This window comes from Primulina tabacum, chromosome 12 (assembly GCF_025594145.1).
Source record: "Primulina tabacum isolate GXHZ01 chromosome 12, ASM2559414v2, whole genome shotgun sequence".
Taxonomy (NCBI): Eukaryota; Viridiplantae; Streptophyta; class Magnoliopsida; order Lamiales; family Gesneriaceae; genus Primulina; species Primulina tabacum.
The window spans coordinates 128,398-200,486 of NC_134561.1; the positions used below are offsets into that span (position 1 = coordinate 128,398).

General features: G+C 44.9%; 1 protein-coding gene across 1 annotated transcript; it reads left to right on the forward strand.

The window, feature by feature from the left end:
* The first annotated feature begins 22,879 nt into the window (after positions 1 to 22,879).
* LOC142521250 (uncharacterized) lies at positions 22,880 to 49,544 on the forward strand. The gene is made up of 8 exons (XM_075624478.1): positions 22,880 to 22,902; positions 22,956 to 23,066; positions 23,412 to 23,631; positions 23,815 to 23,928; positions 24,760 to 24,869; positions 25,245 to 25,467; positions 46,559 to 49,009; positions 49,332 to 49,544. The coding sequence occupies exons 1-8, from the start codon at positions 22,880 to 22,882 to the stop codon at positions 49,542 to 49,544; spliced, it is 3,465 nt and encodes a 1,154-aa protein (XP_075480593.1).
* Positions 49,545 to 72,089: the final 22,545 nt, after the last annotated feature.

Consider the following 72,089-nt stretch of genomic DNA (forward strand, 5'->3'; position numbering starts at 1 on the left):
CTGAGTGTTTGGGCACCCGTGGTGGTAGGCTTCTACCCATGGAGGAGTTCAATACTTTCATTTTGGATTCTGGTCTGGTTGATGCCGGTTTTGAGGGCTCTTCGTTCACCTGGACGAATAAGACCATTTGGAAGCGGTTGGACAGGGTTATGGTCTCCGTTGATTGGGGTGATCATTTCAGCTCCATTCGTGTTGAACATCTTCCCCGTACTTTCTCTGACCACTGTCCGCTTTTGGTCACCGCTCCGGTTTTTGCCCGTGGGCCGAGCTCGTTTCGCTTCCAGCGTATGTGGCTTCGGCATCATGGTTTTTTGCAGACTGTTCGGCTTAATTGGTTTCTGCCTTGTAGTTTGACTGGTATGCCTCGCCTTTTTGCTAAGATTAAGCGCCTCAAACATCACCTCAAGTGGTGGAATCAGGATGCTTTTGGGAACCTTTTCGATAAAATCATTGAGGCTGAGAGGGCTGTTCGGTCCGCTGAGGTTGTCTGTGAGGCTGATCCTTCTGAGTTGAATTGGACTTCTCTGTCTGATCGCAATGAGGATCTGGCCCGTGTCACCGCCATGGAGGCGGATTTTTGGAGACAGAAAGCTGCTTGCCACTGGTTAGAGGATGGTGAGAGGAACACCAAACTCTTTCACAACATGGTGAAGAAGAAAAGGGTGGCGAATAAGATTTTCCGCATCTGGGATAATGGGGTATGCCTGACGTCTCCTGAGTTGATTCAGCAGTCGGGAGCCTCGTTTTTCCAGCATTTGCTTACTGGTGACCCCTCTGCGCTTGCGAGTCCTGATTTTTCGGGTTTCCCTTTCGTTATCTCTGCTGTGGAGAATGAGGTTATTGTTGTGACCCCTTCTTTGGAGGAGGTTCGTGCGACCGTCTTCTCCATACATCCTGATAGTGTGGCTGGGCCTGATGGCTTCTCCTCGGCGTTCTTTCAGCATTGTTGGGAGATTGTTCATCAGGATGTTTTTGATGCTGTCCTGGATTTTTTCAGGGGTTCTCCCCTCCCCCAGGGTTTTACCGCCACCACAATCACTCTGATCCCCAAAGTCGCGGGTGCTCATGCTTGGTCGGACTTCCGTCCGATTAGTCTGTGCAATGTCACTAATAAGATCATCTCTAAGCTGTTGTACTCTCGGCTGAGGGTTGTGGCGGAGAGACTTATTTCACCGAATCAGAGTGGCTTCGTTCCGGGTCGGATGATCTCCGATAATATTCTCCTAGCCCAGGAGCTCACTCACAGCCTCACTCTCCCCACTCGTGGCGGTAATGTTATCCTGAAGTTGGATATGGCCAAGGCCTATGACAGGGTCCAGTGGCCTTTCCTCTTCGAGGTTTTGAGACACTTTGGTTTCTCGGAGCGGGTTGTGGAGATGGTCTCGGCTTGCATATCTCATTGTCATTTCTCCGTGAACATCAATGGCTCTCTCTCGGGGTTCTTTGGTTCCACTAGAGGCCTCAGACAGGGCGATCCCTTGTCCCCCATGCTTTTCATTTTGGGGGCGGAGTACCTATCGCGCGGCCTTGACCGCCTCTACCTGCAGCATCCTGAGCTCAGGTACCGCTCTGGTTGTGATATCCTGATTTCCCATCTGGCTTATGCTGATGATGTCATTATTTTCGCCAATGGTGGGTCTCGTAGTTTGCGGCGCCTTATGGGTTTACTGCATCATTATGAGAATTGTTCGGGTCAGCTGGTGAACGCTGTCAAAAGTTCTGTTATCTTGCCTCCGAGGTGCTCTGAGCGACTTCGCTCTCGGATTTTGCGCATCACCAGGTTTGCGGAGGGTCATTTGCCCCTCAAGTACCTCGGAGTCCCCTTGTTTAGGGGTAACCGAGTATGTTCCCTTTTTGAGCACCTCCTACAATCTGTTCGTAGGAAGTTAGAGGGTTGGGAGATCCGGACGCTCTCTCCGGGTAGCCGCATAACCCTTATCCGCAGTGTGCTCCTCTCCATGCCGATTTATCTGTTTCAGGTGGTACAGCCACCGCTTGCTGTCATGGAGAAGCTTGAGCTGGTTTTCAACGCTTTTCTCTGGGGGTCGCGGACACTGGAGAAGAAATGGCACTGGGCCAAGTGGTCTCGAGCCTGTCTCCCAGTGATGGAGGGTGGTCTTGGCTTCCGCAGATTGAAAGATCTGGTGGATAGCTTTTCTATTAAGTTGTGGTTCCGGTTTCGGCAGGGCTCCTCTCTCTGGGCGAGATTCCTTTTACGGAAGTATTGCCAGATGGATGCTCCTGCCTCTGTTCTCCCTCGTGGTTTAATATCCCCCACCTGGCGTCGTCTCCTACGGATCAGACCTCGCGCCGAGCCCGGCATTCGCTGGCGCGTTGGCCTTGGAGACGTGTCCTTTTGGGATGACATATGGTTTGGGGATACTGCTCTGTCCAGCCAGTGTGAGGTCCGTGGGGGCCGTGATGTTCGGGTTTTTCACTTTTTGTCTGAGGGGGCTTGGGATTTCGATCTTCTTTGCGCTGTGGTGGCCCCTTCTGTTGCTGAGGCGATTACTTTGACCCCGATTGCCTTTGGCGAGCCTGATTTGGCGCTTTGGATTCACAGTTCTGACGGTGCTTTTTCGATTAGGTCTGCTTGGGAGCTTGTCCGATTGAGAGACCCTGTTTCTGATATCTTGACTCCTTGTTGGGGCCGTTGGTTGAGGCCCACGATGTCTTTTTTTCTTTGGAGATTTTGGCATCAGTGGCTCCCGTTGGATGATATGCTCCAACGTCGTGGCTTTGAGTTGGCTTCTCGATGCCAGTGTTGTGATATGTCGGAGACATTTACACATGTCTTCATTGATGGCCCGATAGCCCGTTATGTCTGGCATTTCTTTGGGGCCATATTTCGTGTCCGGATCCCCTGCACAGGGGATCTCAGGTTGTTCCTTAGCGCTTGGAAGAGAAATCTTCATTGGGCACCTGGGGGCCACGTCAAGGAGTTTCTGCCCTTCATTGTTTTGTGGTTTCTCTGGATGGCTCGTAATGATGCGAAGCACCGTCAGTTGCGTATTTCTGGGGAGACTGTGAAGTCTCAGATTTTGTCTTATCTGCGTCTTGCCCATGCTGCTTTCATTGTTAAGCCCAAGCACTGGCTTGGTGCCTTTGAGGCGGCGAGATCGCTGGGAATTTTTGTTGCCTTTCAGCGGACCCATAGGTTAGCGATTGTCCGGTGGCTCTGTCCACCACCTGGGTGCTTTAAGCTGAATGTTGATGGGATTTCGAGGGGCAATCCTGGGGAGTCGTCTGTCGGTGGTGTTGTGCGTGATTCTTCTGGCAGGGTGGTGCTCTCCTTCAGCGAGTTTATCGGAGTCGGGACCAATGTCCGGGCGGAGCTTTGGGCGGTTTGGAGGGGCCTTCTTATCTGTTCCGATCTCGGTCTTTTTCCCCTTTGGGTTGAGACCGATTCTCAGATTTCTCTTCAGATCCTGCGTTCTCGTCGGTGTCATTGGGACCTTCATCATACAGTCACTCGGATTCTGTTTCTTTTGAGGGGGCGGGCGGTTCATTTTTCACATATTTTTCGGGAGGGAAATTCGGTGGCGGATGCGTTGGCGGTGAGGGCTCATACCATTAGGGTTTATACCTTAGAGTTAGGTCCTTCACTACCCAGACACATATCCATACTGACCCGCTCGGATATCTCCGGGCTTCCCTACCTTAGATACAGATGTTCTTAGCTATTTGCAGCCCCTTCCTTTATTTGGATCTATTTCTATATATATATATATATATATATATATATATATATATATCTATATGTATTTTTTCCTTTGCAGGTACTGTCTCTTTGGAGTGCTTTGTTTCTTTGGATCTGGGTGGACTCTCGCACCTTCTCCATTGGTGCTTTTATTTGGACCACCCTGTTCTCTGGCGGTCGCTCTCTGCAGGCTTCTCCTTGGCCGCCGCTTTCTATATTTTGTGTTCTCTTGCCGGGTTTTATGGTGGCTTTGGATGATCTCTCTCAGTGGTTTCTCTGGCCCAGAGCTCCATTCATGTCGGGATTTATATGTTCTCTGCTTTTGCTACGTGCATTGGTGGCTCTCCATGTTATCTCTTGGCTACCTCTTATATCAACGTTCCAGTCACGCTTGGATTTATGACGTTATGAGCTCCATACGTTTTCACCTTCTTCTGGGGATTTGAAGTTTCTCTTACTTCAGCTGGATTGCGACCGATCTCGGACTAGGACGCCATTTTCATGTTGGACTTACAGCGACAGACGGCTCAGAGATGGGTACAATTGGTTGTCTTTTGCACCTACATCTGAGTCGGATCTTTACAGTTTAGACATGTTTCGATTTGTTTTGATGTATTTAGCGCTGCTCTTATATGTTAATTTTTATTATACGCTTTTCCTAGGGATTAGATTTTGGCACGTGTATTTGCCACCCTAGGTTTTATGTCTTTATGTTTTATGTGTTGTCAGACTCGCTTTTAGAGAGGTCTTGGTATACCTCCCCTCTCTTTAGGCCTTATCTTGTATTTCTTTTGTGTTTATATATACAGGTAGGGGTCCGCCTAACCCCCCCGCTTTCGACGGTGTTTTATTTAAAAAAAAAAAAAAAAAAAAAAACCCTAAACCCTAAACCCTAAACCCTAAACCCTAAACCGTTAAAAGCGACAGGGCGGTTCTGGTGCCCATTCTCCATGAATTTTCTCATATGGAATGTCAGGGGGCTCCGGAGCTCGGAGTCTCAACAAAGGCTACATGCCCACGTTAAAGATAAGAGAGTCAAGATCTTGGCTATTTTGGAACCCATGATTGATCTGGATGTTCGTTTTATGACTCGTCGTTTTGGTTTTTCTCGAGTTATATCGAACTCCTCGGGTCATATCTGGGTTTTCTTTGCTGAGGATGTCATGGTTGAGTGTCTTTTTGATCACACTCAATTCCTTCACTTCCGGGTTTCTGCTACTTTTTTGCCGACCACTGTCTTTTGTTCCTTTGTTTATGCTAAGTGTGACTACATTGAGCGCAGACAGCTTTGGAATTCTTTGCTTCAGGTTAAGCCTGCTCAGGGTCCTTGGCTTGTTGGTGGCGACTTTAATGTAGTCAGGAATTCGTCGGAGTGTTTGGGTTCTTCTGGTGGGCGGTTGCTTCCCATGGAAGAATTTAATCACTTTATTTTGGATTCTGGGTTAGTAGATGCTGGTTTTGAGGGGTCTTCGTTCACGTGGACGAACAAGACCATTTGGAAGCGTCTTGATCGGGTTTTTGTGTCTGTTGATTGGGGTGAACATTTTCATTCTATTCGTGTGGAGCACCTCATTCGTACGGTCTCTGACCATTGTCCTCTTTTTGTGTCAGTCCCGGTCTTTGCTAGTGGGCCGAGTTCTTTTCGCTTTCAGAGCATGTGGCTCAGGCACCATGGTTTTTTGCAGACGGTGAGGCTTAATTGGAATTTACCATGTCATTTGAACGGTATGCCCCGTCTTTTTGTGAAATTGAAGCGCCTCAAAAGCCATCTGAAGTGGTGGAATAAGAGTGTTTTTGGTGATCTTTTTGCCAAACTTGCTGAGGCGGAGCAGGCTGTCCGGATTGCTGAGGCAGATTGCGAGGCTGCTCCTTCGGATTTGCATTGGACTAGTTTGTCCAACTGCAATGCAGATCTTGCTAGGGTTACCGCCATGGAGGCGGATTTTTGGCGGCAAAAAGCCGCTTGTAGGTGGTTAGAGGATGGTGAGAGGAACACCAAACTCTTCCACAATATGGTCAAGAAAAAAAGGGTGGCTAATAAAATCTTTCGTATTTGGGATAATGGCTCTTGCATTACTTCCCCTGAGCTTATTCAGCAGTCTGGGGCCGGCTTTTTTCAAAACCTGCTTACTGGGGATCCTTTTGTGCTTTCTTGCCCAGATTTTTCTGATTTCCCCTTGGTGATCTCGGATTTGGAGAACGCAAATATTGCTGCCCCTCCTTCTTTGGAGGAGGTGCGGGCGACTGTTTTCTCCATTCATCGTGATAGTGTGGCGGGGCCTGATGGATTCACTTCGGCCTTCTTTCAGCATTGCTGGGAGATTGTCCATCAGGATGTTTTTGATGCGGTCCTGGATTTCTTTCGGGGTAGTCCCTTGCCACAGGGGTTTACTGCCACCACGATCACATTGATTCCCAAAGTCATGGGTGCTCAGGCTTGGTCGGACTTTCGTCCTATCAGCTTGTGTAATGTGACTAATAAGATAATTTCCAAACTTTTATATTCTCGGCTGAAGGAGGTGGCGGAGAGGCTGGTTTCGTGGAATCAGAGTGGCTTTGTTCCAGGGCGGGTGATTTCGGATAATATCCTCCTTGCTCAAGAGCTCACTCATAGTCTTTCTCTCCCCACCCGTGGTGGCAATGTTATTTTGAAACTGGATATGGCTAAAGCTTATGATAGGGTCCAATGGTCTTTTCTGTTGGATGTCTTGAGGCATTATGGCTTTTCAGAGCAGGTAGTGTCGATGATATCTGCCTGCATTTCTCATTGCCAATTTTCAGTTAATATCAATGGTTCATTCACTGGATTCTTTGGATCCACTAGGGGTCTCCGGCAGGGCGACCCTTTGTCCCCACTTCTTTTCATTTTGGGGGCAGAGTACCTTTCGCGTGGTCTTGATCGTCTTTATCGTCAGTATCCTGCGATTAGGTACCGATCTGGTTGTGATCTCCTTCTTTCCCACCTGGCCTATGCTGATGATATCATTATTTTTGCCAATGGTGGGACTCGTGAGATGAACAGTCTCATGGATTTTTTGCATCACTATGAAAACTGCTCGGGGCAGTTGGTGAATGCAGTTAAGAGTGTCATTATTTTGCCTCCGAGGTGTTCTGGTCGTACTCGTTCCCGTCTCCTTCGTATCACTGGGTTTGGGGAGGGTTGTTTTCCTATCAAATACCTCGGAGTTCCTTTGTTTCGTGGGAATAGAGTTTGCTCTCTTTTTGATCCCCTTGTGCAGATGGTGAGTAAGAAGTTGGAGGGTTGGGAGCTTAAAACTCTTTCCCCGGGGAGCCGTATGACTCTCCTTAGGAGTGTCCTCCTTTCGGTTCCCATTTACATGTTCCAGGTTGTCCAGCCACCTCTGGCAGTTATGGAGAGGCTTGAGAATGTTTTCAATGGTTTCCTGTGGGGATCCAGATCCTTGGATAAGAAATGGCATTGGGCGAGGTGGTCTCGTGCATGTCTTCCTGTCTCTGAAGGGGGTCTTGGATTTCGCAGACTCAAAGATATTGTGGATAGCTTCTCCATTAAATTATGGTTTCGTTTTCGTCAAGGTTCATCCCTATGGGCCAAATTCATGATGAGAAAATACTGCCAGTTGGTGCATCCAGCTTATGTTTCATCTGCTGGGTTCATTTCTCCCACTTGGCGTCGTTTGCTTAAGATTAGGGCTCGTGCTGAATCTGGCATTCGATGGAGAATTGGGGTGGGAGATGTTGCTTTTTGGGATGACATCTGGTGTGGGGATGTTCCCTTGTCTAGTCAGGTCCTGCTTAGGGGGGATCGGGGTGTCCGTGTTTCTCACTTTCTTTCAGATGGGGCTTGGGATTTTGACCTCCTCTGCTCAGTTGTCCCACCCTCTGTTGCTGAGACTATTACTCTGATCCCTATTGCATCGGGGGAGCCCGATTCGGCTATTTGGGTGCATAGTTCTGACGGTGTTTTTTCGCTGAAATCCGCATGGGAGCTTGTCCGCTTGAGAGACCAAGTTTCTGATATCTTCACTCCTTGCTGGGGCAGTTGGCTGAGGCCTACTATGTCTTTCTTCCTCTGGAGGTTTTGGCATCAATGGCTTCCAGTTGACGATGTGCTCCAGCGTCGTGGTTTCGAGCTGGCGTCTAAATGTCAGTGTTGTGAGATGCCTGAGACATTCACGCACATTTTCATTGATAGCCCTCTTGCCAGGTCTGTATGGCATTACTTTGGGGCTGTTTTTCATGTCCGTATTCCCCTTACCAGTGATTTCAGACTCTTCCTCAGTGCTTGGAAGAGGCATCCGGGGTGGACTCCTAGGGGCCACGTGAAGGAGTTTTTGCCTTTCATTGTTTTATGGTTTCTCTGGACGGCTCGTAACGATGCAAAACACCGTCGCTTGCACATTTCCGCGGAGACTGTTAAGTCTCAGATTTTGTCTTATTTGCGCCTCGCTCACGCTGCGTCTACTGTTAAGCCCATGCACTGGCGGGGTGTTTTGCAGGCTGCGAGGGCTATGGGGATTTTTGTTCAGTTGCGTAGGGCTCGTAAACTGACGATTGTTCGTTGGTTGCGGCCGCCGTTCGGGTGTTTTAAATTGAATGTAGATGGGAGTTCGAGAGGTAGTCCTGGGGCCTCTACTGTTGGTGGGGTTGTTCGTGACTCTTCTGGGCATGTGGTGGTTTCTTTCAGTGAGTTCATTGGAGTTGGGACCAATGTCCGGGCAGAATTATGGGCTATTTGGAGGGGTCTTCTCATTTCTTCTGATCTTCATCTCTTCCCTCTTTGGATTGAGACTGACTCTTGGATTTCCATTCTTTTACTTCGTTCTCGTCGGTGCTGCTGGGATCTTGAACATTTTGTTACTCGGATTCTTTTGTTGATGAGGGGGCGATCTGTTCATTTATCGCATATTTACCGGGAAGGGAATTCTGTGGCGGATGCCTTGGCGGCGAGGGCTCATACTTTTAGGCAGTACACCTTAGAGTTAGGTCCTTCCCTACCTCCAGACATCTCCACCCTTGCTAGATCTGATCATTCTGGGCTTCCATACCTCAGAAACAGATCCTCTTAGCCATTTGCAGCCCCTTCTTCTTTTTTGGATCTCTTTCTTTATGGTCTCTGGCTCTATATCTATTTATATCTATATACATATATATATATATATATATATATATATTTTATTGCAGGTTAGTGTACTTGGAGGTTGTTTTTCACTTCCGTATGGTCTGTGCAAGTGGGTCCAGACACTTGCACACGATGTGTGTATTCTTGTTTGTTCTGAGTGGGTTTCTGCCCTATTTCTGTTGGTGCTTTCCTTTGGCACATTCATGGTTCCTGGAGGGCGTTTACTGCTGGTTCTCCTTGGCTGCCGTATCAGTTATTGCAGAGGTGTTTGCTGGATGTCATGGTGGATTCATGGGGTGCTTTCTAAAGGATCCTCTGCTTCTTATGACATATTGGACTCTCCAGGATGATAGCTCCGGGATGAGAGCTTTTGCATGGACTCTGCGATCATCTCGCCATTATCATTTTGTCTTCCTCAGCATGCGGTTCATAGCGCTTCTCCTTTTTGATTAGTTGTTGCCGCTTATTTGGTAGTCTTCTAGGGTTCGTTTTGCTTTTGTAATTCCTTCCCTAGGTTGCTTTGTATTTATGTTTCTACTGCTTTAGCCTTTTTGAGGAGGTTATGGTTTTATCCACCTCCTCTTTTAGGTTTTTTTCCTGTATTCTGTATTTTGTTACTGTTTATTTTGTGGATATATACAGGTAGGGGTCTGCCTAACCCCCCCGCATCCGGCGGTGTTTTCCGGAAAAAAAAAAAAAAAAAAAAAAAAAACCCTAAACCCTAAACCCTAAACCCTAAACCCTAAACCCGAAACCCGAAACCCGAACCCGAAACCCGAACCCCGAAACCCCGAAACCCTAACCCCGAAACCCCGAAACCCCGAAACCCTAAACCCTAAACCCTAAACCTAGAAATGCTCTCAAAAAACACACACTAAAAGCGTGAGAAAAAACACACCACCTTTGTTACTATTCACGTCCAATTGCCACCATGCTACCGCCGCCGGATCCCGGCCGGCCACCTCCCTCACTTGAACCACCATCCTCCGGCGACCCTACCAGCAAAATCTTAGCTCAAACGGATTCCGGCAGCCCGCTCATTTTCGCGACTGAAAAAACACCTTTGATTGTTCTTGCTTCGTCGGCGCCGGCCGTCACTCCTCTCGGCGTCAGACATAGTCCAATAGACTCGCCTCTTCCTGGTGAAGCTTTTGCCACACCTCCGCGACTTCCTTCCTCCGCCGGTGAAGAGATTTCTCCGTTTTCATCTTCGCCGGCACTGTTCACTGCCCAGGCGCAGTGTTTTTCTCAAATTCCGGCCGACTCCGGCCACCTCTGTGATAAAGGACTCCCGATCTGGAATCCCCACTCTGAGACGAAGACAATGGCACCGGAATCCGCTCCAATGGTGTTCGCATCCGTCGGCAATTTCAGATCTAAGAATGTTCTGGCGGACGGCTTGCACGCGTCATCTTCGTTTTCTAATTCCGGCGCCGTCCCGGCGTCTTTTGTCAATCAAACTTCCAGTGTTCTTCGTCCAGCCATGGGTAAGACATCTGTAGTCTCAATTTGTGATAATTCCATCGTCGCCGGAAACGCCCAAATTTCGATTTCGTCTCAATTTCCGGCTACTGTTCCCTCTGATTTGACCCCTCCGCCGTCCGGTTCTGCTCCGGCTGGTACCGGTTCTGTGTTCATCACGCCGGCGCCGTTTCACGGTGGTACTTTGGTAGGAAAGTCAACCGGAAAGTCAACAGTCAACATTTCGAAGTCAAACCCGCGAGCTCGGCCAGTCAGATCTACTATTCCAGGTACTTCTTCGGGTTTTTCTGGTCCTTTTGCTACAGTTACCCCTCCACTGTCATTTCGTGAAGTTTTGGCCCCGTCGTCCTCTCGGACGACCAAGAACAGTTTCGAAGATGTTCTTGGGTCGATGGATGAGATGCCCGCACCGTCATTTAAGGACGGTAAGCCGGGCATTCACTTCTCTGGATGAGATCATCTCATCTTTATCTGCACCATTTAAGTTTGCTTTGGTCGGTAAAATTTCTGGCAACCGATCGATTGTGCCCAATCATGCGATATCTACGGCTTTTGCCAATTTCGGGTTTACGAGACCGTATACCTTGAAATTCTTGCCACGGGGATTCCTTGTGATTGTACTCTCTTGTGAGGAGGACTATGCCTGTCTCTGGATTAGAGGCAGTCTGTTTATTGGTCCATTGGGTATCAGACTCTCCAAGTGGACCCCGGAGTTCAATTTCCAGGCGGAGTCTCCACTTGCCCCGGTTTGGGTCCGACTTCCGGAGTTACCACTCCATCTTTATGACAAGAAGAGCCTTTGTGCTCTTGCGAAGCTTTTGGGCACTCCCATTAAGATTGATGATCATACAGCCGATGGGACTCGGGGGGCCTTTGCTCGCATTTGTGCGGAGATCAATGTATTGGAGCCCCCTGTCCAATCCATCTGGGTGTCCTGGGGTGATCATTTACAGGAGATAGAGGTCGTATATGAGAAGATCCCAGCTTATTGTACTGATTGCAAGATGTTGGGGCATGCGACCACTGTTTGTTATTCACATGGAAAGAATCCCCGTCCAGTCCGGACCAGGCCTGCTGGTACTGTTCCTCCGACTCAGGCAGATACTGTGGGCAAGACACACCAGGAGGGTGTGGCCACTGAGGTTGTTCAGGGTCCTCAGGCCCCGAATCCTGAGCAGTTTGTTGGCCCCAGGCGTAGGAGGAGGAGGCGGGCTGCTCCTCGTGTCCCTTCTGTGAGGGCTCCTCCTGCTGGGCATGTAGTCCCGGTGGGCACTTCGAACGCTTTTGATGTCTTGTCACCTTGGCAGGCGGAGGCGGAGCGAGGCAGTGATTACATGGTTGTTGGAGACAGTCCTGATGTTGTTATTCCCTTAGGGGATGTGGATGCTGCTTTACCTGGTGATGCTCCCTTGGAGCAGATTTCTCCAGTGGATGTTGGTCTTGTTTGTTCGGGCACATCCACCTTTGAGATTCTCCCTTCGGGCTCGGTTGGTGTGCCTGCTCAGTCTACTGATCAGGTCTTTGAAGATGAGGAGTCTATTCCTTTTCAGAATTGTACGGATGAGCTGGGCTCTCCGAAAGTTGGGGTGGCTACGTTGTTTGCTGATTCTGTTATCTGTTTCGAGAATCATAGTAGCCATTCGATTCCTTCCCTTCCTGCTTCTCCGGAGGTTTCCTCCATGGTGGAGGAACTGTTTGCTAGACAGGGGCCCCCTGTTTCTGAATTCGTTGCCAGACAGGTGTCTGAGGAGGACCCCGGCACAGGGTTTGATCGACACTCCGCGTCTGGTGTTCCAGACATTGGCATGTCTGAGGTGAAGAAGAGGAAGGTGGACGATCTTGAGGATTCGTCCAAGAGGCGACAGGGTGATCCTGATGCCCATTCTTTATGAATTTCATGATCTGGAATATCAGGGGACTTCGGAATTCGGAGTCCCAGCAGAGGCTGCATGCCTTTGTGAAAGAGAAACAGGTTAAGGTTCTGGCTATTTTGGAGCCGATGATTGAGTTGGACCAGAGATTCATGATTCGCCGTTTGGGCTTTTCTAGAGTCATTTCGAATCTTTCTGGTCATATTTGGGCGTTTTTTACTGCTGATGTGAGGGCTGAGTGTGTTTTTGATCATGCTCAGTTTCTGCACATCAAGGTCTCTGCTCATTTTTTGCCGACTGAGTTTTTCTGCTCTTTTGTTTATGCCAGCTGTGACTACATTGAGCGTAGAAATCTTTGGGCTTCCCTTCTTCAGGTTAAGCCTGCTCTGGGTCCATGGCTGGTTGGGGGCGATTTTAATGTCGTCAGAGATGCTTCTGAGTGTTTGGGCACCCGTGGTGGTAGGCTTCTACCCATGGAGGAGTTCAACACTTTCATTTTGGATTCTGGTCTGGTTGATGCTGGCTATGAGGGGTCTTCGTTCACTTGGACGAATAAGACCATTTGGAAGCGGTTGGACAGGGTTATGGTTTCTGTTGATTGGGGGGATCATTTCAGCTCCATTCGAGTTGAACATCTTGCCCGTACTGTTTCTGATCACTGTCCGCTTTTGGTTACCGCTCCAGTTTTTGCCCGTGGGCCGAGTTCGTTTCGCTTTCAGCGTATGTGGCTTCGGCATCATGGTTTTTTGCAGACTGTGAGGCTCAATTGGAATTTGCCTTGCAGTCTGGTTGGCATGCCGCGTCTTTTTGCCAAGTTGAAGCGTCTTAAGAATCACCTCATGTGGTGGAATCGGGATGTTTTTGGTAACATCTTTGATAAAATCACTGAGGCTGAGAGTGCGGTTCGTTCTGCTGAGACTGCCTGTGAGGCCGATCCTTCTGATTCGAATTGGACTACTCTGTCCGATCGTAATGAGGATCTGGCTCGTGTCACCGCCATGGAGGCGGATTTTTGGAAACAAAAAGCTGCATGCAACTGGCTTGAGGATGGTGAGCGGAACACCAAACTCTTTCATAACATGGTTAAGAAGAAGCGTGTGGCGAATAAGATATTCCGCATATGGGATGAAGGGATTTGCCTGACGTCTCCTGAGATGATTCAGCAGTCGGGTGCCTCATTTTTTCAGCACTTACTCACTGGGGATCCCTTTGTGCTTGATTGTCCTGATTTTTCGGGGTTTCCTTCGGTGATTTCTGATGAGGAAAATTATGGGATTACTGCTACCCCATCCTTAGAGAGGTGCGTGCGACTGTTTTCTCCATTTCTCCTGACAGTGTGGCTGGCCCTGATGGCTTCTCTTCGGCGTTTTTTCAGCATTGCTGGGAGATAGTTCATCAGGATGTGTTGGATGCGGTTTTGGATTTTTTCCGAGGCTCTCCCCTGCCTCAGAGCTTTACTGCCACCACGATTACTTTGATCCCAAAAGTCGAGGGTGCTCGAGCTTGGTCGGATTTCCGTCCGATCAGCCTGTGTAATGTCACGAACAAAATCATTTCTAAGTTGTTGTACTCTCGTTTGCGGGCTGTGGCGGAGAGACTTATTTCTTTGAATCAGAGTGGTTTTGTTCCGGGACGGATGATTTCTGATAACATCCTACTTGCTCAGGAGCTCACTCATAGTCTCAATCTTCCCACTCGTGGTGGTAATGTTATTTTGAAGTTGGATATGGCTAAGGCCTATGATAGGGTCCAATGGCCTTTCTTTTTTGCTATTTTGCGCCATTTTGGTTTCTCTGAGCAGGTTGTGGCGTTGGTCTCGGCCTGTATCTCTCATTGTCATTTCTCCGTTAATATCAATGGTTCTCTTTCGGGGTTCTTTGGTTCTACCAGGGGCCTCAGGCAGGGAGACCCATTGTCCCCCCTTCTCTTCATTTTAGGGGCGGAGTATCTTTCGCGTGGCCTTGACAGACTCTACTTGCGTCATCCTGCTATTAGGTATCATTCTAGTTGTGATCTTTTGATTTCCCACCTGGCCTATGCGGATGATATCATTATTTTTGCCAATGGTGGGTCTCGTGGGATGCAGCGTCTTTTAGACTTTCTGCATCACTATGAGAACTGTTCGGGACAGCTGGTGAACGCTTTCAAGAGTTCCCTGATTTTACCTTCGCGATGCTCAGAGCGCCTTCGCTCTAGACTTTTGCGTATCACTGGCTTTGCGGAGGGTCATCTGCCGATCATGTACCTCGGAGTTCCCTTATTTCGGGGTAATAGGACGTGTTCCCTTTTTGAGCCCCTCTTACAGTCTGTTAGGAGGCGGCTGGAGGGTTGGGAGATTCGTACTCTTTCTCCGGGGAGCCGCATGACCCTCATTCGTAGTGTGCTCCTCTCGATGCCCATATATTTGTTTCAGGTTGTTCAGCCTCCGTTGGCTGTCATGGAAAATCTTGAGCGAGTCTTTAATGCCTTTCTTTGGGGGTCTAGGCCCTTGGAGAAGAAATGGCATTGGGCTCGTTGGTCTCGGGCTTGCCTCCCCGTGGAAGAGGGGGGTCTTGGCTTCCGCAGATTGAAAGATCTCGTGGATAGCTTCTCCATAAAACTGTGGTTTCGGTTCAGGCAGGGATCTTCCCTCTGGGCCAAATTTTTGATGAGGAAATATTGTCTCTTGGCGCACAAAGCTTGTGTCTCTTCTCGTGGTTTTATCTCTCCCACTTGGCGGCGTTTGCTCCAGATCAGGCCTCGTGCGGAGAGTGGTATTCGCTGGCGTGTCGGCCATGGAGATGTTTCTTTTTGGGATGATTGTTGGTTCAGAGATGTTCCTCTGTCCAGTCAGACTGAAGTCTGTGGGGATCGTGGTGCTCGGGTTTCCCATTTTCTTTCGGAGGGAACCTGGGATTTTGACCTCCTCTGTTCAGTAGTTGCTCCTTCTATTGCGGAGCAGATTGTGTTGGTCCCGATTCTCTTGGGAGAGTTGGATTCGGCTCGTTGGATTCATAGCTCCGATGGTGCTTTTTCTATCAAGTCCGCTTGGGAGTTGATCCGTTTGCGCGCTCCGATCTCTGGTATTAATCGCGCCTGTTGGGGTAGCTGGTTGAGGCCTACGATGTCATTCTTTCTTTGGAGATTTTGGCATCAGTGGCTCCCAGTTGATGAGGTGCTTCAGCGCCGTGGCTTTGCGTTAGCGTCTCGTTGTCAGTGTTGTGATATGTCTGAGACATTCACGCATGTGTTTATTCGCAGCCCGGTGGCTAGGCCTGTTTGGCATTTTTTTGGTGCGGTCTTTGGGGTTCGTATCCCTGACACTGAGGATTTCAGGTTATTCCTTAGTGCGTGGAAGAGGAATCTGGTCTGGGCTCCAGGGGGCCATGTGAGGGAGTTTCTCCCTTTCATTATTTTGTGGTTTCTCTGGACTGCTCGGAATGATGCGAAGCATCGCCAGCTCTCCATATCTGGGGAGACGGTGAAGTTCCAGATTTTATCTTACCTGCGCCTCGCCCATTCTGCGCGTACTATCAAACCCAAGCATTGGATGGGTTTCTTCCACGTGGCGCACTTACTGGGGATTTCGGTTTGCTTACACAGATATCATCGGACGGCGATTGTTCGTTGGCTTAAGCCGCCGTCCGGTTGTTTTAAGCTTAATGTGGATGGGAGCTCGAGAGGGAATCCAGGGGATTCTACAGTTGGTGGCGTTGTTCGTGATCATTCTGGGCGGGTCTTGTTATCGTTCAGTGAGTTCATTGGAGCTGGATCCACTAGCCGAGCAGAACTTTGGGCAGTCTGGAGGGGTCTCCTTATTTGTTCTGATCTTTCTCTTTTCCCTCTTTGGATTGAGGTTGATTCCCAGATTTCTATTCAGATCCTCCGCTCTCGTCAGTGTCGTTGGGGATTGGATCACATTGTGTCTAGGATTTTGGTTCTCTTGAGGGGGCGGATGGTTCATATCTCGCATATATACCGGGAGGGTAACTCGGTGGCGGATGCTTTGGCGGTTAGGGCTCATGACCTTAGGCAGTTTTCCTTAGAGATAGGTCCTTCCTTACCCAGCCACATCTCCATCCTTGCCCGTTCTGATCGTTCAGGGCTTCCATACCTCAGATCCAGATATTCTTAGCCATTTGCAGCCCACTCTTCCTTTTGGCTCTCTTTCTTTTTATATATATATGTATTTATTTTTCTTGCAGGTCTTTTGTGCTTGGAGGTTGTTTTTTATATCTCATTTGAGATGTGCAAGTTGGCCCAGACACTTTCACTCTCCTTGTTTTGTTCTTTTGGATTTGGGTGGGTCCCAGCACTCTCCGCGTTGGTGCTTTTCTTTGGATCATTCTTGTTATCCGGCCGGCGCTCACTGCAGGCTTCTCCTTGCCCGCCGCTTTATTACTTTTATGCTCTCTGGCCGATTGTTATGGTGGCTCTGGATGATCTTTTTCTATGGTCTCTCTGGCCCGGAGTCTCATTCATGTCGGGATTTATATGGTTTCTACTTTCGTTCCGTGATTTGGTGGCTCTGGTTGTTCTCTATTGGTTGCATCTTCTTTCAGAGTTACAGTCATGCTTGGATTTCTGATTTTATGAGCTCCGTCAGTTTTCCCCCTCTCCTTGGGTCTTGGAGCTTTTCTGACTTTCGCTGGATTGCGGTCCTTCTTTTGTGTTTCGACCGTTTTAGCACAGTGACTTTCCAGCTGCATAATATTTTGATTGCCAGATCGTGTACAGTGGACCGATCTCGGATTAGGATGTATTTTTCAGTTTGGCATCACACTGGCAGATGGCTCAGAGATGGGTACCATCGGTGGCCTTTTGCACCTACTTCTGAGCCGGATTTCTACTGTTTAGATAGGTTTCGATTTATTTTCATGTATTTAGCGTCGCTTCTGGACGTTCATTTCTATTATGCTCCTTACCTAGGGATTAGTTTTTGGCTCACATATTTGCCACCCTAGATTTTGTTTTCTGTGTGTTGTGTGGTAGCTTTTCGAGAGGTCTTGGTATAGTCCCCCTCTCGTTAGGTTTTATGATGTATTTTTGTTTTGATGATATATACAGGTAGGGGTCTGCCTAACCCCCCCGCTTCCAGCGGTGTTTTATCTAAAAAAAAAAAAAAACCCTAAACCCTAAACCCTAAACCCTAAACCGAATAGTGACCCAAAATAAGCCAAAAATCGCCCAAAAATCGCCTCCATGTTAACGCCGGTTTCCGGCCGGCCAATGACACCAACAGATGCGCCTCGACGAGACGAGGCTACTGTAAAAATTTCAGGTCAATCGGAGCACCTTTGCTCGGCCAATTCCACGTCTGAATGCTCGAAATCTGCGCATTTTCCGGCGAGCTCGATCGCGCCGGCTAAAGTTCATCGTCCGGCTACGATTCTTGTACCACTAGAATCATCTTCTCAAATCGCACCTTGTGTTCAAATTTCAGGTCAATCGGAGTCCGTTTGGTGCCCCAATTCATCCGGCAAAGTCGCGAATTTAATGTTCACAGAATCGCCGCCTACGGTTTTCTCGATTCCGGCCGCTTCCGATGGTGTTTGTTCGATCGGGGTCCCGATCTGTAATACCCACTCCAAGGCGCTTCATATGGTACCAGCACCGATGTCTATAACGTCTCCGATGGACGGGATTTTCAGATCTACGATTACAAGCTCTATTCACTCGCCTTCGTCGGACGTTTGCTTCAATTCCGGCGCCGACACTTCTCTAAAATTCAATTCCTTTGGCCAGAGCTCTAATCAAGGGATGGGCAATTGTTCCATGTTGCCAATTTCGGAAAATTATTCAGAGATCGGAAACGCCCAATTTTGTGTTCTTGGCTCGAGTTCATCACCGATTTCGTCCCGAGTCACAACCGTTCCGGCCGGTTCGGGTAGTGGTATGGCCGGTTCCGGCTTCGCATTCTCCTCTCCGGCATTAGGTGGTGCTCAGTTTGGTGACTCGCCGGTGAACTCGGTCGGCTCTCTGAGTTCACTCGGCCGAGTTGGACCGGCAGTTCCTCCTTCGCGGATTGCTGCCTCGGTTGTTCCATCGGCTGTTTTTGATCGTTCTTCGAAGGTTTCTTGTCCTCCGTCAGTCTCTTTTAAGGATATTTTGAATCGTACGTCTCCGGTTTTGCCGAGTCAGAGTTTTGCTGACATAGTTGACTCGATGGAAGAAGTGCCAGCTCCGATTGTTCGAGATGGGATTCCCGGTATTTTGTTCCCGGATCAGGTTATTTCGTCCCTCTCTGCTTCTTTTAAGTTTGCTTTGGTAGGGCGAATCACTGGGAACCGGGGTTTGACTCCTAATTCTGATATTTTATCTGCTTTGTCTTGTGTTGGTTTGTTGGGTTCTCATACTGTTCGTTTTCTTCCTCGGGGATATATGGTTCTCACCCTTTCCTGTGAGGAGGATTATTTGAGGTTTTGGACTCAGCCTCTTGTTTCGATTCAGTCTGTAGTGATTCGTTTTTCGAAATGGACTCCCGAATTCAAGTTTGAGGCAGATTCTCCTATTGCTCCTGTTTGGGTCAGATTTATTGATTTGCCCTTGCATCTTTATGCTAAACAGAGCTTGTTTCCTATTGCTAAGATTTTAGGTAATCCAGTTAAGATTGATGAGATTACCGCCGATGGGACTAGAGGATCTTTTGCTCGAGTCTGTGTTGAGATTGATGTTCTTCACGCTCGTCCGGAGCGTATCTGGGTGGGTTGGGGTGACCATAGTCAAGTTGTGGAGGTGATTTATGAGCAAGTTCCCCATTATTGTTCTCATTGCCAGTTATTGGGGCATTCCCTTGAATTTTGCTCTCGTAATGGCAAGTCTTCTCGCCCGCGCCGGACCCGACCTCATGGTAAGGGTGTTGTTTCTGACTCACCACTGCAGGATCCTAGCGTGCCGTTACAGGATGTTACTTCCGATCAGGTTCTGTCTAGTGGTCATGTTTCTGAGTATGAAGAGAAGGTTGTTAAGCGTCCTCGACGTCGACCTGTTGTGAGGAGAGATCCGAATCGGCCTATTTCGACGAAAAATTATTACGAGATATTGCAAGGTTTACCTACTGATTCAGGTCCTGGGGAGTCTTCGGGTTCTGTGAAACCCCGTCCACCGAGAGTCACGTCACTTATTAGTAAGATAGCGATTGAGCGGAATCTTGCGGCAGGTTATCCGGCGCCGGCTCGCTCGTCTAAGGCAGCTTCAGCTCCGGCTCGCTCGTCTTCGACCACGGGTTTGGTTGATATGGTGTCTTCTTCTATCGCAGATGTTCCTGCACCTGTGATTGTTCCGGCTCCGATGGTTGAGCTTGCTCCTCTTGTTCAGGATCCCGTAGGTGACCCTCCTATTTCTATTCCTTTGCCTTCGTTTGAGGTGGGTTCAATGAGTGTGGGCGGTGAGGAGGGTGTGGTGCCTTCTTCTACTACTACATGTTTATCTCTACCTCTCCCGGGCCGTACACGGTCTCAGCAGCGACGGTATTACCGACAGAAGGCGGCTCAATCGAGTTTGCCTTACGGGCGACCTCCTGATCCAGGATGATTTATTTTTTCGCGTTTTTGGGAGATATGTGATGGGCGTTCACTGCAGGGTTCTCCTTGCCCATCGTTGTGATTATTTTGCTTTTGCTGACATATTCCAGGGCTGATTTCGTTTTCCGCATTTTTGGCGGTATGTGGTGGGCGTTCACTGCAGAGTTCTCCTTGCTCACCATTTTGTTCTATTTGTGTGATGTATTCCGGGGCACTCGCTGGTTTGTTTGTATTTTGTTGTGCTTTATTTCAGGTTGCCCTGTTGTAGTATGTCTTTATTTCTGTTTTTATGTTATGATTGTGATATAGCCTTTCCGGAGGTCTTGGTCTAGTCCCCCTCCGTTAGGTTTTATTTGTTAATAAATAAACTTTTTAGCTAAAAAAAAAAAAAAAAAAAAAAAAAAAACCCTAAACCCTAAACCCTAAACCCTAAAACCCTAAAACCCTAAACCCTAAACCCTAAACCAAAAAAAATGCTCTCAAAAAACACACACTAAAAGCGTGAGAAAAAACACACCAAATTGTCACTATTCACCCACCTTCTACCGCCATGCTTCCGCCGCCGGACCCCGGCCGGCCACCGCCCTCATCTGAACCGCCATCCTCCGGCGACCACCCCTGCAAAATTTCAGGCCAATCGGAGTCCGATTGCCCGCCCTTTTCTCCGATCGAAATTCCGGCCGTTTTTTCATCTTCGTCGTCGCCGGCAACCATCGCTCCTCTTGGTGCCGGCCATATGTCATTCTCTTCGTCTCAACCTCCTCTTTCTTTTCCGTCACCTGCGCGACCGGGTAGTTCTCCCGTTCCGGCGCCATTTCCGTCCAAACATGCGCAGTCACTGTTCACTGCGCAGACGTCCGTTATTTCACCGATTCCGGCCAACTCCGCCATCCAAGGTACCATCCAAACCCCGATCTGTGATCCTCTGGTCCAGACGATTCCAATGGCACCTGAATTAGTCCAATCGGAGCTCAGACCCGCCGGTAATTTCAGATCTAAGGAAATGGACGTTCATTCCTCCCTGCCGTCATTTGCTTCGCCGATTTCAGGCCCGATTCCGGCTTCTTTCTTCAATTCTTCTTTAGGAGTTGATCGTCCAGGTATGGGTAACATTTCGCCTCAATCGATTTCGGAAAATTCACCGGTGAACGGAAACCCCCAAATTCCGGTTTTTTCTATTTCTCCGATCACCGGTTCGCTTGATTTCACCCCTCCACCGTCCGGTTCTGTCACTTTGGGTTCCGGTTCCAAGCTCGTTGCACCGTCGTCGTTCCACGGTGGTACCTCGACCGGAAAGTCAACGGGAAAGTCAAAGGTCAACGCTGGCCAGTCAACTCTGCAGACTCGACGTGTTAACTCGGTTAATCCAGGTATTTCTTCGGGTATTTCTGGCCCTAATGCTTCTGTTACCCCTCCCCTGTCTTTTCGGGATGTTTTGGCACCTTCGTCCTCTCGGGCGGCCAAGAACAACTTCGAGGATGTTCTTGGGTCGATGGATGAGATGCCCGCACCGTCTTTTAAGGACGGTAAGCCGGGCATTCACTTTTCGGATGAGCTCATATCATCTTTATCTGCCCCGTTTAAGTTTGCTTTGGTCGGCAAAATTTCTGGCAATCGGTCGATTGTGCCCAACCATGCTATATCTACGGCTTTTGCCAATCTCGGTTTTGGGCGACCGTATAGTTTGAAATTCTTGCCAAGGGGTTTTCTTGTGATTGTTCTCTCTTGTGAGGAGGACTATGCCCGTCTATGGACCAGGGGCAATTTGTTTATTGGTCCACTTGGTATCCGATTATCCAAGTGGACACCGGAGTTTAATTTCCAGGCAGAGTCTCCACTTGCTCCGGTTTGGGTCAGACTTCTGGAGTTACCACTCCATCTTTATGATAAGAAGAGCCTTTGCGCTCTTGCTAAGCTTTTGGGTACTCCCATTAAAATTGATGATCACACAGCAGATGGCACTCGGGGGTCCTTTGCCCGCATTTGTGTTGAGATCAATGTCTTGGAGCCCCCTGTCCAGTCCATCTGGGTGTCATGGGGGGCTCACCTACAGGAGATTGAGGTAGTTTATGAGAAGATTCCAGCATATTGTACTGATTGCAAGATGCTGGGACATGCTACCAGTGTGTGTTATTCGCATGGGAAGAATCCCCGCCCAGTCCGGACTAGACCTGCTGGTCCTGTTCCCCCGCTTCAGGTTGATACTGTGGGCATGACACACCAGGAGGGTGTGGCACCTAATGTTGCTCAGGGTCCTCAGGACCAGAATCCTGATCAGTTCGTTGGCCCTAAGCGCAGGAGACGGAGGCGGGCTGCGCCTCGTGTTCCTCATGTGAGGGCACCTCCTGCTGCGCATGTTGTCCCGGTGGGTACCTCGAACGCTTTTGATGTCTTGTCGCCTTGGCAGGCGGAGGCGGAGCGAGGTAGTGATTCCAAGGTAGTTGGTGACAGTCCTGATGATGTTCTTCCTTTTGGGGATGAGGGTGTTGGTTGTCATGGAGAGGCGCCCTTGGCGCCGAGTTCTCCTGTGGGTGTTGGTTTTGATCATTCGGGTACTTCCATTATTGAGGTGCTCCCTTCGAGATCAGTTGGTGTGCCTGCTCAGTCTTATGGTCAGGTTCTGGAGGAGGATGAGTCTATCCCTTTTGAGGATTGTATGGATGAGTTGGGATCTTCAAAAGATGGGGTGGCTGTGTTGTTTGGTGATTCCGTTCTGTGCTTGGAAAATCACAGTAGCCATTCTATTCCTTCCCTCCCTGGTTCTCCGGAGGTTTCTTCCATGGTGGAGGAATTGTTTGTTAGACAGGGGCCCCCTGTTTGTGAGTTGGTTGCCAGACAGGTGTCTGAGGAGGATCCTGATTCGGGGTTCGATAGACACTCTGCGTCTGCTGTTCCGGACATTGGTATGTCTGATGTGAAGAAGAGGAAGCAGGACGATCTTGAGGATTCGTCCAAGAGGCGGCAGGGTGATCCTGATGCCCACCCTTTATGAATTGCATGATCTGGAATATCCGGGGACTTCGGGGTTCGGAGTCCCAGCAGAGGCTGCATGCCTTTGTGAAGGAGAAACAGGTTAAGGTTTTGGCTGTTTTGGAGCCGATGATCGATTTAGATCAGAGATTCATGACTCGTCGTCTTGGTTTTTCTCGAGTCATTTCGAATCTTTCTGGTCACATTTGGGTGTTTTTTGCTGCTGATGTGCAGGCTGAGTGTGTCCTTGATCATGCTCATTTCCTTCACATTAAGGTTTCTGCCCCTTTTTTACCCACATCTGTTTTTTGTTCTTTTGTTTATGCCAGATGTGATTATATTGAGCGTCGGGACCTCTGGTCTTCCCTGCTTCACGTCAAGCCTGTTCTGGGTCCTTGGCTGGTTGGTGGGGATTTCAATGTTGTTCGTGATGCGTCTGAGTGTTTGGGCACCCGTGGTGGTAGGTTGCTACCCATGGAGGAGTTCAACACTTTCATTATGGATTCTGGTTTGATTGATGCTGGTTTTGAGGGGTCTTCGTTCACTTGGACGAATAAGACCGTTTGGAAGCGGTTGGACAGGGTTATGGTTTCTGTTGATTGGGGTGATCATTTCAGCTCCATTCGAGTTGAACATCTCCCCCGTACTGTTTCTGACCACTGTCCGCTTTTGGTTACCGCTCCGGTTTTTGCCCGTGGGCCGAGCTCGTTTCGCTTCCAGCGTATGTGGCTTCGGCATCATGGTTTTTTGCAGACTGTCAGGCTTAATTGGAATTTGCCTTGCAGTCTGATTGGTATGTCGCGTCTTTTTGTTAAGTTGAAGCGTCTTAAGAATCACCTCAAGTGGCGGAATCGGGATGTTTTTGGTAGCATCTTTGATAAAATCACCGAGGCTGAGAGCGCAGTTCGTTCCGCTGAGCTTGCTTGTGAGGCCGATCCTTCTGATTCGAATTGGACTGCCCTGTCCGATCGTAATGCGGATCTGGCCCGTGTCACCGCCATGGAGGCGGATTTTTGGAAACAAAAAGCTGCATGCAACTGGCTAGAGGATGGTGAGCGGAACACCAAACTCATTCATAACATGGTTAAGAAGAAGCGTGTGGCTAATAAGATTTTCCGCATATGGGATGATGGGGTTTGACTGACGTCTCCTGAGATGATTCAGCGGTCGGGTGCTTCATTTTTTCAGCACTTACTCACTGGGGATCCCTTTGTGCTTGATTGTCCTGATTTTTCGGGGTTTCCTTCGGTGATTTCTGATGAGGAGAATTATGGGATTACTGCTACCCCCTCCCTTGAGGAGGTGCGTGCGACTGTTTTCTCCATTTCTCCTGACAGTGTGGCAGGCCCTGATGGCTTCTCTTCGGCGTTTTTCCAGCATTGCTGGGAGATCGTTCATCAGGATGTGTTGGATGCGGTTTTGGATTTTTTCCGAGGCTCTCCCCTGCCCCAGAGCTTTACTGCCACCACGATTACTTTGATCCCAAAAGTCGAGGGTGCTCGGGCTTGGTCGGATTTCCGTCCGATCAGCCTGTGTAATGTCACGAACAAAATCATTTCTAAATTGTTGTACTCTCGTTTGCGGGCTGTGGCGGAGAGACTCATTTCTTTGAATCAGAGTGGTTTTGTTCCGGGACAGATGATTTCTGATAACATCCTCCTTGCTCAGGAGCTCACTCATAGTCTCACTCTTCCCACTCGTGGTGGTAATGTTATTTTGAAGTTGGATATGGCTAAGGCCTATGATCGGGTCCAATGGCCTTTCCTTTTTGCTGTTTTGCGCCATTTTGGTTTCTCTGAGCAGGTTGTGGCGTTGGTCTCGGCCTGTATTTCTCATTGTCATTTCTCCGTTAATATCAATGGTTCTCTTTCGGGGTTCTTCGGTTCTACCAGGGGCCTCAGGCAGGGAGACCCATTTTCCCCCCTTCTCTTCATCTTAGGGGCGGAGTATCTTTCGCGTGGCCTTGACAGACTCTACTTGCGTCATCCTGCTTTCAGGTACCGTTCTAGTTGTGATCTTTTGATTTCCCATCTGGCCTATGCTGATGATATCATTATTTTTGCCAATGGTGGGTCTCGTGGGATGCAGCGTCTTTTAGATTTTCTGCATCACTATGAGAACTGTTCGGGACAGCTGGTGAATGCTGTCAAGAGTTCCCTGATTCTTCCTCCGCGATGCTCTGAGCGCCTTCGCTCTAGACTTTTGCGTATCACTGGCTTTGCGGAGGGGCATCTGCCGATCAAGTACCTAGGAGTTCCCTTATTTCGAGGAAATAGGACGTGTTCTCATTTTGAGCCCCTCTTACAGTCTGTTAGGAGGCGGCTGGAGGGTTGGGAGATTCGTACTCTTTCTCCGGGGATCCGCATGACCCTCATTCGTAGCGTGCTCCTCTCGATGCCCATATATTTGTTTCAGGTTGTTCAGCCTCCGTTGGCTGTCATGGAGAAACTTGAGAGAGCCTTTAATGCCTTTCTTTGGGGGTCTAGGCCCTTGGAGAAGAAATGGCATTGGGCTCGTTGGTCTCGGGCTTGCCTCCCCGTGGAAGAGGGGGGTCTTGGCTTCCGCAGATTGAAAGATCTCGTGGATAGCTTCTCCATAAAACTGTGGTTTCGGTTCAGGCATGGATCTTCCCTCTGGGCCAAATTTTTGATGAGGAAATATTGCCTCTTGGCGCACCCAGCTTGTGTCTCTTCTCGTGGTTTTATCTCTCCCACTTGGCGGCGTTTGCTCCAGATCAGGCCTCGTGCGGAGAGTGGTATTTGCTGGCGTGTCGGCCATGGAGATCTTTCATTTTGGGATGATTGTTGGTTCAGGGATGTTCCCCTGTCCAGTCAGACTGAGGTCTGTGGAGATCGTGGTGCCCGGGTTTCCCATTTTCTTTCGGAGGGAACCTGGGATTTTGACCTCCTTTGTTCAGTAGTTGCTCCTTCTTTTGCGGAGCAGATTGTGTTGGTCCCGATTCTCTTGGGAGAGTTGGATTCGGCTCGTTGGATTCATAGCTCCGATGGTGCTTTTTCTGTAAAGTCCGCTTGGGAGTTGATCCGTTTGCGCGCCCCGATCTCTGGCATTAATCGCCCCTGTTGGGGTAGCTGGTTGAGGCCTACGATGTCATTCTTTCTTTGGAGATTTTGGCATCAGTGGCTCCCAGTTGATGAGGTGCTTCAGCGCCGTGGCTTTGCGTTAGCGTCTCGTTGTCAGTGTTGTGATATGTCTGAGACATTCACGCATGTGTTTATTCGCAGCCCGGTGGCTCGCCCTGTTTGGCATTTTTTTGGTGCTGTCTTTGGGGTTCGTATCCCTGACACTGAGGATTTCAGGTTATTCCTTAGTGCGTGGAAGAGGGATCTGGTCTGGGCTCCAGGGGGCCATGTGAGGGAGTTTCTCCCTTTCATTATTTTGTGGTTTCTCTGGACGGCTCGGAATGATGCGAAGCACCGCTTGCTCTCCATTTCTGGAGAGACGGTGAAGTTCCAGATCTTGTCTTACCTGCGCCTCGCCCATTCTGCGCGTACTGTCAAACCCAAGCATTGGGTGGGTTATTTCCAGGTGGCGCGTTCGCTAGGGATTTCGGTTTGCTTTCACAGATATCATCGGACGGCGATTGTTCGTTGGCTTCGGCCGCCGTTCGGTTGTTTTAAGCTTAATGTGGATGGGAGTTCGAGAGGGAATCCTGGGGATTCTTCGGTTGGTGGCGTCGTTCGTGATCATTCTGGGCGGGTCTTGCTTTCGTTCAGTGAGTTCATTGGAGCTGGGTCTACTATCCGGGCGGAACTCTGGGCGGTCTGGAGGGGTCTTATCCTTTGTTCTGATCTTTCTCTTTTCCCTCTTTGGATTGAGGTTGATTCCCAGATTTCTATTCAGATCCTCCGATCTCGTCAGTGTTGTTGGGGGTTGGATCACATTATGTCTAGGATTTTGGTTCTCTTGAGGGAGCGTATGGTTCATATCTCGCACATATACAGGGAGGGTAATTCGGTGGCGGATGCTTTGGCGGCTAGGGCTCATGACCTTAGGCAGTTTACCTTAGAGTTAGGTCCTTCCTTACCCAGACACATCTCCATCCTTGCCCGTTCTGATCATTCAGGGCTTCCATACCTCAGATCCAGATATTCTTAGCCATTTGTAGCCCCTTCTTCCTTTTGGCTCTCTTTCTTTATCTATATATATGTATATTTTTTCTTGCAGGTCTTTTGTGCTTGGAGGTTGTTTTTTATATCACATTTGAGCGGTGCAAGTTGGCCCAGACACTTGCACTCTTCATATTTTGTTCCTTTGGATTTGGGTGGGTCCCAGCACTTTCTCCGTCGGTGCTTTTCTTTGGACCATTCCTGTTATTCGGCTGGCGCTCACTGCAGACTTCTACTTGACCGCCGCTTTCTTACTTTTATGCTCTCTTGTCGATTGTTATGGTGGCTCTGGATGATATATTTCGGTGGTCTCTTTAGCCCGGAGCCTCATTCATCTCGGGAGTTATATGGTTTCTACTTCTGCTCCGTGCATTGGTGGCTCTGGACGTTCACTATTGGTTGCCTCTTATTTCAGAGTTACAGTCATGCTTGGATTTCTGATTTTATGAGCTCCGTCAGTTGTCCCCCTCTCCTTGGGTCTTTGAGATTTTCTGACTTGAGCTGGATTACGGTCCTCCTTTTGTGTTTCGACCATTTTTGCACAGTATCTTTCCAGCTGCATATTATTTTGACGGCCAGATCGTGTATAGCTGCCCGTTCTTGGATTAGGATGTACTTTTCAGATTGGCATTACATCGACAGACGGCTCAGAGATGGGTACCATCGATGGTCTTTTGCACCTACTTCTGAGCTGGATCACTACTGTTTAGATATGTTTCGCTTTGTTTTCATATATTTAGCGCTGATCATTTGTGTTTATTTGTATTATGCATTTTACATAGGGATTAGTTTTTGGCTTGTGTATTTGCCACCCTAGGTTTCTGTTTTTCTATTTGTATGACTAGCCTTTTGAGAGGTGTTGATTTTATCCTCCTCTCTTTGGGTTTTATCTTGTATTTTGTGTTTGATGATATATACAGGTAGGGGTCTGCCTAACCCCCCCGCTTCCGGCGGTGTTTATTATTAAAAAAAAAAAAAAAAAAAAAACCCTAAACCCTAAACCCTAAACCCTAAACCCTAATTGAACAATCATCCTTTTAATAAAAAATTACAAACCCTAAACCCTAAACCCTAAACCCCTAACCCCTAACCCCTAAACCCGAAACCCTAAACCCTAAACCCTAAACCCTAAACCCTAAACCCGAAACCCCAAACCCCAAACCCCAAACCCGAAACCCCAAACCCCAAACCCCAAACCCTAAACCCTAAACCCTTCACCACATTTAGTTCTAAAAGATGGAAAAGGAAAACTATCCTTGTAAGTTGATTTCGGTACTGATTCTGCGACAAAGTGATAAAGTCCATGCCTTGCCCTACCAATCCCCATCACTTTCCCAGTCCTACCAATCCCCATCACTTTTGAATTGTTGTTTCAGAAGGTTCCCTCATTGAATAATCTACGAGTATTTGGTTGCTTATGTTATGCTTCGGCTTTGCTAATAGGCCACAAGTTCTCACCTTGTGCTGTGCCTTGTGTTTTTCTTGGATATTCCAATGTACAAAAAGGATATAAGCTTCTCAATCTCCAGTCACGAAATATTTTTTAATCTCCAGAGATGTGGTGTTTCATGAACATATATTGCCAGCGGAAGAAAATTAAAGTTTTGCCAACAACAACGATTTAAAAATATCCAACGACTGATAAAATTGTTTGCAAAAAAAATAACAACTGCTGCACTGAGGTCCTCGGGTGCCACTACTGCCGATCCAAGCTGGCTCACTGGTCCCCGCCCTCGGCCCTGGCCTCATCAGTACCTACAACAATCAAGTCTAGTGAGCCTAAAGACTCAGCATGCATATATCACAGGTAACGAGTAAAAATCTGAATTAAAATATGCATGAGTTAACTTATCCTGTCCTGAGGCATACTGAAAATAATCTGTACTGAGCAATTATAATACGTGCATAATTGAACTGGAAAATCACTGTAAAAATATTTGCTCCTTGGAGCCTGTACTGAAATATCTGGTAAAATTTTCTGTTGAGATTATGTTTTACGCCTGTGGTCACTGCACTAAGCTGAACTGATCGGTAACTGGCTACCGGGGAGGCTGAAACTGAACTGAGCTGGCCGGTCACTGGCGACCGGGTGGTACCATACTGAACTGATCGGTCACTGGCGACCGTATAAAATAACACTCCCACATAGTGAATGAACCACAAGCCATATCGCATAAATCTCAAAAATAATCATTTTCTTTTTAATGCACGTAAAATAATTAACTGGCGTAATGAAAATTCCTGTAATTTTACCAACTGGATTGGATTGGATCGTCCCCAGGCTCGCTGCAACCTAACTGTGCCATGAAAAATATGCAATAGCTTAAACATGACCAATTACGCAATTTACATTCAAAAGATGCGACTATGACGCCTAATGACTTCGCATTTAATCATGACTCCGAGCCAACTTGAACCGACATTGAAACGACGTATAGTCATGATTAAAATACGCTGAAAAATCATAAAATAATGTTCCTAAAATGATAGGGTCGAAATCTAGGTGGAATGGAGGCCAAAACACGAAACGCTCTTTCGAGAGTCAATTTGGCACATTGCACCGTAAATTCTCGTACGACCTCAAAAATGATCCAAATGACGAACGGTCGAAAACATGACCTCCCTAACTCAATGAGGCACTGTCCAGTCCAAGGCCATGGGCTAAAAGCCAACCAAGAACTCAAACGAGCCTCTGAACCGACACAGCAACTTGCTGTAATTTCCAGCAGCTGCACAACTACAAGACTTGCGTTGGTTTCGAGACTATCGGCCATTAAGGGAGTGAACCACCAACCAGAGACTCTTACCAACATCCCAAGGAATGATTTGAATCATGGCTAAGGGCCCTAGGCCAGCCACAATCCGCATCACACCATAACTCAACCGAAGGGTCCAACCGAGAGCAACGTGCATGCGTGTGTAGTGTTTTGCTTAGATCGATGTCTTGCGTCGTTCCAGTGGCCATTTGATTGACCATGGCACGATCTAGACATATAGGGACATGATATGAACCGTGGCTAAGGGCCATAGGCCAACCAAGATCCACACCAAGCAAACACAAACCGAAACCAAAAGCTGTCCAACCGAAGTAGCCGAAGGGGTATAGGGGCTGTTGTGATGTTTTTATTAAAAACCGATGAGCCATGGACCAAGCCACCAAAAGGGCGACTTAGTCACGTCTTAGACATGCTAGGGGGAGTGATCCAACCATGGCTATAGGCCCTTGGGGCAGCCAAGATCAGATCCTTCCTCCATGACAAGAACTGAATTTTCGAACAACATTTTCTGCACCTATGGGGACTTGCTGTCATTCTGAATTTCCAGCAAGCATGGGGCTGGTTTGAATGGACCAACATGGTCCTAATGCATCCTACTACATGTATATAAGCCGCCTTGGGAGCCTGGAGTCGATCCAATACCTGAAACTCACAAAACAAAAGAAACCGTGAAGCTTGCCAAGGAAATCGAAAATTCTGCATGTGTGGTTTCAAAATGTTTTGACATGGATCTCGATTTTTACTTGAATAAACATGATCATGTACTGAAAAATAAATGATAATATGACTTGATTGAGGTTTGAAAGAAATCTAGACATGCCTGGTTTCGTTTCGAAAGAAAACGAACGAAACGACGACGACGCGGCACGGAGGAGGTGGAGCGCTTCTCTTGTTCTTTCTAGTTCTCGATTTTTCTCCCTTTCTCCCTAGCTGTTATTCACGTTTTTTCTACTGAAAATGGGTCTGATTTCGGTGGGGAGGGAGTGTGATGGAGTGTTTATGAGGGGTGAGGAGGATGGTGCAAGATATAAGGATCATATCAAGACCAAGTCTTCATGCATTTGAATTTTGAAATTTTGAATTGCTATCAAATGATCTCTTGGGTGATTCTAGACTATAGTGGCCGATTTTATCATGCCAAACAAGGGTTAGGATAGTGGTCTAGTATTAATTAATTAAGGTGGAAAAATAGCTAAAAGAATTAGCATGCTAATCAACCAAGAATGGGTCAAAGGTGAGTTGGCATGTCCTAGTTTGTTCTTCTAGGGGTGTGGCCGAAAATGCATGATAAATGGTAGGGGGAAAATTGATTATCTAGTAATTTAATAACCCTTAAAAGCCTTACTAATCCTTTAATTAATTTAGTGAACTAACCCCTTAATTAAGTAACTTAAATGAGCTCATTTCTTAATCACCTCCAATAATTAAATTAAAATCCTCAACTAACTTAAATAATTCCTTAAACTTCTTTTTAACTTAAATGAACTTACTTGCTAGCTAAATTAACTTCTGGAAATATTTCTCAAATCTTAAATTCTATCTCAAAACTCCAACTCCAGTCCGGCCTCACTGAAATAACTGAAATGCTAAAAATCAAACTACTGAACTGAAATAATGAATAATTAACTTCAAATAAATGCATTTAAAATAATTATGCAATGAAGTCAATTAAATTTAAAAATCTAGAATTATGCATGGCTTATACGTCTACTGATTTACGGGTTCTACAATCCTTCCCCCCTTAAAATAAATTTCGTCCTCGAAATTAGAACTCACCGAATAACTCAGGGTATCGACTTCTCATCTCCGGCTCAGACTCCCACGTAGCTTCCTCCTCTGAATGGTTGAGCCATTTGACTTTGACTCGCTTAACCAACTTGTTCCGAAGTTTCTTCTCCTGTCTGTCTAGGATCTGCACGGGTCTCTCCTCATAAGATAAGTTCGGAGTAAGCTGCAACGGCTCGAAATTCAGCACATGCGAAGGATTTGCCATATACTTCCTCAGCATGGAGACGTGAAAGACATTGTGTACTCCGGCCAGATTCGGCGGAAGAGCCACACGATACGCTAGCGTCCCAACTCTGTCGAGGATCTCAAACGGTCCAATGAATCTCGGACTGAGCTTCCCTTTCTTGCCAAATCTCATGACACCCTTCATAGGTGCCACTTTCACGAAGACATGATCGCCCACTGTAAACTCTAAGTCTCTCCTCCGCTGATCGGCATAACTCTTCTGTCGGCTCTGAGCAGTCCTCATTCTATCACGGATCTTGACTACTACATCTGCTGCCTGCTGAACAATCTCTGGACCCAACTCTGCTCTTTCTCCTACTTCATCCCAATGAACAGGAGATCTACACTTGCGGCCATACAGCGCCTCATACGGAGCCATACCTATAGACGACTGGAAACTGTTGTTATAGGTGAACTCTACCAATGGTAAGTTCGACTCCCAACTCCCAGAGAAATCAATGACGCAAGCACGGAGAAGATCCTCTAAGATCTGAATAACTCGCTCCGACTGTCCATCTGTCTGCGGATGGAAAGCTGTGCTAAACAGCAACTTCGTACCCATAGTCGAATGCAAACTCTTCCAAAACGAGGAAGTGAATCTGGGATCTCTGTCGGATACGATAGAAACTGGAATACCGTGGAGTCGGACTATCTCTCGGATATACAGCTCTGCATACTGAACCATGGTGAAAGTCGTCTTAATAGGCAAGAAGTGCGCTGATTTGGTAAGACGATCTACAATCACCCAGATAGCATTCGATCCTCTGGCTGACCTCGGCAATCCGGTCACAAAGTCCATGGTAATGTTCTCCCACTTCCACTCGGGAATAGGAAGAGGCTTGAGCAAACCTGCTGGTCTCTGATGCTCGGCCTTCACTAACTGGCAAGTCAGGCACTCGGATACAAAACGCCTGATGTCCTTCTTCATTCCTGGCCACCAATACAATAGCTGCAGATCTTTGTACATCTTCGTACTCCCAGGGTGAATAGAGTACGGGGACATATGGGCCTCTGATAAGATGTCTGCTCGGATAGAATCACTGCTAGGAACCCATATCCTATCTCGGTATCTCACAATACCGTCGCTGACTGTATACAAAACACTGCCCTTGGCTTCATCTCTCTTCTTCCACTGTGCCAACTGCTCATCTGCTGCCTGACCGCTGCGAATACGGTCAATAAGAGAGGACTGGATAGTCAAGGTAGATAAACGAGGAACTCTACCTCGAGGATAAGTCTCAAGATCAAACCTCTGCATCTCAATCTGAAGAGGTTTCTGCATCGTCAAATGAGCCATCACTGCGACTTTCCTGCTCAAAGCATCCGCAACTACATTAGCTTTACCCGGGTGGTAGCTAATGTCACAATCGTAGTCTTTCACAAGCTCCAACCAACGCCTCTGACGCATGTTCAGCTCCTTCTGCGTAAAGAAATACTTGAGGCTTTTGTGGTCGGTAAAGATCTGACACTTCTCCCCATACAGATAGTGCCTCCAAATCTTCAAAGCAAAAACTACGGCCGCTAACTCCAGATCATGGGTAGGGTAATTCTTCTCGTGGATTTTCAGCTGTCGAGAAGCATACGCTATCACTCTCCCATGCTGCATCAAAACTGTACCTAAACCAAGCTTTGAAGCATCGGTATAAAGGACAAACTCGCCGGGCCCTGATGGCATGGCCAAAACTGGTGCTGAAATAAGAGCTTGCTTCAAAGTATCGAAGCTCTTCTGACACTCCTCGCTCCACACAAACTTCACATTTTTCTTTGTCAATGCTGTGAGTGGAACGGCAATAGAGGAAAATCCTTGGATGAATTTTCTGTAATATCCTGCTAGCCCAAGGAAACTGCGGATCTCGGATGCATTCTGAGGCACAACCCAATCTCTGACTGCTGCAACTTTCGCCGGGTCTACCTCAATGCCACTGCTAGAAACAATGTGGCCCAAGAACGCCACCTTCTCTAACCAGAATTCGCACTTACTGAACTTTGCGAATAGTTTATGTTTCTGCAATGTCTGCAACACTGTGGTCAGATGCCTGCTGTGCTCCTCCCGACTCTTGGAGTAGACGAGAATGTCATCTATGAACACTATCACAAACTGGTCGAGGTACGGCTGAAATACGCGATTCATTAGATCCATGAAGATCGCTGGCGCATTCGTCAGACCGAACGGCATCACTAGGAACTCGTAGTGGCCATAACGAGTCCTGAAAGCTGTCTTCGAGACATCAGCATCTCTCACCCTCAACTGGTGATAACCGGAACGCAGATCTATCTTGGAGAAAATCGAAGCTCCCTGCAACTGGTCAAACAGATCCTCAATCCTCGGCAGTGGGTATTTATTCTTCACTGTAACCCTGTTCAACTCCCGGTAGTCAATGCAAAGCCTCATCGTGCCATCCTTCTTTTTCACGAATAAGACTGGCGCGCCCCATGGAGAAAAGCTCGGGCGAATGAACTCCTTGTCGAGAAGTTCCTGAATCTGCTTCTTAAGCTCTGCCATCTCTGTCGGTGCTAGTCGGTACGGCGCTTTGGATATCGGAGCCGTACCTGGCATAAGCTCAATGGAAAACTCCACCTCTCTCTCTGGTGGCATACCAGAGACGTCTTCGGGAAAAATGTCTAAGAAATCTCTAACTATCGGAACATCTGAGGCTGACTGGCTGGGTTCCTCGGGGACAGATAAAAAGGTCGCTAGAAATGCCCGACACCCTCTATGCATGAGTTTCCTAGCCTGAACATAAGGAATAATGCGCGGTAAAGGAAAGTACCTGTCCGGCTCAAATAAGAACTGCTCCATTCCAGGCGGTCGGACAAGAACGGATCTCCGCTGGAAGTCTATCAACACTCTGTTCCTCAATAGCCAGTCCATCCCTAGGATGATGTCAAATTCCGGCATCGGTAGCACAATCAGATCCGCATAAACAAGATTACCGTGCAGCTCAAGGTCTATATCTCGGATAACATTGGTAGCTGCCATCTCCTCGCCTGACGGCAACACTACTGAAAAGGCTGTATCTAGCCCAATGGTCTGGATCTTGAGAAAGTTTGCAAAGATCTCCGAAATAAACGAGTGAGTGGCCCCTGAATCTATCAAGGCCTTGGTAGCGGAACCAGATATAAAAATTCTCCCTGAAAGAGCGGAGCTCTAAGTTGAATCCCACTACAAGATCTAAACTTATAGACATGCAAAGGTCTAGGTTCCTCTAGCTTAATTTCCCCGAAATAAATCTGAGTAGAGCATGCAATCCTATAACAGTTCTAAGTTCAAAATCTAAATCCCGATTCCCAAAATGCTGAAATTCGAAGAATAACTTAAAGTTTAAAGGTACCTGTCAACAACATAGTCTCCGGGTTGGTTTCCGCGGCATGGAGAGCAAAAACTCTGCCTTGGGTAGGCAGATTCCTCTGAGGACACTGCAGCAACATGTGGTCTGGACTGCCACACTTAAAACACTTTCATGAGCCAGCCATACATGCTCCAGGATGGCGACGTGAGCACCTGGGACAGACTTGGTGCTCCTGAGTCCTCGGGGCTGGGCGTCCCCGCTGCTGCTGCTGCTGCTGCTGGCCTCGGTTCCTGGGCGGTCCATGAAAAGGCCTCTTATTCTGCTGCTGATGCTGATGAGGAGGAGGGCGGTACGGTGCCTGGACTGGGCGCTTGCCCTGGCGATCCCTCTCGATATCCCGCAGATCCTGCTCTGCGGCTAAGGCCTTGGAGACGGCAATCTCATAAGTAGCAGGGTCAGATACCCTAACATCCCGGCGCAAGATCGGCCGTAAACCCACCAGGAAGTGCATCAGCTTGGCTCTGGCATCATTCGCTATCAGGGGCACAAAGTGACAGCCCCTCTTGAACTTACGGATAAACTCCGTAACCGACATATCCCCCTGTCTCAGACTCATGAACTCGGTGGTCAGCCTGGTGCGAACCTCCTCAGCAAAATACTTGGAGTAGAAAACCTCCGTAAAGCGGGTCCAAGAAAGTGTAGCCAAGGTCAGGGCTACCGAAGCTCCTTCCCACCATAAGCGGGCGTCTCCAGTGAACAGGTAGGTGGCACATCGGACTCGGTCTGCATCTCCCAGCTCCATAAAATCGAAGATAACCTCGAGGGATTTGATCCATCCCTCGGCAACCATGGGGTCAGATGCCCCAGAGAATTCCTTCGGGCGCATCTTCATGAATCGCTCATAAACAGCCTCGGGCCCTGTCGGCCTGGCTGCGGCTGCGGCTACGGCTGCGGTATTGCCCCCCGCAAACTGTGCGAAGAACTGTGCCATCCCAGCTAACATCTGGGCACTCATGTCCGGTGGGGGCGGTGGAGGAAGTGGTAGGTCTCCCTCCGGTCTATGCTCCTCTCTGTCCTCTCGGCGAGGCTCCACCTCTCTGTTGCGCTCTAAAATGAGTCTAGGGGGCATACTGTTCCAACATAACCCATACGTAACTAACATGCATAATTCCATAATTTATTTTAAATGAGCTCTGAAATACTGAAAATCTGGAAGCATGCTGACAAACTAATTCATGCTTTAACTAAAATGCTGAACAAAATGCTGAACTGAAAAACTTACAGACCAAAGGCGTGGATTCGTGAGCTTCTCGCGGTCAGTAGTAGTGAAACCCTATACAGAACCACCGCTCTGATACCAACTGTGAAGGGCCTAAAACTCCTTTCTTGAAAATTTGCGGAAAATTAAAAATTTTTCTTTTTAAAAGAACTTAAATGGCCTCATTCATAAAATCACTGGTGAATCAAGTTCGATATTTCAAAATATTGCAGCGGAAGAAAATTAAAGTTTTGCCAACAACAACGATTTAAAAATATCCAACGACTGATAAAATTGTTTGCAAAAAAAATAACAACTGCTGCACTGAGGTCCTCGGGTGCCACTACTGCCGACCCAAGCTGGCTCACTGGTCCCCGCCCTCGGCCCTGGCCTCATCAGTACCTACAACAATCAAGTCTAGTGAGCCTAAAGACTCAGCATGCATATATCACAGGTAACGAGTAAAAATCTGAATTAAAATATGCATGAGTTAACTTATCCTGTCCTGAGGCATACTGAAAATAATGTGTACTGAGCAATTATAATACGTGCATAATTGAACTGGAAAATCACTGTAAAAATATTTGCTCCTTGGAGCCTGTACTGAAATATCTGGTAAAATTTTCTGTTGAGATTATGTTTTACGCCTGTGGCCACTGCACTAAGCTGAACTGATCGGTAACTGGCTACCGGGGAGGCTGAAACTGAACTGAGCTGGCCGGTCACTGGCGACCGGGTGGTACCATACTGAACTGATCGGTCACTGGCGACCGTATAAAATAACACTCCCACATAGTGAATGAACCACAAGCCATATCGCATAAATCTCAAAAATAATCATTTTCTATTTAATGCACGTAAAATAATTAACTGGCGTAATGAAAATTCCTGTAATTTTACCAACTGGATTGGATTGGATCGTCCCCAGGCTCGCTGCAACCTAACTGTGGCATGAAAAATATGCAATAGCTTAAACATGACTAACTACGCAATTTACATTCAAAAGATGCGACTATGACGCCTAATGACTTCGCATTTAATCATGACTCCGAGCCAACTTGAACCGACACTGAACCGACGTATAGTCATGATTAAAATACGCTGAAAAATCATAAAATAATGTTCCTAAAATGATAGGGTCGAAATCTAGGTGGAATGGAGGCCAAAACACGAAACGCTCTTTCGAGAGTCAATTTGGCACATTGCACCGTAAATTCTCGTACGACCTCAAAAATGATCCAAATGACGAACGGTCAAAAACATGACCTCCCTAACTCAATGAGGCACTGTCCAGTCCAAGGCCATGGGCTAAAAGCCAACCAAGAACTCAAACGAGCCTCTGAACTGACACAGCAACTTGCTGTAATTTCCAGCAGCTGCGCAACTACAAGACTTGCGTTGGTTTCGAGACTATCGGCCATTAGGGGAGTGAACCACCGACCAGAGACTCTTACCAACATCCCAAGGAATGATTTGAACCATGGCTAAGGGCCCTAGGCCAGCCACAATCCGCATCACACCATAACTCAACCGAAGAGTCCAACCGAGAGCAACGTGCATGCGTGTGTAGTGTTTTGCTTAGATCGATGTCTTGCATCGTTCCAGTGGCCATTTGATTGACCATGGCACGATCTAGACATATAGGGGCATGATATGAACCGTGGCTAAGGGCCATAGGCCAACCAAGATCCACACCAAGCAAACACAAACCGAAACCAAAAGCTGTCCAACCGAAGTAGCCGAAGGGGTATAGGGGCTGTTGTGATGTTTTTATTAAAAACCGATGAGCCATGGACCAAGCCACCAAAAGGGAGACTTAGTCACGTCTTAGACATGCTAGGGGGAGTGATCCAACCATGGCTATAGGCCCTTGGGGCAGCCAAGATCAGATCCTTCCTCCATGACAAGAACTGAATTTTCGAACAACATTTTCTGCACCTATGGGGACTTGCTGTCATTCTGAATTTCCAGCAAGCATGGGGCTGGTTTGAATGGACCAACATGGTCCTAATGCATCCTACTACATGTATATAAGCCGCCTTGGGAGCCTGGAGTCGATCCAATACCTGAAACTCACAAAACAAAAGAAACCGTGAAGCTTGCCAAGGAAATCGAAAATTCTGCATGTGTGGTTTCAAAATATTTTGACATGGATCTCGATTTTTACGTGAATAAACATGATCATGTACTGAAAAATAAATGATAATATGACTTGATTGAGGTTTGAAAGAAATCTAGACATGCCTGGTTTCGTTTCGAAAGAAAACGAACGAAACGACGACGACGCGGCACGGAGGAGGTGGAGCGCTTCTCTTGTTCTTTCTAGTTCTCGATTTTTCTCCCTTTCTCCCTAGCTGTTATTCACGTTTTTTCTACTGAAAATGGGTCTGATTTCGGTGGGGAGGGAGTGTGATGGAGTGTTTATGAGGGGTGAGGAGGATGGTGCAAGATATAAGGATCATATCAAGACCAAGTCTTCATGCATTTGAATTTTGAAATTTTGAATTGCTATCAAATGATCTCTTGGGTGATTCTAGACTATAGTGGCCGATTTTATCATGCCAAACAAGGGTTAGGATAGTGGTCTAGTATTAATTAATTAAGGTGGAAAAATAGCTAAAAGAATTAGCATGCTAATCAACCAAGAATGGGTCAAAGGTGAGTTGGCATGTCCTAGTTTGTTCTTCTAGGGGTGTGGCCGAAAATGCATGATAAATGGTAGGGGGAAAATTGATTATCTAGTAATTTAATAACCCTTAAAAGCCTTACTAATCCTTTAATTAATTTAGTGAACTAACCCCTTAATTAAGTAACTTAAATGAGCTCATTTCTTAATCACCTCCAATAATTAAATTAAAATCCTCAACTAACTTAAATAATTCCTTAAACTTCTTTTTAACTTAAATGAACTTACTTGCTAGCTAAATTAACTTCTGGAAATATTTCTCAAATCTTAAATTCTATCTCAAAACTCCAACTCCAGTCCGGCCTCACTGAAATAACTAAAATGCTAAAAATCAAACTACTGAACTGAAATAATGAATAATTAACTTCAAATAAATGGATTTAAAATAATTATGCAATGAAGTCAATTAAATTTAAAAATCTAGAATTATGCATGGCTTATACGTCTACTGATTTACGGGTTCTACAGCTCCGATGCCGAAATTTCAAGATTTCGACGATTGAACCTCAAAGCTAAATTTCTCCTAGTTTTCTAGTGCAATTTAAGAGCGAAACAAAGTCTCTGATCGTGAACCTGATTCAAAAATTTAAGAAAAAAGAAAGACCAATGGATCCGTTTTTAAGGATTTACAAGAAGGGCTAACTCCGCTAATCCTAAACTAGCTTGGTGACTCGCGATAAATACAAAATGGTAAATCAAATCTAAACATCATATGGATAAATTAAAATATACGACACCCAAAAACGTTTTGAACATCAAAAAAAAAAATTTAAACTTTCTCTGCATCATGAATGCGAAAAAACGATACTGTAACAGCGATATCAAAGATAAGTTTCTCAATCATATGATTTATATTGTTTGTTGTTTCAATTATGTTTAGTAATTTTTTTCTAACTGCTTCAGAAAATCTTTCAGAAAATCGTTGCACCACGAAATTGAAATTTCAAAAAAATATTTTGTGAGCTGCCTGAACCTAAAAATTTATGCATGCTGCTTGGAATAGTTCCAGCGCACGTGTACAACGGCTGCCCAATGCACATCTAGATAACGACGACTGCCCATAAGTTTTTAAAATATTTTTCTACGCAGGACAACATATTTCCCTGCCAACAGTTGCTCGAATGATCAGGGCAGCTTCCTGCCAACAGTTGCTCGAATGATCAAGTAGTTGTTCCTTACAGGCTCGAGTTGAATTGGGCTCGGGGCGATTTTTGAAATTTTTCAATGTTTTTGGCTAAATTGATATTTCATGAAATAATTGTCAAATTTATCCTTAGAACAAATTTTTGATAAAATAATTGGTTTTTTTTAAATAAAATAGATAATAAATAATTAGATTTTAATTATTATGGTAAAAAAATGTTTTCAAAAAATTTAATTATTAATGAATAAAGTGAAGCAAAATAAAGCTGTTTGTTTAATTTGTTAATTTATTTATAATTATGGTTAGTGATAACTTTACAAGATACATAGTTTGTTTATAAGATATGACATTTTGTTTTTAATAAGACACAAGATATATATGGAAAAAAATGATCAAGAGCCACGATCAACTTTCTTGGTGTATGTTATGATATTTTACATTATTGTATTTTTAATTTTATGATAATTATTAAAGTGGGTCTATCTGTAGCCCGCAATCGCCTCTTAAATTTGTATTTCAATGTCATGAAAATTTAATGTAATTATTAGATTTACTGGGATATCAAAATTTGAAAATGGTAAGCCCAGATTCTCAAGTATTTTGTAGATCGAAGACATGAAAAATATTGAAAGCTAATAGTTTAGGGTTTAGGTTTTTGTTTTTGGGTTTTGGGTTGAGGGTTTTAGGGTATCTGGTCTTTGGTTTAGAGTTTAGTTTTTTTTTTTTTTTGAAAAACCACTGCCAGTGTGGCGGGATTTGGCGGATCCCTACCTTTAAATAAATAAAGCAAAAACAAGTGTCAACCATACAATGAAAATAAAACCTAATGAGGAGCGGACTAGACCAAGACTCCTCATAAGGCTAAATATAAATGAATTCAAATATAAAGAAATCAAAGTAAACAGATAATAATAGGATCTCTCTATGCAAATAACACCAAGGCCCTCATATCGGAACAGAGCATATGACCATACTGTGAGCATCTTCAGAAGCCAGTGAAAGCATTGGACTACCCAGAGTCTTGGAGGAAGAAGTGTTCAAAGTCAAAGTAGATTAATACAAGGAGGACGTCTGTGCTTGCTAGGGCTCCCTGAAAAATTGATGGTGAAAGTGGCTAGGCAAAAGGACAGATAGCCAGCGCCCGAGCCTCCAATACTCATGAGTACCAGTAACTGACTCACCTATACCCCAAAGATGTGATCTTGGACATCTGATTCTGCATAGGTGGCATATCTAGTTTCCTCACAGGATGCGTCAGGCGTCTGAGGCTCGCCAGAATGAGACACACAATATAAGTAGCGGAAGAGTGTCTCAGGCATCAAAATTCCACCCAAAGGCAGCGACTGAGAAACATAAACCGAGATGCCAAATGTCAAACTCTGCCTGTAACGCCCCGAAAATTTAAAGGTCCACGCGAACCACATGCATATGATTTATTAAATTCTCTTGTATTTTAATTAATTGTTTTAATTGCATTAAATTAATTATGATGTGCATGTTTACATGTTTAAAATATATTTTTCTACATGGTTGCATTAAAATGTATTTTTAAAAGGTTATTCGAGTTGCGATCGAGGAACGGAGACCGAGGGCTGAAAAATAGAAAAATGTTTTTATTGGTTAATTGTTTTTAATTATTTAAATTAAGGACGATGCTTTTTATTACTTTTGAAAATATGGAGTTTTTAGGCGATTTTATACGCCGGGACGTAAATTTTATCGGTGTTGGTTTTTCATCAAAAACACGAACTTTTGACAACCCGGCTAGTAAATTCACAAACTTATTTTAGTAAAACTATTTTAATATTTTAATTAAATCCTAATTAAGACTAATGGGCCTAAACTTATGCTTAATGGGCTTAAGCTTAATTAAGAAGATAATTAACTATTTAATATGTTAAACACTCCTATGACCCTACAATTCTTCTCGCCACTTTTCTGAAATCTATACCTAGATTACACGGCACACACATGCTTAGAAATTGAGGCAAACTTTCGAGAATTGCAAGGGAAATTCTTAGCCAAGGTTCTTGCTCCGTTCTTCGTCATCGTCAACGGTTTTTCGTGCGTAAATTACGCAAAGGCACGCCATATTCTCCTTTTACTCATCATCACACCATATTATTTATTTTTGTTGAAATTGCATGAAAATAAATTGCACCTTTGAAGATTTTCGCATATACACCTTATATGATTTTTAAAACATGTTTTTTATTTCCAAAATCATGTTTTATATGTGTTAAAGGGGCTGCCATAATCGCCATGATTAGGGGATGTTTAAGGGTGTGTTAACACATGCTTAAGGGTCTAGAACGCACACACGAACACAGGAAAAACGAAACAAACAAGCTGGAACCCATTTGAGCATTAACGTAGGTGGTGGGGCTCGGTTGAGAGAAAGGTGATGCATGGGGGCAGGTGGCTCGACCAGGTCTGGTGTTTGGGTCATAGGGGTCATGGTTAGGTCCTAGGAAGGGTCCTAGGAGGGCTAGGGCTCGAGCCATGGGCTGGGGAAGAGTCCACGTGTAGAGGGACTCTCCCCCAAGCATGCTCGCGGCTGGTGTGCTTCGGGAGAGGGTGCAGCTAGTCTAGGGGCTGGCCGAGTTTGTCAAGTAGGGTCCAGGGTAGAGGGGTAAGGTTCGGAACATGGTCTGGTGTGGCTGGGTTCGATGAGGGCTCGTGGAACTGGAAGAACAAACCTGCGCGCAGCCTTGCTTCTTCCTGCAGCAGGCTTGCAGCGCTTCGTACGTGGGTTCAAGGACTTGGGTTGGTCTGGGCTTTGTCTAGGCGTGGTCCAGGGAGGGTTAGGTTCATGAGAGGTCGAGTGGTTCGCAGCTGGTAGTGTCCTAGAGGGAGGAGAAGTCCTATTGTTCAAGGGAAGGCTCACACACACGCACAGATTTTGGCTGAGATTCCAACAAGTTTTTGGTCGGGCCAGGGCTGGTTTTACGGGCTGGGCTTGCACAGTAGGGTCCCTAGATGGGTTGGCTAGGTTTTGGTTCAAGGTGGCTCGGGCGTGGCTCGAGTAAATTGGGAGATGGCTCGGTGGGTTCGTTAGGGTGTCAATTTCGAAAATTATAAGGCTAAAATTGATTCCATGGGTCCACGGGGGTGGCTCATGACTTGGATGGGTAGAATAAATCTTAAAAATGTTGTGTTTAAAATTTGGGATCAAAATAACGAGTTTTGGATTTATTCGAGATTTAATCGCCGCACGAAACGCTAATTAACGAGTTAATTGAAAAGCCTAGTTTTATGCCTTAGAAAATTATGAAAAATTAGGTTTAAGCTTAAATAATTATTATGAGTCTAATATTTTAATTTGGGTATTTTATATTGTTTGGTTTAATTCGGGATTAAAACGCATTAATACGTCACATTTAAAGATTAATTTAAAAGTCATCGAATTAAGCTAAATAAAAAAATGAGAAAATTCATGTAGGCTTAAATAATTATTTGGGACAAATTAGAGTCAATGAAATTAAGAAAAATTCAAAAACGTGAAATTTTACGTCCAGGGGTAAAACAGTTTTTTTACACCTAAAAATTAGTAAACGTCATGACAGTGCCTTATTTGCTGTTTTATATGCCCAAGCTGGCTCACTGGTCCCCGCCCTCGGCCCTGACCTCATCAGTACCTACAACAATCAAGTCTAGTGAGCCTAAAGACTCAGCATGCATATATCGCATCTAACGAGTAAAAATCTGAATTAAAAATATGCATGAGTTAACATATCCTGTCCTGAGGCATACTGAAAATAATCTGTACTGAGCAATTATAATACGTGCATAATTGAACTGGAAATCACTGTAAAAATATTTGCTCCTTGGAGCCTGTACTGAAATATCTGGTAAAATTTTCTGTTGAGATTATGTTTTACGCCTGTGGCCACTGCACTAAGCTGAACTGATCGGTAACTGGCTACCGGGGAGGCTGAAATTGAACTGAGCTGGCCGGTCACTGGCGACCGGGTGGTACCATACTGAACTGATCGGTCAATGGCGACCGTATAAAAATAACACTCCCACATAGTGAATGAACCACAAGCCATATCGCATAAATCTCAAAAATAATCATTTTCTGTTTAATGCAAGTAAAATAATTAACTGGCGTAATGAAAATTCCTGTAATTTTACCAACTGGATTGGATTGGTTCGTTCCCAGGCTCGCTGCAACCTAACTGTGCCATGAAAAATATGCAATAGTTTAAACATGACCAACTATGCAATTTACGTTCAAAAGATGCGACTATGACGCCTAATGACTTCGCATTTAATCATGACTCCGAGCCAACCTGAACCGACACCGAACCGACGTATAGTCATGATTAAAATACGCTGAAAAATCATAAAATAATGCTCCTAAAATGATAGGGTCGAAATCTAGGTGGAATGGAGGCCAAAACACGAAACGCTCTTTCGAGAGTCAATTTGGCACATTGCACCGTAAATTCTCGTACGACCTCAAAGATGATCCAAATGACAAACGGTCGAAAACATGACATTCCTAACTCAATGAGGCACTGTCCAGTCCAAGGCCATGGGCTAAAAGCCAACCAAGAACTCGAACGAGCCTCTGAACCGACACAGCAACTTGCTGTAATTTCCAGCAGCTGCGACCTAGCTTGCATCGCGTCGTTTGCGAGACTTTTGGCCATTGGGGCTTGAACCACCGACCAAAGCCTCTCCACAACGTCCCAAGGAATGATTTGAAACATGGCTAAGGGCCTTAGGCCAGCCACAATTCGCCTCATTCCAGCAACCACCCGAAAGTTCTCACCGAGGGCCCTCATGCGTGCGTGTGTAGTGTTTATGCTATGTTCGATGTCTTGCATCGTTCCAGTGGCCAGTTGATTGACCATGGCACGATCTAGACATCTAGGAGCATGATATGAACCGTGGCTAAGGGCCATAGGCCAACCAAGATCCACACCAAGCCAACCAACTCGAAGTACATGTGCTGTCAAAACCAAAGGGGCCGAGAGGGGAGGGGGCTGTTTTCACGTTTTGATTAAAAACCGAGGGGCCATGGACCAAGCCACCAAAAGGGCAACTTAGTCACGTCTTAGACATGCTAGAGAAGTGATCCAACCATGGCTATAGGCCCTTGGGGCAGCCAAGATCAGATCCTTCCTCCATGACAACAAACTGAATTTTTCGAACAACATTTCTGCACCTATGGGGACTTGCTGTCATTCTGAATTTCCAGCAAGCATGGGGCTGGTTTGAATGGACCAACATGGTCCTAATGCATCCTACTACATGTATACAAGCCGCCTTGGGAGCCTGGGGTCGATCCAATACCTGAAACCATCAAAACTCAGAAAAACGTGAAGCTTGTCAAGGGAAGTCGAAAATTCTGCATGTGTGTTCCAAAAATATTTTGACATGGATCTCGATTTTTGCTTGCTACAACATGATCATGTACTGAAAAATAAATGATAATATGACTTGATTGAGGTTTGAAAGAAATCTAGACATGCCTGGTTTTGGGTTTAGGGTTTAGGGTTTAGGGTTTAGGGTTTTTTTTTTTTTTTTAATAAAACACCGCCGAAAGCGGGGGGGTTAGGCGGACCCCTACCTGTATATATAAACACAAAAGAAATACAAGATAAGGCCTAAAGAGAGGGCAGGTATACCAAGACCTCTCTAAAAGCGAGTCTGACAACACATAAAACATAAAGACATAAAACCTAGGGTGGCAAATACACGTGCCAAAATCTAATCCCTAGGAAAAGCGCATAATAAAATGAACATATAAGAGCAGCGCTAAATACATCAAAACAAATCGAAACATGTCTAAACTGTAAAGATCCGACTCAGATGTAGGTGCAAAAGACAACCAATTGTACCCATCTCTGAGCCGTCTGTCGCTGTAAGTCCAACATGAAAATGGCGTCCTAGTCCGAGATCGGTCGCAATCCAGCTGAAGTAAGAGAAACTTCAAATCCCCAGAAGAAGGTGAAAACGTATGGAGCTCATAACGTCATAAATCCAAGCGTGACTGGAACGTTGATATAAGAGGTAGCCAAGAGATAACATGGAGAGCCACCAATGCACGTAGCAAAAGCAGAGAACATATAAATCCCGACATGAATGGAGCTCTGGGCCAGAGAAACCACTGAGAGAGATCATCCAAAGCCACCATAAAACCCGGCAAGAGAACACAAAATATAGAAAGCGGCGGCCAAGGAGAAGCCTGCAGAGAGCGACCGCCAGAGAACAGGGTGGTCCAAATAAAAGCACCAATGGAGAAGGTGCGAGAGTCCACCCAGATCCAAAGAAACAAAGCACTCCAAAGAGACAGTACCTGCAAAGGAAAAAATACATATAGATATATATAAATATATATATATATATATAGAAATAGATCCAAATAAAGGAAGGGGCTGCAAATAGCTAAGAACATCTGTATCTAAGGTAGGGAAGCCCGGAGATATCCGAGCGGGTCAGTATGGATATGTGTCTGGGTCGTGAAGGACCTAACTCTAAGGTATATACCCTAATGGTATGAGCCCTCGCCGCCAACGCACCCGCCACCACAATCACTCTGATCCCCAAAGTCGCGGGTGCTCATGCTTGGTCGGACTTCCGTCCGATTAGTCTGTGCAATGTCACTAATAAGATCATCTCTAAGCTGTTGTACTCTCGGCTGAGGGTTGTGGCGGAGAGACTTATTTCACCGAATCAGAGTGGCTTCGTTCCGGGTCGGATGATCTCCGATAATATTCTCCTAGCCCAGGAGCTCACTCACAGTCTCACTCTCCCCACTCGTGGCGGTAATGTTATCCTGAAGTTGGATATGGCCAAGGCCTATGACAGGGTCCAGTGGCCTTTCCTCTTCGAGGTTTTGAGACACTTTGGTTTCTCGGAGCGGGTTGTGGAGATGGTCTCGGCTTGCATATCTCATTGTCATTTCTCCGTGAACATCAATGGCTCTCTCTCGGGGTTCTTTGGTTCCACTAGAGGCCTCAGACAGGGCGATCCCTTGTCCCCCATGCTTTTCATTTTGGGGGCGGAGTACCTATCGCGCGGCCTTGACCGCCTCTACCTGCAGCATCCTGAGCTCAGGTACCGCTCTGGTTGTGATATCCTGATTTCCCATCTGGCTTATGCTGATGATGTCATTATTTTCGCCAATGGTGGGTCTCGTAGTTTGCGGCGCCTTATGGGTTTACTGCATCATTATGAGAATTGTTCGGGTCAGCTGGTGAACGCTGTCAAAAGTTCTGTTATCTTGCCTCCGAGGTGCTCTGAGCGACTTCGCTCTCGGATTTTGCGCATCACCAGGTTTGCGGAGGGTCATTTGCCCCTCAAGTACCTCGGAGTCCCCTTGTTTAGGGGTAACCGAGTATGTTCCCTTTTTGAGCACCTCCTACAATCTGTTCGTAGGAAGTTAGAGGGTTGGGAGATCCGGACGCTCTCTCCGGGTAGCCGCATAACCCTTATCCGCAGTGTGCTCCTCTCCATGCCGATTTATCTGTTTCAGGTGGTACAGCCACCGCTTGCTGTCATGGAGAATCTTGAGCTGGTTTTCAACGCTTTTCTCTGGGGGTCGCGGACACTGGAGAAGAAATGGCACTGGGCCAAGTGGTCTCGAGCCTGTCTCCCAGTGATGGAGGGTGGTCTTGGCTTCCGCAGATTGAAAGATCTGGTGGATAGCTTTTCTATTAAGTTGTGGTTCCGGTTTCGGCATGGCTCCTCTCTCTGGGCGAGATTCCTTTTACGGAAGTATTGCCAGATGGATGCTCCTGCCTCTGTTCTCCCTCGTGGTTTAATATCCCCCACCTGGCGTCGTCTCCTATGGATCAGACCTCGCGCCGAGCCCGGCATTCGCTGGCGCGTTGGCCTTGGAGACGTGTCCTTTTGGGATGACATATGGTTTGGGGATACTGCTATGTCCAGCCAGTGTGAGGTCCGTGGGGGCCGTGCTGTTCGGGTTTTTCACTTTTTGTCTGAGGGGGCTTGGGATTTCGATCTTCTTTGCGCTGTGGTGGCCCCTTCTGTTGCTGAGGCGATTACTTTGACCCCGATTGCCTTTGGCGAGCCTGATTTGGCGCTTTGGATTCACAGTTCTGACGGTGCTTTTTCGATTAGGTCTGCTTGGGAGCTTGTCCGATTGAGAGACCCTGTTTCTGATATCTTGACTCCTTGTTGGGGCCGTTGGTTGAGGCCCACGATGTCTTTTTTTCTTTGGAGATTTTGGCATCAGTGGCTCCCGTTGGATGATATGCTCCAACGTCGTGGCTTTGAGTTGGCTTCTCGATGCCAGTGTTGTGATATGTCGGAGACATTTACACATGTCTTCATTGATGGCCCGATAGCCCGTTATGTCTGGCATTTCTTTGGGGCCATATTTCGTGTCCGGATCCCCTGCACAGGGGATCTCAGGTTGTTCCTTAGCGCTTGGAAGAGAAATCTTCATTGGGCACCTGGGGGCCACGTCAAGGAGTTTCTGCCCTTCATTGTTTTGTGGTTTCTCTGGATGGCTCGTAATGATGCGAAGCACCGTCAGTTGCGTATTTCTGGGGAGACTGTGAAGTCTCAGATTTTGTCTTATCTGCGTCTTGCCCATGCTGTTTTCATTGTTAAGCCCAAGCACTGGCTTGGTGCCTTTGAGGCGGCGAGATCGCTGGGAATTTTTGTTGCCTTTCAGCGGACCCATAGGTTAGCGATTGTCCGGTGGCTCTGTCCACCACCTGGGTGCTTTAAGCTGAATGTTGATGGGAGTTCGAGGGGCAATCCTGGGGAGTCGTCTGTCGGTGGTGTTGTGCGTGATTCTTCTGGCAGGGTGGTGCTCTCCTTCAGCGAGTTTATCGGAGTCGGGACCAATGTCCGGGCGGAGCTTTGGGCGGTTTGGAGGGGCCTTCTTATCTGTTCCGATCTCGGTCTTTTTCCCCTTTGGGTTGAGACTGATTCTCAGATTTCTCTTCAGATCCTGCGTTCTCGTCGGTGTCATTGGGACCTTCATCGTACAGTCACTCGGATTCTGTTTCTTTTGAGGGGGCGGGCGGTTCATTTTTCACATATTTTTCGGGAGGGAAATTCGGTGGCGGATGCGTTGGCGGCGAGGGCTCATACCATTAGGGTTTATACCTTAGAGTTATGTCCTTCACTACCCAGACACATATCCATACTGACCCGCTCGGATATCTCCGGGCTTCCCTACCTTAGATACAGATGTTCTTAGCTATTTGCAGCCCCTTCCTTTATTTGGATCTATTTCTATATATATATATATATATATATATATATATATATATATATATATATATATATATGTATTTTTTCCTTTGCAGGTACTGTCTCTTTGGAGTGCTTTGTTTCTTTGGATCTGGGTGGACTCTCGCACCTTCTCCATTGGTGCTTTTATTTGGACCACCCTGTTCTCTGGCGGTCGCTCTCTGCAGGCTTCTCCTTGGCCGCCGCTTTCTATATTTTGTGTTCTCTTGCCGGGTTTTATGGTGGCTTTGGATGATCTCTCTCAGTGGTTTCTCTGGCCCAGAGCTCCATTCATGTCGGGATTTATATGTTCTCTGCTTTTGCTACGTGCATTGGTGGCTCTCCATGTTATCTCTTGGCTACCTCTTATATCAACGTTCCAGTCACGCTTGGATTTATGACGTTATGAGCTCCATACGTTTTCACCTTCTTCTGGGGATTTGAAGTTTCTCTTACTTCAGCTGGATTGCGACCGATCTCGGACTAGGACGCCATTTTCATGTTGGACTTACAGCGACAGACGGCTCAGAGATGGGTACAATTGGTTGTCTTTTGCACCTACATCTGAGTCGGATCTTTACAGTTTAGACATGTTTCGATTTGTTTTGATGTATTTAGCGCTGCTCTTATATGTTCATTTTATTATGCGCTTTTCCTAGGGATTAGATTTTGGCACGTGTATTTGCCACCCTAGGTTTTATGTCTTTATGTTTTATGTGTTGTCAGACTCGCTTTTAGAGAGGTCTTGGTATACCTGCCCTCTCTTTAGGCCTTATCTTGTATTTCTTTTGTGTTTATATATACAGGTAGGGGTCCGCCTAACCCCCCCGCTTTCGGCGGTGTTTTATTAAAAAAAAAAAAAAAAAAACCCTAAACCCTAAACCCAAAACCAGGCATGTCTAGATTTCTTTCAAACCTCAATCAAGTCATATTATCATTTATTTTTCAGTACATGATCATGTTGTAGCAAGCAAAAATCGAGATCCATGTCAAAATATTTTTGGAACACACATGCAGAATTTTCGACTTCCCTTGACAAGCTTCACGTTTTTCTGAGTTTTGATGGTTTCAGGTATTGGATCGACCCCAGGCTCCCAAGGCGGCTTGTATACATGTAGTAGGATGCATTAGGACCATGTTGGTCCATTCAAACCAGCCCCATGCTTGCTGGAAATTCAGAATGACAGCAAGTCCCCATAGGTGCAGAAATGTTGTTCGAAAAATTCAGTTTGTTGTCATGGAGGAAGGATCTGATCTTGGCTGCCCCAAGGGCCTATAGCCATGGTTGGATCACTTCTCTAGCATTTCTAAGACGTGACTAAGTTGCCCTTTTGGTGGCTTGGTCCATGGCCCCTCGGTTTTTAATCAAAACGTGAAAACAGCCCCCTCCCCTCTCGGCCCCTTTGGTTTTGACAGCACATGTACTTCGAGTTGGTTGGCTTGGTGTGGATCTTGGTTGGCCTATGGCCCTTAGCCACGGTTCATATCATGCTCCTAGATGTCTAGATCGTGCCATGGTCAATCAACTGGCCACTGGAACGATGCAAGACATCGAACATAGCATAAACACTACACACGCACGCATGAGGGCCTTCGGTGAGAACTTTCGGGTGGTTGCTGGAATGAGGCGAATTGTGGCTGGCCTAGGGCCCTTAGCCATGTTTCAAATCATTCCTTGGGACGTTGTGGAGAGGCTTTGGTCGGTGGTTCAAGCCCCAATGGCCAAAAGTCTCGCAAACGACGCGATGCAAGCTAGGTCGCAGCTGCTGGAAATTACAGCAAGTTGCTGTGTCGGTTCAGAGGCTCGTTCGAGTTCTTGGTTGGCTTTTAGCCCATGGCCTTGGACTGGACAGTGCCTCATTGAGTTAGGAATGTCATGTTTTCAACCGTTTGTCATTTGGATCATCTTTGAGGTCGTACGAGAATTTACGGTGCAATGTGCCAAATTGACTCTCGAAAGAGCGTTTCGTGTTTTGGCCTCCATTCCACCTAGATTTCGACCCTATCATTTTAGGAGCATTATTTTATGATTTTTCAGCGTATTTTAATCATGACTATACGTCGGTTCGGTGTCGGTTCAGGTTGGCTCGGAGTCATGATTAAATGCGAAGTCATTAGGCGTCATAGTCGCATCTTTTGAACGTAAATTGCATAGTTGGTCATGTTTAAACTATTGCATATTTTTCATGGCACAGTTAGGTTGCAGCGAGCCTGGGAACGAACCAATCCAATCCAGTTGGTAAAATTACAGGAATTTTCATTACGCCAGTTAATTATTTTACTTGCATTAAACAGAAAATGATTATTTTTGAGATTTATGCGATATGGCTTGTGGTTCATTCACTATGTGGGAGTGTTATTTTTATACGGTCGCCATTGACCGATCAGTTCAGTATGGTACCACCCGGTCGCCAGTGACCGGCCAGCTCAGTTCAGTTTCAGCCTCCCCGGTAGCCAGTTACCGATCAGTTCAGCTTAGTGCAGTGGCCACAGGCGTAAAACATAATCTCAACAGAAAATTTTACCAGATATTTCAGTACAGGCTCCAAGGAGCAAATATTTTTACAGTGATTTCCAGTTCAATTATGCACGTATTATAATTGCTCAGTACAGATTATTTTCAGTATGCCTCAGGACAGGATATGTTAACTCATGCATATTTTTAATTCAGATTTTTACTCGTTAGATGCGATATATGCATGCTGAGTCTTTAGGCTCACTAGACTTGATTGTTGTAGGTACTGATGAGGTCAGGGCCGAGGGCGGGGACCAGTGAGCCAGCTTGGGCATATAAAACAGCAAATAAGGCACTGTCATGACGTTTACTAATTTTTAGGTGTAAAAAAACTGTTTTACCCCTGGACGTAAAATTTCACGTTTTTGAATTTTTCTTAATTTCATTGACTCTAATTTGTCCCAAATAATTATTTAAGCCTACATGAATTTTCTCATTTTTTTATTTAGCTTAATTCGATGACTTTTAAATTAATCTTTAAATGTGACGTATTAATGCGTTTTAATCCCGAATTAAACCAAACAATATAAAATACCCAAATTAAAATATTAGACTCATAATAATTATTTAAGCTTAAACCTAATTTTTCATAATTTTCTAAGGCATAAAACTAGGCTTTTCAATTAACTCGTTAATTAGCGTTTCGTGCGGCGATTAAATCTCGAATAAATCCAAAACTCGTTATTTTGATCCCAAATTTTAAACACAATATTTTTAAGATTTATTCTACCCATCCAAGTCATGAGCCACCCCCGTGGACCCATGGAATCAATTTTAGCCTTATAATTTTCGAAATTGACACCCTAACGAACCCACCGAGCCATCTCCCAATTTACTCGAGCCACGCCCGAGCCACCTTGAACCAAAACCTAGCCAACCCATCTAGGGACCCTACTGTGCAAGCCCAGCCCGTAAAACCAGCCCTGGCCCGACCAAAAACTTGTTGGAATCTCAGCCAAAATCTGTGCGTGTGTGTGAGCCTTCCCTTGAACAATAGGACTCCTCCTCCCTCTAGGACACTACCAGCTGCGAACCACTCGACCTCTCATGAACCTAACCCTCCCTGGACTACGCCTAGACAAAGCCCAGACCAACCCAAGTCCTTGAACCCACGTACGAAGCGCTGCAAGCCTGCTGCAGGAAGAAGCAAGGCTGCGCGCAGGTTTGTTCTTCCAGTTCCACGAGCCCTCATCGAACCCAGCCACACCAGACCATGTTCCGAACCTTACCCCTCTACCCTGGACCCTACTTGACAAACTCGGCCAGCCCCTAGACTAGCTGCACCCTCTCCCGAAGCACACCAGCCGCGAGCATGCTTGGGGGAGAGTCCCTCTACACGTGGACTCTTCCCCAGCCCATGGCTCGAGCCCTAGCCCTCCTAGGACCCTTCCTAGGACCTAACCATGACCCCTATGACCCAAACACCAGACCTGGTCGAGCCACCTGCCCCCATGCATCACCTTTCTCTCAACCGAGCCCCACCACCTACGTTAATGCTCAAATGGGTTCCAGCTTGTTTGTTTCGTTTTTCCTGTGTTCGTGTGTGCGTTCTAGACCCTTAAGCATGTGTTAACACACCCTTAAACATCCCCTAATCATGGCGATTATGGCAGCCCCTTTAACACATATAAAACATGATTTTGGAAATAAAAAACATGTTTTAAAAATCATATAAGGTGTATATGCGAAAATCTTCAAAGGTGCAATTTATTTTCATGCAATTTCAACAAAAATAAATAATATGGTGTGATGATGAGTAAAAGGAGAATATGGCGTGCCTTTGCGTAATTTACGCACGAAAAACCGTTGACGATGACGAAGAACGGAGCAAGAACCTTGGCTAAGAATTTCCCTTGCAATTCTCGAAAGTTTGCCTCAATTTCTAAGCATGTGTGTGCCGTGTAATCTAGGTATAGATTTCAGAAAAGTGGCGAGAAGAATTGTAGGGTCATAGGAGTGTTTAACATATTAAATAGTTAATTATCTTCTTAATTAAGCTTAAGCCCATTAAGCATAAGTTTAGGCCCATTAGTCTTAATTAGGATTTAATTAAAATATTAAAATAGTTTTACTAAAATAAGTTTGTGAATTTACTAGCCGGGTTGTCAAAAGTTCGTGTTTTTGATGAAAAACCAACACCGATAAAATTTACGTCCCGGCGTATAAAATCGCCTAAAAACTCCATATTTTCAAAAGTAATAAAAAGCATCGCCCTTAATTTAAATAATTAAAAACAATTAACCAATAAAAACATTTTTCTATTTTTCAGCCCTCGGTCTCCGTTCCTCGATCGCAACTCGAATAACCTTTTAAAAATACATTTTAATGCAACCATGTAGAAAAATATATTTTAAACATGTAAACATGCACATCATAATTAATTTAATGCAATTAAAACAATTAATTAAAATACAAGAGAATTTAATAAATCATATGCATGTGGTTCGCGTGGACCTTTAAATTTTCGGGGCGTTACAGGCAGAGTTTGACATTTGGCATCTCGGTTTATGTTTCTCAGTCGCTGCCTTTGGGTGGAATTTTGATGCCTGAGACACTCTTCCGCTACTTATATTGTGTGTCTCATTCTGGCGAGCCTCAGACGCCTGACGCATCCTGTGAGGAAACTAGATATGCCACCTATGCAGAATCAGATGTCCAAGATCACATCTTTGGGGTATAGGTGAGTCAGTTACTGGTACTCATGAGTATTGGAGGCTCGGGCGCTGGCTATCTGTCCTTTTGCCTAGCCACTTTCACCATCAATTTTTCAGGGAGCCCTAGCAAGCACAGACGTCCTCCTTGTATTAATCTACTTTGACTTTGAACACTTCTTCCTCCAAGACTCTGGGTAGTCCAATGCTTTCACTGGCTTCTGAAGATGCTCACAGTATGGTCATATGCTCTGTTCCGATATGAGGGCCTTGGTGTTATTTGCATAGAGAGATCCTATTATTATCTGTTTACTTTGATTTCTTTATATTTGAATTCATTTATATTTAGCCTTATGAGGAGTCTTGGTCTAGTCCGCTCCTCATTAGGTTTTATTTTCATTGTATGGTTGACACTTGTTTTTGCTTTATTTATTTAAAGGTAGGGATCCGCCAAATCCCGCCACACTGGCAGTGGTTTTTCAAAAAAAAAAAAAAACTAAACTCTAAACCAAAGACCAGATACCCTAAAACCCTCAACCCAAAACCCAAAAACAAAAACCTAAACCCTAAACTATTAGCTTTCAATATTTTTCATGTCTTCGATCTACAAAATACTTGAGAATCTGGGCTTACCATTTTCAAATTTTGATATCCCAGTAAATCTAATAATTACATTAAATTTTCATGACATTGAAATACAAATTTAAGAGGCGATTGCGGGCTACAGATAGACCCACTTTAATAATTATCATAAAATTAAAAATACAATAATGTAAAATATCATAACATACACCAAGAAAGTTGATCGTGGCTCTTGATCATTTTTTTCCATATATATCTTGTGTCTTATTAAAAACAAAATGTCATATCTTATAAACAAACTATGTATCTTGTAAAGTTATCACTAACCATAATTATAAATAAATTAACAAATTAAACAAATAGCTTTATTTTGCTTCACTTTATTCATTAATAATTAAATTTTTTGAAAACATTTTTTTACCATAATAATTAAAATCTAATTATTTATTATCTATTTTATTTAAAAAAAACCAATTATTTTATCAAAAATTTGTTCTAAGGATAAATTTGACAATTATTTCATGAAATATCAATTTAGCCAAAAACATTGAAAAATTTCAAAAATCGCCCCGAGCCCAATTCAACTCGAGCCTGTAAGGAACAACTACTTGATCATTCGAGCAACTGTTGGCAGGAAGCTGCCCTGATCATTCGAGCAACTGTTGGCAGGGAAATATGTTGTCCTGCGTAGAAAAATATTTTAAAAACTTATGGGCAGTCGTCGTTATCTAGATGTGCATTGGGCAGCCGTTGTACACGTGCGCTGGAACTATTCCAAGCAGCATGCATAAATTTTTAGGTTCAGGCAGCTCACAAAATATTTTTTTGAAATTTCAATTTCGTGGTGCAACGATTTTCTGAAAGATTTTCTGAAGCAGTTAGAAAAAAATTACTAAACATAATTGAAACAACAAACAATATAAATCATATGATTGAGAAACTTATCTTTGATATCGCTGTTAAAGTATCGTTTTTTCGCATTCATGATGCAGCGAAAGTTTAAAATTTTTTTTTTGATGTTCAAAACGTTTTTGGGTGTCGTATATTTTAATTTATCCATATGATGTTTAGATTTGATTTACCATTTTGTATTTATCGCGAGTCACCAAGCTAGTTTAGGATTAGCGGAGTTAGCCCTTCTTGTAAATCCTTAAAAACGGATCCACTGGTCTTTCTTTTTTCTTAAATTTTTGAATCAGGTTCACGATCAGAGACTTTGTTTCGCTCTTAAATTGCACTAGAAAACTAGGAGAAATTTAGCTTTGAGGTTCAATCGTCGAAATCTTGAAATTTCGGCATCGGAGCTGTAGAACCCGTAAATCAGTAGACGTATAAGCCATGCATAATTCTAGATTTTTAAATTTAATTGACTTCATTGCATAATTATTTTAAATGCATTTATTTGAAGTTAATTATTCATTATTTCAGTTCAGTAGTTTGATTTTTAGCATTTCAGTTATTTCAGTGAGGCCGGACTGGAGTTGGAGTTTTGAGATAGAATTTAAGATTTGAGAAATATTTCCAGAAGTTAATTTAGCTAGCAAGTAAGTTCATTTAAGTTAAAAAGAAGTTTAAGGAATTATTTAAGTTAGTTGAGGATTTTAATTTAATTATTGGAGGTGATTAAGAAATGAGCTCATTTAAGTTACTTAATTAAGGGGTTAGTTCACTAAATTAATTAAAGGATTAGTAAGGCTTTTAAGGGTTATTAAATTACTAGATAATCAATTTTCCTCCTACCATTTATCATGCATTTTCGGCCACACCCCTAGAAGAACAAACTAGGACATGCCAACTCACCTTTGACCCATTCTTGGTTGATTAGCATGCTAATTCTTTTAGCTATTTTTCCACCTTAATTAATTAATACTAGACCACTATCCTAACCCTTGTTTGGCATGATAAAATCGGCCACTATAGTCTAGAATCACCCAAGAGATCATTTGATAGCAATTCAAAATTTCAAAATTCAAATGCATGAAGACTTGGTCTTGATATGATCCTTATATCTTGCACCATCCTCCTCACCCCTCATAAACACTCCATCACACTCCCTCCCCACCGAAATCAGACCCATTTTCAGTAGAAAAAACGTGAATAACAGCTAGGGAGAAAGGGAGAAAAATCGAGAACTAGAAAGAACAAGAGAAGCGCTCCACCTCCTCCGTGCCGCGTCGTCGTCGTTTCGTTCGTTTTCTTTCGAAACGAAACCAGGCATGTCTAGATTTCTTTCAAACCTCAATCAAGTCATATTATCATTTATTTTTCAGTACATGATCATGTTTATTCAAGTAAAAATCGAGATCCATGTCAAAATATTTTGAAACCACACATGCAGAATTTTCGATTTCCTTGGCAAGCTTCACGGTTTCTTTTGTTTTGTGAGTTTCAGGTATTGGATCGACTCCAGGCTCCCAAGGCGGCTTATATACATGTAATAGGATGCATTAGGACCATGTTGGTCCATTCAAACCAGCCCCATGCTTGCTGGAAATTCAGAATGACAGCAAGTCCCCATAGGTGCAGAAAATGTTGTTCGAAAATTCAGTTCTTGTCATGGAGGAAGGATCTGATCTTGGCTGCCCCAAGGGCCTATAGTCATGGTTGGATCACTCCCCATAGCATGTCTAAGACGTGACTAAGTCGCCCTTTTGGTGGCTTGGTCCATGGCTCATCGGTTTTTAATAAAAACATCACAACAGCCCCTATACCCCTTCGGCTACTTCGGTTGGACAGCTTTTGGTTTCGGTTTGTGTTTGCTTGGTGTGGATCTTGGTTGGCCTATGGCCCTTAGCCACGGTTCATATCATGCCCCTATATGTCTAGATCGTGCCATGGTCAATCAAATGGCCACTGGAACGACGCAAGACATCGATCTAAGCAAAACACTACACACGCATGCACGTTGCTCTCGGTTGGACCCTTCGGTTGAGTTATGGTGTGATGCGGATTGTGGCTGGCCTAGGGCCCTTAGCCATGGTTCAAATCATTCCTTGGGATGTTGGTAAGAGTCTCTGGTTGGTGGTTCACTCCCCTAATGGCCGATAGTCTCGAAACCAACGCAAGTCTTGTAGTTGCGCAGCTGCTGGAAATTACAGCAATTTGCTGTGTCGGTTCAGAGGCTCGTTTGAGTTCTTGGTTGGCTTTTAGCCCATGGCCTTGGACTGGACAGTGCCTCATTGAGTTAGGGAGGTCATGTTTTTGACCGTTCGTCATTTGGATCATTTTTGAGGTCGTACGAGAATTTACGGTGCAATGTGCCAAATTGACTCTCGAAAGAGCGTTTCGTGTTTTGGCCTCCATTCCACCTAGATTTCGACCCTATCATTTTAGGAACATTATTTTATGATTTTTCAGCGTATTTTAATCATGACTATACGTCGGTTCAGTGTCGGTTCAAGTTGGCTCGGAGTCATGATTAAATGCGAAGTCATTAGGCGTCATAGTCGCATCTTTTGAATGTAAATTGCGTAGTTGGTCATGTTTAAGCTATTGCATATTTTTCATGGCACAGTTAGGTTGCAGCGAGCCTGGGGACGATCCAATCCAATCCAGTTGGTAAAATTACAGGAATTTTCATTACGCCAGTTAATTATTTTACGTGCATTAAATAGAAAATGATTATTTTTGAGATTTATGCGATATGGCTTGTGGTTCATTCACTATGTGGGAGTGTTATTTTATACGGTCGCCAGTGACCGATCAGTTCAGTATGGTACCACCCGGTCGCCAGTGACCGGCCAGCTCAGTTCAGTTTCAGCCTCCCCGGTAGCCAGTTACCGATCAGTTCAGCTTAGTGCAGTGGCCACAGGCGTAAAACATAATCTCAACAGAAAATTTTACCAGATATTTCAGTACAGGCTCCAAGGAGCAAATATTTTTACAGTGATTTTCCAGTTCAATTATGCACGTATTATAATTGCTCAGTACAGATTATTTTCAGTATGCCTCAGGACAGGATAAGTTAACTCATGCATATTTTAATTCAGATTTTTACTCGTTACCTGTGATATATGCATGCTGAGTCTTTAGGCTCACTAGACTTGATTGTTGTAGGTACTGATGAGGCCAGGGCCGAGGGCGGGGACCAGTGAGCCAGCTTGGGTCGGCAGTAGTGGCACCCGAGGACCTCAGTGCAGCAGTTGTTATTTTTTTTGCAAACAATTTTATCAGTCGTTGGATATTTTTAAATCGTTGTTGTTGGCAAAACTTTAATTTTCTTCCGCTGCAATATTTTGAAATATCGAACTTGATTCACCAGTGATTTTATGAATGAGGCCATTTAAGTTCTTTTAAAAAGAAAAATTTTTAATTTTCCGCAAATTTTCAAGAAAGGAGTTTTAGGCCCTTCACAGTTGGTATCAGAGCGGTGGTTCTGTATAGGGTTTCACTACTACTGACCGCGAGAAGCTCACGAATCCACGCCTTTGGTCTGTAAGTTTTTCAGTTCAGCATTTTGTTCAGCATTTTAGTTAAAGCATGAATTAGTTTGTCAGCATGCTTCCAGATTTTCAGTATTTCAGAGTTCATTTAAAATAAATTATGGAATTATGCATGTTAGTTACGTATGGGTTATGTTGGAACAGTATGCCCCCTAGACGCATTTTAGAGCGCAACAGAGAGGTGGAGCCTCGCCGAGAGGACAGAGAGGAGCATAGACCGGAGGGAGACCTACCACCTCCTCCACCGCCCCCACCGGACATGAGTGCCCAGATGTTAGCTGGGATGGCACAGTTCTTCGCACAGTTTGCGGGGGGCAATACCGCAGCCGTAGCCGCAGCCGCAGCCAGGCCGACAGGGCCCGAGGCTGTTTATGAGCGATTCATGAAGATGCGCCCGAAGGAATTCTCTGGGGCATCTGACCCCATGGTTGCCGAGGGATGGATCAAATCCCTCGAGGTTATCTTCGATTTTATGGAGCTGGGAGATGCAGACCGAGTCTGATGTGCCACCTACCTGTTCACTGGAGACGCCCGCTTATGGTGGGAAGGAGCTTCGGTAGCCCTGACCTTGGCTACACTTTCTTGGACCCGCTTTACGGAGGTTTTCTACTCCAAGTATTTTGCTGAGGAGGTTCGCACCAGGCTGACCATCGAGTTCATGAGTCTGAGACAGGGGGATATGTCGGTTACGGAGTTTATCCGTAAGTTCGAGAGGGGCTGTCACTTTGTGCCCCTGATAGCGAATGATGCCAGAGCCAAGCTGATGCACTTCCTGGTGGGTTTACGGCCGATCTTGCGCCGGGATGTTAGGGTATCTGACCCTGCTACTTATGAGATTGCCGTCTCCAAGGCCTTAGCCGCAGAGCAGGATCTGCGGGATATCGAGAGGGATCACCAGGGCAAGCGCCCAGTCCAGGCACCGTACCGCCCTCCTCCTCATCAGCATCAGCAGCAGAATAAGAGGCCTTTTCATGGACCGCCCAGGAACCGAGGCCAGCAGCAGCAGCAGCAGCAGCGGGGACGCCCAGCCCCGATGACTCAGGAGCACCCAGTCTGTCCCAGGTGCTCACGTCGCCATCCTGGAGCATGTATGGCTGGCTCAGGAAAGTGTTTTAAGTGTGGCAGTCCAGACCACATGTTGCTGCAGTGTCCTCAGAGGAATCTGCCTACCCAAGGCAGAGTTTTTGCTCTCCATGCCGCGGAAACCAACCCGGAGACTATGTTGTTGACAGGTACCTTTAAACTTTAAGTTATTCTTCGAATTTCAGCATTTTGGGAATCGGGATTTAGATTTTGAACTTAGAACTGTTATAGGATTGCATGCTCTACTCAGATTTATTTCGGGGAAATTAAGCTAGAGGAACCTAGACCTTTGCATGTCTATAAGTTTAGATCTTGTAGTGGGATTCAACTTAGAGCTCCGCTCTTTCAGGGAGAATTTTTATATCTGGTTCCGCTACCAAGGCCTTGATAGATTCAGGGGCCACTCACTCGTTTATTTCGGAGATCTTTGCAAACTTTCTCAAGATCCAGACCATTGGGCTAGATACAGCCTTTTCAGTAGTGTTGCCGTCAGGCGAGGAGATGGCAGCTACCAATGTTATCCGAGATATAGACCTTGAGCTGCACGGTAATCTTGTTTATGCGGATCTGATTGTGCTACCGATGCCGGAATTTGACATCATCCTAGGGATGGACTGGCTATTGAGGAACAGAGTGTTGATAGACTTCCAGCGGAGATCCGTTCTTGTCCGACCGCCTGGAATGGAGCAGTTCTTATTTGAGCCGGACATGTACTTTCCTTTACCGCGCATTATTCCTTATGTTCAGGCTAGGAAACTCATGCATAGAGGGTGTCGGGCATTTCTAGCGACCTTTTTATCTGTCCCCGAGGAACCCAGCCAGTCAGCTTCAGATGTTCCGATAGTTAGAGATTTCTTAGACATTTTTCCCGAAGACGTCTCTGGTATGCCACCAGAGAGAGAGGTGGAGTTTTCCATTGAGCTTATGCCAGGTACGGCTCCGATATCCAAAGCGCCGTACCGACTAGCACCGACAGAGATGGCAGAGCTTAAGAAGCAGATACAGGAACTTCTCGACAAGGAGTTCATTCGCCCGAGCTTTTCTCCATGGGGCGCGCCAGTCTTATTCGTGAAAAAGAAGGATGGCACGATGAGGCTTTGCATTGACTACCGGGAGTTGAACAGGGTTACAGTGAAGAATAAATACCCACTGCCGAGGATTGAGGATCTGTTTGACCAGTTGCAGGGAGCTTCGATTTTCTCCAAGATAGATCTGCGTTCCGGTTATCACCAGTTGAGGGTGAGAGATGCTGATGTCTCGAAGACAGCTTTTAGGACTCGTTATGGCCACTACGAGTTCCTAGTGATGCCGTTCGGTCTGACGAATGCGCCAGCGATCTTCATGGATCTAATGAATCGCGTATTTCAGCCGTACCTCGACCAGTTTGTGATAGTGTTCATAGATGACATTCTCGTCTACTCCAAGAGTCGGGAGAAGCACAGCAGGCATCTGACCACAGTGTTGCAGACATTGCAGAAACATAAACTATTCGCAAAGTTCAGTAAGTGCGAATTCTGGTTAGAGAAGGTGGCGTTCTTGGGCCACATTGTTTCTAGCAGTGGCATTGAGGTAGACCCGGCGAAAGTTGCAGCAGTCAGAGATTGGGTTGTGCCTCAGAATGCATCCGAGATCCGCAGTTTCCTTGGGCTAGCATGATATTACAGAAAATTCATCCAAGGATTTTCCTCTATTGCCGTTCCACTCACAGCATTGACAAAGAAAAATGTGAAGTTTGTGTGGAGCGAGGAGTGTCAGAAGAGCTTCGATACTTTGAAGCAAGCTCTTATTTCAGCACCAGTTTTGGCCATGCCATCAGGGCCCGGCGAGTTTGTCCTTTATACCGATGCTTCAAAGCTTGGTTTAGGTGCAGTTTTGATGCAGCATGGGAGAGTGATAGCGTATGCTTCTCGACAGCTGAAAATCCACGAGAAGAATTACCCTACCCATGATCTGGAGTTAGCGGCCGTAGTTTTTGCTTTGAAGATTTGGAGGCACTATCTGTATGGGGAGAAGTGTCAGATCTTTACCGACCACAAAAGCCTCAAGTATTTCTTTACGCAGAAGGAGCTGAACATGCGTCAGAGGCGTTGGTTGGAGCTTGTGAAAGACTACGATTGTGACATTAGCTACCACCCGGGTAAAGCTAATGTAGTTGCGGATGCTTTGAGCAGGAAAGTCGCAGTGATGGCTCATTTGACGATGCAGAAACCTCTTCAGATTGAGATGCAGAGGTTTGATCTTGAGACTTATCCTCGAGGTAGAGTTCCTCGTTTATCTACCTTGACTATCCAGTCCTCTCTTATTGACCGTATTCGCAGCGGTCAGGCAGCAGATGAGCAGTTGGCACAGTGGAAGAAGAGAGATGAAGCCAAGGGCAGTGTTTTGTATACAGTCAGCGACGGTATTGTGAGATACCGAGATAGGATATGGGTTCCTAGCAGTGATTCTATCCGAGCAGACATCTTATCAGAGGCCCATACGTCCCCGTACTCTATTCACCCTGGGAGTACGAAGATGTACAAAGATCTGCAGCTATTGTATTGGTGGCCAGGAATGAAGAAGGACATCAGGCGTTTTGTATCCGAGTGCCTGACTTGCCAGTTAGTGAAGGCCGAGCATCAGAGACCAGCAGGTTTGCTCAAGCCTCTTCCTATTCCCGAGTGGAAGTGGGAGAACATTACCATGGACTTTGTGACCGGATTGCCGAGGTCAGCCAGAGGATCGAATGCTATCTGGGTGATTGTAGATCGTCTTACCAAATCAGCGCACTTCTTGCCTATTAAGACGACTTTCACCATGGTTCAGTATGCAGAGCTGTATATCCGAGAGATAGTCCGACTCCACGGTATTCCAGTTTCTATCGTATCCGACAGAGATCCCAGATTCACTTCCTCGTTTTGGAAGAGTTTGCATTCGACTATGGGTACGAAGTTGCTGTTTAGCACAGCTTTCCATCCGCAGACAGATGGACAGTCGGAGCGAGTTATTCAGATCTTAGAGGATCTTCTCCGTGCTTGCGTCATTGATTTCTCTGGGAGTTGGGAGTCGAACTTACCATTGGTAGAGTTCACCTATAACAACAGTTTCCAGTCGTCTATAGGTATGGCTCCGTATGAGGCGCTGTATGGCCGCAAGTGTAGATCTCCTGTTCATTGGGATGAAGTAGGAGAAAGAGCAGAGTTGGGTCCAGAGATTGTTCAGCAGGCAGCAGATGTAGTAGTCAAGATCCGTGATAGAATGAGGACTGCTCAGAGCCGACAGAAGAGTTATGCCGATCAGCGGAGGAGAGACTTAGAGTTTACAGTGGGCGATCATGTCTTCGTGAAAGTGGCACCTATGAAGGGTGTCATGAGATTTGGCAAGAAAGGGAAGCTCAGTCCGAGATTCATTGGACCGTTTGAGATCCTCGACAGAGTTGGGACGCTAGCGTATCGTGTGGCTCTTCCGCCGAATCTGGCCGGAGTACACAATGTCTTTCACGTCTCCATGCTGAGGAAGTATATGGCAAATCCTTCGCATGTGCTGAATTTCGAGCCGTTGCAGCTTACTCCGAACTTATCTTATGAGGAGAGACCCGTGCAGATCCTAGACAGACAGGAGAAGAAACTTCGGAACAAGTTGGTTAAGCGAGTCAAAGTCAAATGGCTCAACCATTCAGAGGAGGAAGCTACGTGGGAGTCTGAGCCGGAGATGAGAAGTCGATACCCTGAGTTATTCGGTGAGTTCTAATTTCGAGGACGAAATTTATTTTAAGGGGGGAAGGATTGTAGAACCCGTAAATCAGTAGACGTATAAGCCATGCATAATTCTAGATTTTTAAATTTAATTTGCTTCATTGCATAATTATTTTAAATGCATTTATTTGAAGTTAATTATTCATTATTTCAGTTCAGTAGTTTGATTTTTAGCATTTCAGTTATTTCAGTGAGGCCGGACTGGAGTTGGAGTTTTGAGATAGAATTTAAGATTTGAGAAATATTTCCAGAAGTTAATTTAGCTAGCAAGTAAGTTCATTTAAGTTAAAAAGAAGTTTAAGGAATTATTTAAGTTAGTTGAGGATTTTAATTTAATTATTGGAGGTGATTAAGAAATGAGCTCATTTAAGTTACTTAATTAAGGGGTTAGTTCACTAAATTAATTAAAGGATTAGTAAGGCTTTTAAGGGTTATTAAATTACTAGATAATCAATTTTCCCCCTACCATTTATCATGCATTTTCGGCCACACCCCTAGAAGAACAAACTAGGACTTGCCAACTCACCTTTGACACATTCTTGGTTGATTAGCATGCTAATTCTTTAAGCTATTTTTCCACCTTAATTAATTAATACTAGACCACTATCCTAACCCTTGTTTGGCATGATAAAATCGGCCACTATAGTCTAGAATCACCCAAGAGATCATTTGATAGCAATTCAAAATTTCAAAATTCAAATGCATGAAGACTTGGTCTTGATATGATCCTTATATCTTGCACCATCCTCCTCACCCCTCATAAACACTCCATCACACTCCCTCCCCACCGAAATCAGACCCATTTTCAGTAGAAAAAACGTGAATAACAGCTAGGGAGAAAGGGAGAAAAATCGAGAACTAGAAAGAACAAGAGAAGCGCTCCACCTCCTCCGTGCCGCGTCGTCGTCGTTTCGTTCGTTTTCTTTCGAAACGAAACCAGGCATGTCTAGATTTCTTTCAAACCTCAATCAAGTCATATTATCATTTATTTTTCAGTACATGATCATGTTTATTCAAGTAAAAATCGAGATCCATGTCAAAACATTTTGAAACCACACATGCAGAATTTTTGATTTCCTTGGCAAGCTTCACGGTTTCTTTTGTTTTGTGAGTTTCAGGTATTGGATCGACTCCAGGCTCCCAAGGCGGCTTATATACATGTAGTAGGATGCATTAGGACCATGTTGGTCCATTCAAACCAGCCCCATGCTTGCTGGAAATTCAGAATGACAGCAAGTCCCCATAGGTGCAGAAAATGTTGTTCGAAAATTCAGTTCTTGTCATGGAGGAAGGATCTGATCTTGGCTGCCCCAAGGGCCTATAGCCATGGTTGGATCACTCCCCCTAGCATGTCTAAGACGTGACTAAGTCGCCCTTTTGGTGGCTTGGTCCATGGCTCATCGGTTTTTAATAAAAACATCACAACAGCCCCTATACCCCTTCGGCTACTTCGGTTGGACAGCTTTTGGTTTCGGTTTGTGTTTGCTTGGTGTGGATCTTGGTTGGCCTATGGCCCTTAGCCACGGTTCATATCATGCCCCTATATGTCTAGATCGTGCCATGGTCAATCAAATGGCCACTGGAACGACGCAAGACATCGATCTAAGCAAAACACTACACACGCATGCACGTTGCTCTCGGTTGGACCCTTCGGTTGAGTTATGGTGTGATGCGGATTGTGGCTGGCCTAGGGCCCTTAGCCATGGTTCAAATCATTCCTTGGGATGTTGGTAAGAGTCTATGGTTGGTGGTTCACTCCCCTAATGGCCGATAGTCTCGAAACCAACGCAAGTCTTGTAGTTGTGCAGCTGCTGGAAATTACAGCAAGTTGCTGTGTCGGTTCAGAGGCTCGTTTGAGTTCTTGGTTGGCTTTTAGCCCATAGCCTTAGACTGGACAGTGCCTCATTGAGTTAGAGAGGTCATGTTTTCGACCGTTCGTCATTTGGATCATTTTTGAGGTCGTACGAGAATTTACGGTGCAATGTGCCAAATTGACTCTCGAAAGAGCGTTTCGTGTTTTGGCCTCCATTCCACCTAGATTTCGACCCTATCATTTTAGGAACATTATTTTATGATTTTTCAGCGTATTTTAATCATGACTATACGTCGTTTCAATGTCGGTTCAAGTTGGCTCGGAGTCATGATTAAATGCGAAGTCATTAGGCGTCATAGTCGCATCTTTTGAATGTAAATTGCGTAGTTGGTCATGTTTAAGCTATGGCATATTTTTCATGGCACAGTTAGGTTGCAGCGAGCTTGGGGACGATCCAATCCAATCCAGTTGGTAAAATTACAGGAATTTTCATTACGCCAGTTAATTATTTTACGTGCATTAAATAGAAAATGATTATTTTTGAGATTTATGCGATATGGCTTGTGGTTCATTCACTATGTGGGAGTGTTATTTTATACGGTCGCCAGTGACCGATCAGTTCAGTATGGTACCACCCGGTCGCCAGTGACCGGCCGGCTCAGTTCAGTTTCAGCCTCACCGGTAGCCAGTTACCGATCAGTTCAGCTTAGTGCAGTGGCCACAGGCGTAAAACATAATCTCAACAGAAAATTTTACCAGATATTTCAGTACAGGCTCCAAGGAGCAAATATTTTTACAGTGATTTTCCAGTTCAATTATGCACGTATTATAATTGCTCAGTACAGATTATTTTCAGTATGCCTCAGGACAGGATAAGTTAACTCATGCATATTTTAATTCAGATTTTTACTCGTTACCTGTGATATATGCATGCTGAGTCTTTAGGCTCACTAGACTTGATTGTTGTAGGTACTGATGAGGCCAGGGCCGAGGGCGGGGACCAGTGAGCCAGCTTGGATCGGCAGTAGTGGCACCCGAGGACCTCAGTGCAGCAGTTGTTATTTTTTTTGCAAACAATTTTATCAGTCGTTGGATATTTTTAAATCGTTGTTGTTGGCAAAACTTTAATTTTCTTCCGCTGCAATATTTTGAAATATCGAACTTGATTCACCAGTGATTTTATGAATGAGGCCATTTAAGTTCTTTTAAAAAGAAAAGTTTTTAATTTTCCGCAAATTTTCAAGAAAGGAGTTTTAGGCCCTTCACAGGAGCGGCGGCCGCGGTGGTGGGGCAACGACGACGAACGGTGGAGCTGTGGTGGTGGTTGACAGCATGCTTCTTTCTCGAATGAAGTGGCCTAGTGATTTGTGAGGGAGAGAAGGGATAGAAAATATCTAAAATAGATTTTTGTGTTGTGTAATTGTTATGTCAAATTGTGTATTATCAAAACTTTGGTTATATGTATTTAACAAACATAATATTCCAATCTCACCAGGATTCTTCTTGAGTCAAGATTATAATTTTGACATTATTTAAAAACTCGTATTGGTATTTTTCACTCTTGAAAATACTATGCATAATCCAGTCATTATCAATTTTTGATAATATATATGTATATACATAATTAAATAAAAATTATTTAATTGTTTAATTGATTATTTTTCAATTAATTAATTTTATATTGTTCTAAAATATTACATGAGAATCTTATATTTAGTAGTTACTACTACTAATTTATTATTTGATTAGTATATTCTAAATGCAGTAAATAATAATTGTGAGCTCATTATAACCTCGATCGACGATCAGACAGCATCGATGTATCGAGGGTAAAAATATCATCCATTTAATGAAAAACGGAAATTTTAAAAGCCAAAATTTTCCACTTATTCATTTTTGCAACTGTCAATTTTGTAAATTTATTCACTAAAACATCCATTTCCACTTACATAATTAGTAATTAAGCTAACTTCCGCAATTTTTAAATATAGATACAACTTATAAACACAATGATAAGAAATCTGTTTGATCTCAATCAAACTAATCCTTTGAACTTGACTATCTTAACAAGAATACAGAACTCAATACATGTGTGACCTTCAATGGTTCCGAAAGAACTAGTCGTAGGTTCACAACTTCATGTGATTCAAAACAATATTTGTTCTTATTCGGGCTTACCCAAATTATCCTCATTCTTTTCATCAACTCTTTGATCAAGAACGTCAGAACTCAAGTTTGATTGCACCCATCAGATCATGGTAAGACAGTCTAGTAGCATCGTCTCATGATCTCATAAGTATCACTGATACTGCCTACAAGAATTTTATGTTATGGTAAACGTATAGTACGATCCCTTCATCTCATATATCGAATTTATAACGATTGTTACATCAAGAGTCGCAAATGAATTTGATAACGAGATGATGTATCTTTGACTAATAACAGTGACATGATATATACAACTAATGAAACATCTTTTCATGATACACATGTCTGACTTTGACCAGAGATTTTTTGCATGATTAGCTCATCAAATCATATATGATATCTTCGCTCTTAGGCTAGCTGTGAATCCCCGACGACAATGCATTGGCTCATACATCTTTCGAAACTATATCCGACCTCATCACCCAATGACCCTCAATGGAGTCGGTAAACGAGTCAAAGAGCAAGCTAGTATGCAGAGCCTCCATGTTGTCTCGAGTCTATGGACTAACGGTGTATAACCAAAACCATGGACTTTTTCACTCGATAAGTTATAACCACTTGGAACGTCCGAATGATGGTTTTTCAATGCCTCATCAAATGATCATCAGTCTATATGAATGGACATCTCCATGTCATTATCAGTGAAACATGGCGTTTACATCACATATGATAGTCTCAAGCTCGAGCGACATTTATATTTATTTTAGGTAGTTGAATCAACTAGAAACCAATTTAGAATATACGTTATACTTCCTAACGAGTTTCATTATATTACGTTGAGACATAGACTTCAGAGTAACTTTTTGTATATTCAAAGGCTTTAGATATGCGGCTTGCATTGATATAGATAAACTAAATATTATATTCGGATAAAATCATAAAATGTTTTTAAAATAAAGAACGTTTTACATAAAAGTCGATAAAGTTCAAGTCACACTTGTTGGGCACTTATTTTAACATGCTAAACCTCGACACCTAGTAATGTTCAGTGTTTTTTCCCCTTCCATTGATGCATGCTTGTTCTCAAAATTATTTTCAAAGATCTAGATCTGAAGATTTGAATAAAATGTATAGCATGTGCCATTTTATTCTCTAACACAGGTTATAAAAATCTTACTTACCGAGCCAGGGGTAGCAGGCAGCCCCATGGAAAAAACTTTGTATTAGTATTATTGTATATACTTTCACGTTTCTTTACTAATAAGTCATTGGAAGCAAGTTTCTTAGTATTCATATACAGATTGTATATAAGAGAACACGATACAACGGTTTTATGTGAATCAGTTGAAACCATTTTTCTCAGCTCAGTGAGCTTGCTCTCATTTTCTTCACATGGTATCAGAGCTTTGGGGATTATTCCTGGAGCCCAATTTTTTGTATCAATTGCTCGATTGAGCAGCTCTCGAAGCGATTTTTCATTGATTTCTCTTCGTCGATCTCCTTTGGCGATTCCATGGCTGCTAATACCAACTTCAATGATCCGCTCTATATTCACCCATCCGACACTCCAGGGATAAATCTGGTCAATGATCAATTGCTCGGCGTTGAAAATTATGGCATTTGGAGCAGAGCTATGTTAATTGCACTGCGAGCGAAGAACAAGATCTCTTTAATCGATGGCATTTGTCGACGACCACCAGTAGGTAGTCAGAATTTGCTTCAATGGGAAAGATGAAACGCGCTTGTGCTATCGTGGATCATGAATTCCGTCTCGAAGGAAATTTTTGGTGGAATAATATATGCATCAGACGCTTCGGGAGTGTGGGCAGACCTAAAGGAACAATTCAATAAGATCAATGGATCAAGAATTTTTTTCATTTCACAGAGAAATTGGACGCCTTACCCAAGGTAACAGTACTATCTCCACATATTATTGTAAGCTTAAGCAACTATGGGATGAATACTCAGCTCTTGTAGTTCTTCCTTCGTGTGAATGTGACACTGCTCGAAAATATCTGGATCATGACCAACAACAGAGATTCTTCAATTCCTGATGGGACTCAATGATAGTTGCATGAATATAAGGAGTCAGATTTTAATGATGAGTCCATTGCCTACAATTGGATAAGCTTTTTCTTTACTATCTCAAGAGGAATCTCATAGATCTTTGTCCTCGGTTGAAGCTCCTATAGCAGCGTTCTATACTAATCAGACCAGAGAAGGTACTGCAATGAAAGAGAGGACATACATGAGTTGTGATCATTGTCGCATGAGTGGTCATACCAAAGAAAATTGCTATAAACTTGTTGGTTATCCCTCATGGCACAAACTGTACAAAGCTCCAAATGAGGGATTAAGCAAGACAGGGTACAGGGATAATTGGAAAGGCAGAAAGATATCAGGAGATGCCAATCTTGTAGAAGAAAACACCACTGCTCCTCAAGTCAAACCAAGAAGTGGAACTTCATCTCTTTTTACTCCTGGTCAATATGCTGAAATTTGAAGCTTTTGGGCAGCAGCAATGTCCAGGGGAGTAGCAATACCCAAGATGAGTGTGCACCAGCTGCAAATATGGCATGTATTAACTCAAACAATATCATCTCAAAATGGATAATTGACACAGGAGCTAATGAGCATATGATTGGGGATCTCTCTTTGTTGAAAAGCTCAAAATCTATGGTAGGCTCCACTGGCACAGTGAGATTACCAGATGGTAATAGAGCTAATGTTGATAAAATTGGTTCGGTCCCTTTGACAAGTTCCATTGTGCTCGAACATGTCCTGTACGTACCCCATTTTCGATTCAATCTTCTATCAGTCTCCAAGTTGACAAAAACACATGGTTGTTTTGTTACATTTTACCCACATTTCTGCATGTTTCAGGACCTTAGGACTGGGAAAGTGATGGGGATTGGTAGGGCAAGGCATGGACTTTATCACTTTGTCGCAGAATCAGTACCGAAATCAACTTACAAGGATAGTTTTCCTTTTCCATCTTTTAGAACTAAATGTGGTGAACTGTATTCATGTTCAGCTACTGAATCTTGTAAAGATGTGAATATTGATACTTGGCACAAGAGATTAGGACATATGTCTATATCAAGAATGCAAATGTTGCCTTTTATACAAAGAAATGATTCTATATCTCATTGCTCTGTGTGCCCTGTTTCAAAGCAAAGTAGATTAAAGTTTCTAAGAGTTCGTTCATCCCAATATTCTTCAGCATTTCAGTTGGTTCATATGGACATTTGGGGTCCATTTCACACCCCTACCTACAATGGTGAGAAGTATTTCCTTACCATTGTTGATGATTTCACTAGGGGAACATGGGTTTACCTCATGCAATCTAAGATGGATGTGCTTAGGATGATTAGGTTGTTCTTTGCTATGGTAGACAATCAGTTTTCAAGCAAAATCCAAGCTGTTAGAACAGACAATGCAACCGATTTTTTCAAAAGTGAATGCCGAGTCTTCCTTTCTTCTTTGGGAGTGATACATAACAGCTCGTGCCCCTATACACCGCAGCAAAATGGAACAGTGGAGAGAAAGCATAGACATATTCTTGATGTAGCACGAGCACTTCGATTTCAATCTTTTTTACCACTCAAGTATTGGGGAGATTGTGTATTGACAGCTATATATCTAATTAATAGAGCTCCTACACCCCTGCTGCAGAACAAATCTCCTTTTGAATTGTTGTTTCAGAAGGTTCCCTCATTGAATAATCTACGAGTATTTGGTTGCTTATGTTATGCTTCGGCTTTGCTAATAGGCCACAAGTTCTCACCTTGTGCTGTGCCTTGTGTTTTTCTTGGATATTCCAATGTTCAAAAAGGATATAAGCTTCTCAATCTCCAGTCACGAAATATTTTTTAATCTCCAGAGATGTGGTGTTTCATGAACATATATTTCCATTTGATGTTACTGATCAACCTCATCCCATGTTTAATCCACCACCTCTTTTAGTGGACTCTTCAC

Bases quoted from the DNA above. Each gene is read 5' to 3' on its own strand.
- LOC142521250 (XM_075624478.1), top strand. From the start codon at position 22,880: ATGCTCATTTCCTTCACATTAAG. The intron at 23,067-23,411 runs GTGTTTGGGCAC...TTTGCCTTGCAG, and splicing joins GTTGTTCGTGATGCGTCTGA to TCTGATTGGTATGTCGCGTC. The intron at 24,870-25,244 runs GTACCTAGGAGT...GTTTCGGTTCAG, and splicing joins GAGGGGCATCTGCCGATCAA to GCATGGATCTTCCCTCTGGG.